This window comes from Schistocerca piceifrons, chromosome 2 (assembly GCF_021461385.2).
Source record: "Schistocerca piceifrons isolate TAMUIC-IGC-003096 chromosome 2, iqSchPice1.1, whole genome shotgun sequence".
In the NCBI taxonomy this organism is placed as follows: domain Eukaryota; kingdom Metazoa; phylum Arthropoda; class Insecta; order Orthoptera; family Acrididae; genus Schistocerca; species Schistocerca piceifrons.
In genome coordinates, this window is record NC_060139.1 from 593,710,496 (window position 1) to 593,782,584 (window position 72,089).

Genomic DNA, 72,089 nt, shown 5'->3' on the forward strand with positions numbered 1-72,089 from the left:
TATGTTTGTACGATCCTCCTGCGTGAAAGAGTTCTCAAATGCTAAATTTATGATTTCAGCTTTCGTTTTGCTGTGTTCCGTTGCCAGGCCAGACTGATCAGTACGTACGTCATTTACGAAACTAGCAGAGAAGTATTACAATCGAGTTGCTTCTGCCTGCTTCCAATATTAGCTGTGTATGATCGGTAATGACGAATAGCGTAAGGCCTTTTTTTGGCATAATTTGTGGCCTCAACACAACATGGCTGCCTTATTAAGTGCCGTTATCTATATGTTTCGTACATGGAACTGAAATTACGGAACTCAGAAAGAAGTTTCCACATGTACTTTGTGTGTAATTGACACATTCATACTCTGGTTAATTAACGAGCAATAAATCAATAAATAAGACACTTCATATACTGAATTATTTATTTGGGGTTCTGTGTTGTTCACAGTTTCTTCTCTCGAGGAATTTGGAAATAGCTGGTGATGAATGTGCTGCCTTTACGGAATGGTGATGCCGGCGGTACTTGAGATCCAGTCGAGGAAGTAGGTGACCCTGGTGAAGCCGGCCGGGTCTCCGCTCGAACAGCCCTTGCCCGAAATCCAGCTGACGACGGCGATCTGCGTGTAGCTGCCCTGTGAGCCGACCACCAGCGCGCCGCCGCTGTCGCCCTGAAACGTGACCACAGTATAATCTGTGGCTGGTGGGAGCCCCAATCAGGATTTCCCCAACACAGTAAAGTGTCACTCACTCAAGATGTAGCGCTGAAGGTAAACACATACATTCTAAAATCGTACCACCATAAGTTCTTGAAATCGCTTGCCTGGAATGTAACTGCCATTGTGGCGGATATTCGCTATCTGTTCAAAAGCACCCGTACGTGTCCGCCACGCGCCTTTAGGTCGGCTTGAAACTGTGTGGGGACACTTTCAGTCAGGTGTCTGAACGTATGGGGAGGAATGCTAGCCCGAAACTAGAGGAGGTTGTGCTGTAGGACGCTGCAGTTTGAAGTAATGGAAGTCGACCAAAAAGTGTTTCATTGTGTTCAGGTCGGGACTCTGTGCAGGCTAATCCATTTCAGGAATGTTATTGTCCACAATCTATTGCCTCACAGCTGCACCTTTATTATAAGGTAAATTGCCATGCTGAGACATTCATCGTCTGCTAATTGTTCTTCTACTCTATGAAGTACACGATGCTGTAAAATACACTGACGGAAAAATTTTGCAACACCAAGGCGTCCAAAATGATGTCTACTCAAATTTTGAGCTATTCGCATAAGAGCGCCGCTAGTAGCATCACTGTGAGGATACAATCCAGGTTTGCTTTAATTACACGCTGTAATGGTCGTGAGAGTTAGTTGCATTTGAGGCTGAACGTGGTGAGTTGATTGTAGTCAGGTATACCTTTAGGCGATCACCTCACTGAATTTGAACAGGTTCGTATAACTGGGTTGCGATAAGTGGGATGTTCCTTCTGCGGTACTGTAGAAAGACTTGGTAAGAGTGTAGCCACTGTGCATGATTATTGCCAGCGGTGATCACGAGAATGTACAGTCGCGAGAAGAGCGGACTTCGGACGGCCACGTGGCACTACCGGGAGGGAAGACCATCGTCTTCGGCGTATGGCTCTGGCTCATCGTACTGCACATACAGCAGCAAACTGAGCAGCGGTTGGCACCACAGCGACACATTAATTACGTCAAGAACAGCCCCGAGCCAGACGCCTTGTAGCGTGCGTTCCACTGACCACAAACCGCTGCCAGCTCCAGTTAGCAGCAGTCGAGGATAGTTATAGCGCAGTCGTAACTTGCTCTACGAAAGTAGTGAATCAAACTGGCGTCAAGACTTACAGTACGTATATTTCTATGTAGAGAACGTGTTAACTTGTCCCTGCTTTGCTAAACACATTTATATGGATTTCAACAAGGACACTTTATACCAAAGTTAAGTGTAATACAATATTACGCTGAGTGATGGTGTTCACTAGTTCTTTTGATTTCTGTCCCAGAATCCACGCACTGTCCCGACTGGACATGGTACTCTTGGTGGTCAGATTACTCGGTCACTTCAGTTACCGTGTGGAATCAATATCTGTTGCAGTGGAAATGATGGTAGGTACTTACGTTGCAGGTGCTCTGTCCGCTGGAACCGACGGCACAGAGTGTGAAGTCTAAGATGGGACCGCCGAAGTATTGGCTGCACTGCGTGTTGGACATGACGTTCAGTGTCGTGTACTGCAGCGTGTCTGAGCTGGCACCGTCTAGAAACACACAACACGGCCTCGTGTACCCCTAAATGCTTCCATGAGTGACAGCTTCGTTAGACTTGCGGATGTTCAGTTACCAAGAATGTTCTTTATCATGTTACGTTACGGAATTACACAGATAATGTAATGCAACAAGTAGGCCGAACATTAAACAAATTTTATGTATTTTGTATTATATATTTCTCTTCACATACAGAACTTGGTTGTAATCTTTTATTAGGATAACAAGTGCCACAAATATTTGCTTTTATTGAGGCATGTACAGGGTGACAGTTATTGAACTATACGAAAAAAAAGTAAGTTAGTTAGAGACTACTGCAGACACACATTTAATTCAACATGTGAACGTCACTATAAATATTCGGATATAGGTTCGATATGCTTGGCATTATTGGCGATGATGTAGCGCAGACGAATAGCGAAATTCTGCATGACCCGCTGAAGTGTCGGAACATCGACGCTGTCGATGACCTTCTGAATGGCTTTTTTCGTCTCAGCAATAGTTTTGGGGCAATTTATGTATACCTTTTCTTTAATATAGCCATACAAAAAGGAGTCGCATGTGCTCAAGTCCGGAGAATATGACGGCCAATCGAGACTCTTGCCAGTGGTCTCTGGGTACCACAGAGCCAGAAAGCGGACCCCAGAGAGCTCCTCCAGGACATCAAGCACTCTCGTGCTTCGATGGGGTCGAGCTCCGCCTTGCATGAACCACATCTTGTCGAAATCAGAGTCACTTTGGATAATGGGGATGAAATCATCTTCTAAAACCTTCACGTAACGTTCGGTAGTCACCGTGCCATCAACGAATATTGAACCCATTGTATTCTGTGAATGGATATTACACACCACACAGTCACTCGTTGATGTGAAGATACTTATCGATCGCGAAATGCGGATTCTCAGCCCCCAAATGCGTATATTTTGCTCAATGACGAACCCATCCAAATGAAAGTGGGTTTCGTCGCTAAACCAGACTATACGGCGCATACAGCCGTGCAGTTTGAACGTCGCAGCGCGAACCATTGAGAAATTTTATTTCATATAATTCAGTAATTGTCACCCTGTAACATTTCAATGAGAATGGCGAGAAGAATCATAAGTTCAAGGTATGAGGCTTCTTACTGAACTCATAACCGTGAAGATAGGAGTCTGGGTTCGAATACCTGCCTCATATACAATATAAACATGTATCAAATGTTAAATCGTGACTATTCTCCACTGCGCAACGCAATTAAGCCATGACTTTTTCGAAACCTTGTACGTGTCTTCCATTGCGACGCACAAGCTTAAGATTTGACTTAAGGATCACTATAACTTTCTTCTGTGATGGTGTAAAAACGTGGCTCCCTGAGACTTTACCCTCGAGCTGGACGAAGCCTCAAACATCAAGGTGTAGACACAAGGAAAAAAAAGTCCAGAGATCAGAAGTGATTATGATGTATGTGATGTACAGGGCGGATTAATGTCACGTTGGTACCTTATTTCACCATAATTATGCCTAGCACCACCGCGGACCTGTCACAGGATGGGAAGACCGCCACAATCCCTCTTTCCCACATTTCACCCCTTCTTTTGACGCTTCTGCGATAAAAATCAGATTCGCGACGCCCAGCTTTGAAATCGTGTGGTTTTCTTATGGGTGGTCTAGAAAAACATTTGAGACACCCCGCCGCACAGAATCGACAGGAAAATGCCTCAGCGGGTGGCGTAAAGAGCGTCAATGAAACCGCCCTTTCCCTTGGGGCGTTGATTCCTACACATTTCGCGGAAGAAAACGACAGTCACAGTGCGATGAGCGACAGAACATTGTTGTTGACAAACTTTGACACTACTCACACCCCTAAGGACATTGTGGATCTGTATCCTAGTTCAACGCGATCGGACCTCTTTGCAGCGCAGCGCGACCGCCATTTCTGCTCTCGTGTAGGGAGCGTTCAAAACCATTCGACGAAATTTAAACGAGATTCTAAGCAGCAAAAGGTGCTTGTTCTTTTTCAGTCCTCCTGTTTCAGGCTGTCCTGTGGCGTAGTCAGGGGATGGGACGGGGCGGATGGGGGTGGGGACTCCAGCATTGACACATGCTTGAATACAAAGTGTCCCTCTACGATTCACAGTTCGGCAGCATCCTCAGTGCCACTACCGCATCTATACAAACAACTTTAAAAACTTGCCTTTACGGAGATATCCTGCAGAGACCCCTTCAATTCCAGATGTCAGATGACCGCCTGGCGGTTAAAGAATTTACGTATTTAGTTATTTTAGTGTAAGAACTCTCGTATTATGAAAGTACGTCGACTTAAAGCAATGGCACGTTGAAGATCCGTCAAAATAGTGTTGTTTTTGGTAGGATTTTTTATTATTAAATGTCAGTTAATAACATATCGGTGATTAAAGCCTTCAGAAGCCTTAATATAAAATACAAGGTTGCTCACAGTAGAACCTCAGTGTAGCGTAGGTGGTAGGGGCGCCACGTAATGAACCCGTGGGTAGTATGTTCGCGCCCCAAATCCCACTTTTTTGTTTAATTCACCTTCGTGTTTTTCAAAGGTTTGAGACTTTCTTATTAAATTAGTAGGAAATATTTCTGTAGTATTTGATGTTGTGTATATATAAGCGTGCTCTCTCTCAGAAACAGATTTGTTCGATTTTGTGAAGTTTTATAAGCTGATGTCCTAACTGACTGGACATATAATTTTCCTTTTCTTGTTACTACGTATTCGTCAATATTGAAGTTTTCGTTTGCGTATCCTACGGACGAAACAGTACGACTAGCATGTGGACAGGGAGGGAATGTGCATAGGAATTTTACACGCGTCCATTTTCGAAAACAAACTATGTGGATCGTAAGCCAAATAAAGCCGACAACTGCAGCTGTAGTGCACTGAGAGCGTACCGTGTGCTGAAGGCGCTGTGTCTCGTGAGTTCGATTTCCCATCCGCGTCTACGTCAGCGTTAGCTGCCTAGGACGCCGGTTTAAGGGCTGGACTTAAACCTGCTTGAGACACAGAGGTGAGACTCTCAGCCCCAACACAGCTCGTGGCTGTTGCTGCTAGAGAACGCCCCTGTAGATAGACTGGATAGGAGTGAGTGAGGCTTGACCATACAAGCACCCAATGATCAACTGACGAGAAAACGACATCGATGAACGGCTTAGATGGCAGAGTAGGCGGAAGAACCTGTTCTATCAACGGACAGGCACATCTGTCCGCCAAACATCTGCAGAACAATAATAATCATGGTGAAAATAATTTCTGAAAGACCTACCAGGGGTGGTAGCAGCCAACGAGACTCCATTATCGAGCACTCAGGTCTTTGGATTCTGGGGAGCGTGTACCACCATGCAGAATGGAGTCAGAGCTATCTGTAGCCCTTCAAGCAATAAAACTGAGACTAATACTTCAATAAAGATAACCAGGTATAATTTACGTGCTCAGAAGCGTCACTATTTTTGAGCAGTCAGCTTGAAAACACTAGTTCAGTTACTTGCATGCGTGGATACACACAGATTTCGTCACCTTTGACTCTCGGATTTACTGACTGTACTAAGGGAAATCTAGACAAATGATCGGACAAATCTACGACAGCATTCTGTGTTCAAAAACAAATAATGGTCTCCATAACAGCTCTCCGGAGGTAAAATAGTCCTCCTTTTGCATCTCCGGGCGGGGACTACTACGGAGGACGTCGTTATCAACAGAAACAAAACTGGTGTTCTACGGATGGGAGCTTGGAATATCAGATCCCTTAATCGGGCAAGTAGGTTAGAAAAATTAAAAACGGAAATGGATAGGTTAAATTTAGACATAGTGGGAATTAGTGACGTTCGGTGGCAGGAGTAAGACTACTGGTCAGGTGAATACAGGGTTATAAACACAACATCAAATAAGGGTAATGCAGGAGTAGGTTTAACAATGAATAGAAAAGTAGGAGCGCGGGTAAGCTACAACAAACATCGTAATGAACGAATTATTGTAGCAAAGATAGATACGAAGCCCACTCCTACAACAGTAGTACAAGTTCTATGCCAACTAGCTCCGCAGATGACGAAGAGATTGATGAAATTTATGATGAGATAAAATTGGAAATTTGTAGTAAGTTCCCGATGGACCAAACTGCTGAGGTCATCGGTCTCTAGGCTTATACACTACTTCAGATGAGATAAAAGAAATTATTCAGACAGTGAAGGGAGACGATAATTTAGTAGTCATGGGGGACTGGAATTCGATATTAGGAAAAGGAAGAGAAGGAAAAGTAGTATGTGAATATGGAATGGGGGCGAGGAATGAAAGAGGAAGACACCTGGTAGAATTTTGCACAGATCATAACTTAATCATAGCTAACACTCGGTTTAAAAATCATGAAAGAAGGTTGTATACGTGGAAGACGCCTGGAGACACTGGAAGGTTTTCGATAGATTATATAATGGTAAGACATCGATTTAGGAACCAGTTTTTAAATTCAAAGACATTTCCAGGAGCAAACGTGAACTCTGACCACAATCTATTGGTTATGAACTGTAGATTAAAACTGAAGAAACTGCAAAAAAGGAGATGAGACTTGGATAAACTGAAAGAACCAGAGGTTGTGAAGAGTTTCAGAGAGAGCAATAGGGAACGATTAACAAGAACGGTGGAAAGAAATACAGCAGAAGAAGAATGGGTAGCTTCGAGAGATGAAATAGTGAAGGCAGCAGAGGATGAAGTACGTAAAAAGACGAGAGCTAATAGAATTCCTTGGGTAACAGAAGAGATACTGAATTTAATTGATGAAAGGAGGAAATATAAAAATGCAGCAAATGGAACATGCAAAAAGGAATACAAATGTCTAAAAAATGAGAAGGAAGTGCGGAATGGCTAAGCAGGGATGGTTAGAGGACAAATGTAAGGATGTAGAGGCATATATCACTTGGGGTAATATAGATACTGCCTACAGAAAAATTAAAAAGACCTTTGGAGAAAAGAGAACAACTTGTATGAATATCAAGAAACATGGAAACCCAGTTTTAATCAAAGAAGGGAAAGCATAAAGGTGGAAGGAGTATATAGAGATTATACACAACGGCGATTTCCAATATTATGGAAATGGAGGAGGATGTAGATGAAGATGAAATGGGAGATGTGATACTGCGTGAAGAGTTTCACAGAGCACTGAAAGACCCGAGTCGAAACAAGGCCCAGGGAGTAGACAACATTCCATTAGAACTACTGACGGCCTTGGGAGAGCCAGTCCTGACAAAACTCTACCACCTGGTGAGCAAGGTATATGAGACAGGCAAAATACCCTCAGTCTTCAAGAAGAATATAATAACTCCAATCCCAAAGAAAGCAGGTGTTGGAAGATGTGAAAATTACCGAAGTATCAGTTTAATAAGCCACGGCTGCAAAATACTAACACGAATTCTTTACAGACGAATGGAAGAACCGGTAGACGCCGACCTCGGGTAAGATCAGTTTGGATTCTATAGAAGTGTTGGAACACGTGAGGCAATACTGACCCTACGACTTATCTTAGATTACGGAAAGGCAAACCTACGTTTCTAGCAGTTGTAGACTTAGAGAAAGCTTTTGACGATATTGACTGGAATTCTTTCAAGTTCTGAAGGTGGCAGGGGTCAAATACACACGAAAGGGGGGCAGTGGTTGAGAAGGCAGTGAGACAGGGTTGTAGGCTATCCCAGTTGTTATTCAATCTACATATTGAGCAAACAGTAAAGGAAACAAAAGAAAAATTTAGGAATTAAAATCCATGGAGAAGAAATAAAAACTGTGAGGTTTGCCGATGTTATTGTAATTATGTCAGAGAGAGAGCAAAGGACCTTGAAGAGCAGTTGAACGGAATGGACAGTGTCTTGAAAGTAGGATATAAGATGAACATCAACAAAAGCAAAACGAGGATATTGGAATGTAGTCGATTTAAATCAGGTGATGTTGGGGGAATCAGATTAGAAAATGAGACACTTAAAGTAGTAGATGAGTTTTGCTATTTGGACAGCAAAATAACTGATGATGGTCGAAGTAGAGAAGATATAAAATGTAGACTGGTAATGGCAAGGGAAGCGTTTCTAAATAAGAGAAATTTGTTAACATCGAGTGTTGATTTAAGCGTCAGGAAGTCTTTTCTGAAAGTATTTGTATGGAGATTGGCCATGTATGGAAGTGAAACATGGACGACAAATAGTTTAGACAAGAAGAGAATAGAAGCTTTCGAAATGTGGTGCTACAGAAGAATGCTGAAGATTAGATTAGTAGATTACGTAACTAGTGAGGAGGTACTGAACAGAATTGGGGAGATGAGGTATTTGTGGCACAGCTTGACTAGAAGAAGGGATCGGTTGGTAGGACACGTTATAAGACATCAAGGGAGCACCAATTAGTACTGGAAGGAAATGTGGGGGGTAAAAATCGTAGAAGGTGATCAAGAGATGAATACAGTGAGCAGATGCAGAAAGATGTAGGTTGCATTAGTTATTCGGAGATGAAAAAGATGAAAAGGCTTACACAGAATAGAGTAGCATGCAGACTGAAGACCACAACAATAACAACAGATTGTAGCTCCCGTTCTGACAGACTCGCTACTCTAACATCCAAATGTGCGAACAAAAGGTACAGATTGCTCAGTGACAACGCATTCATAAACGAAGACAACCGAAGTAACCCTGAAAGCGTGGATTTGCTTTGGAAACAGGTAGAGAGATAAATACAAGGAACCTCAACAAGGAGTTTTAGTTTCATCGCGCAAACTTGAAAGGAACGTCAGTTTCGGAATGTGACTGGCCACTATCCTGCTCACAATAGAACAAATTTAAATGGCAGAAAACTTATTGACGTTTGTGTTGCGTTTGGTCTTTTACTTGTGTCTAGTGTTTTTTTTACATTTCACGAAAAAGAAAATTCGGCGTTTTCCACAAAAAGATTTTGGTGTGTTTCAACTGGACTACGTCGCAATATCGAAACGCGATGTTAAGGAAATAGAGAATGTAGAAGTGAGGAAAGGAGGCAGTTTTAACCTATCACATCCAGCCTCGTGATGTAGCCGCGTGGTCCAAGGCGTCTTGCCACGGTTTGCGCGGCTCCCCCCGTCGGAGGTTCGAGTCCTCCCTCGGGCATTGGTTTGGTTCAAATGGCTCTGAGCACTATGGGACTCAACATCTGTGGTCGTAAGTCCCCTAGAACTTAGAACTACTTAAACCTAACTAACCTAAGGACATCACACACATCCATGCCCGAGGCAGGATTCGAACCTGCGACCGTAGCAGTCGCGCGGTTCCTGACTGAGCACCTAGAACCGCTAGACCACCGCGGCCGGCTCGGGCATTGGTGTGTGTGTGTGTGTGTGTGTGTTGTCATTAGCGTAAGTCACTTTAAGTTAGATTAAGTAGTGTGTAAGACTAGGGACGATGACCTCAGCAGTTTGGTCCCAAAGGAACTTACCACAAATTTCCAATTTATCACTTACTGACCCGTGTCAGACTTCTATCATTAAATAAGAAAACACTGCCTCAGAATAAAATTATAAGAAACAACGATGAAAAGCTCAGGCTAAGCCAATTTTTAAGATCTGCTACAGCAAAGGAATACAGGCATCTGGCATGATACCTGAAAAAATACGCACCTACAGAAAAGAAAATAGCAGCGTTACAAAGGAGATGTAAACTTGCTTGGTGGACTGAAGACTGTGATAAGGCAGTCTGCCTAATAACAGTGGGTTGTAAAACATTGTACGTTGCCAAAACAAGAGATAAGCTCTCAGAATACGAAGAAGTGCTGAACAGACAGCAAAAATCCTCTGTAAAACCAAAAGTTCAAGAGGGCGATGGGAATGTGTGGCAGTGAATAATTCAGAAAACTTAAAGACGTTGGCTGTGTAATGATCTTGTGGATGTTGCAGTTATTATTAGCGTGCTTTCTAAGAAAAACTCGAGACGAATTCCGCGTAATTCAAGAAACTGTTTTATAGTTTTTTTTACCCAGTTATGTTTCAGTACTTTTGTGCTATCTTCAGTGGATTATTGTTTACTTTCTTGCTGAAAAACTTGTTTCATATTAAACTCTCACGGGAATTATTTGAACTTCTGGTACAAATGTATTTATATTTGTAAAAGGAGCGATTATTAAGTGTCAGTCGTTTTTCATTAGTCTGCATACAGCACAGAGTTGAGACACACACACATCAAAAAATTTTTGTATCATCCCGGTTCCCATAACTTCTGAAGACAAACGTTGACTGTGGATATTGTATCACAGACACAGTCCCTTTGACTGTTCAGAGACGTCGGCAAATCCGCCCAAAAATATAAACAACCATGGATGTGCAGCGCCTATTAGACGGAGGAGGTTCGACAGCCGATAAGCTGCAGTCATTCCACCAGGATGGAGGTAGATGGCTCGTGTTGTCTGCAGTTCTACGATGCCTAGACGGTCAATACCGCGGTTCGATCGCGTCCGCATTGTTACTGTGTGCCAGGAAGGACCCTCAACAAGAGAAGTGTCCAGGCGTCTCAGAGTGAACCAAAGCGATGTTGTTCGGACATGGAGAAGATACAGAGAGACAGGAACTGTCGATGACATGCCTCGCTCAGGCCACCCAAGGACTACTACTGCAGTGGATGACCGCTACCTACCGCTTACGGCGTGGAGGAACCCTGACTGCAACGCCACCATGTTGAATATACTTTTTATGCAGCCAAAGGACCTACTGTTCAGCGAGTGCAGCAAGATGGAGGTTCGCTGCTGTTTTCGGGTGGCATTATGTGGGGCCGACGCTGGTGGTCATGGAAGGCGCCGTAACGGCTGTACAATACGTGATTGCCATCCTCTGACAGATAGTGCAACCATATCGGCAGCATATTGGCGAGGCATTCGTCTTCATGGACGACAGTTCGCGCCCTCATCGTGCACATCTTGTGAATGACTTCCTTCAAGATAACGACATCGCTCGACTAGAGTGGTCAGCATATTCTCCAGACATGAACCCTGTCGGGCCTGCCTGGGATGGATTGAAAATGGTTGTTTATGGACGACGTGAGCCACCAACCACTCTAAGGGATCTACGCCGAATCGCCATTGAGGAGTGGGACAATCTGGGCCAACAGTGCCTTGATGAACTTGTGGATAGTATGCCATAACGAATACAGGCACGCATCAGTGCGAGTGGACGTGCTACTGGGTATTATAGGTATTGGTGTGTACAGAAATTTGGACCACCACCTGTGTAGGTGTCGCTGCATGGTGGTACAACATGCAATTTATGGTTTTCATGAGCAATAACAAGGCAGGAAATGACGCTTATGTTGATCTCTATTCCAATTTTCTGTGCAGGTTCCGGAACTCTTGTAATCGAGGTGATATAAAACTTTTTTTGATGTGTCTATATCACTAGAGACTATATCACTATAGTTCAATTCTTTTATCTTGGCGGCTCGCGCATGCCCGCCCAGACGCGGGAGATTGATGCGTTGCCAGTTGCATACGACGCACGCGCCAAGAGAAGAAGCGCCATAGTATAGCATAGTTGGCAAGCTTACGTTTAGAGGGGAGCGCGCAGTTCATGAAGTAAAGCCACCACGGCCGCATTAACCCTTTCGCTGCTACAGAGACGTGCTCCCAGCATTCCGCGCTGTGCGCGATTTTGTCACTGCACTGCTCGCCTGTGCTGACACATGGTGTTCCGACTGCTTTGACACACTTATAATTCGATTTCACAAAAACTATTTGGCCCAAAAATTAGAGTATTACACATCTTCTTGACTGATACCTTCCCCCCATAAATGACATAATTTTGTTTCGATGTTCAACGCAGTTATTATGCAGCATTAAATATAGTAAACCATTGCACGAAATTTTGAAGAGTTTGCAGAGGTAAAAGTCCATAGAGTATACTTTCCGTATGTCGATTTTAGTTGCCACGATGTTGAGAATGAAATGTGGACAAGATACCTAAATTTCATATAAAATTTATTGTATAACAATATCTCAGTTAATTTAATATTGAGAAGTATTCTGTCTTTCGCGACTGCAACAAAAGTTTTCTTTATACCTTGCACGTTTGGCTTTATTTTAAAGCACTTCAACCAATCAAAAGGAAGTAGACAAAATACATTAAACAAAACTGTGGACTTACAAAAACATTAGGACTTGAATATACCGTCTATCAGTGAAGTGCTGAGCTATGTCAAATATAATTTTTGTGTGTGGCACACACAAACAGCATTTATTTGCTAAAACACGCCGGCCCAGTGTGGCCACGCGGTTAAAGGTGCTTCAATCTGGAACCGCGCGACCGCTACGGTCGCAGGTTCGAATCCTGCCTCGGGCATGGATGTGTGTGATGTCCTTAGGTTAGTTAGGTTTAAGTAGTTCTAAGTTCTAGGGGACTGATGACCTCAGATGTTAAGTCCCATAGTGCTCAGAGCCATTTGAACCATTTTTTTTTTGCTAAAACACTGATCAGCCGACACAAACTTTGAATATTGTGTTACCGCAGCACAAAACTACGAAAGGTGACTTGGCAGTGGAGGAGACAAAATACTGTCCACTGAAGATGTTTCAAAAGAGAGAAACGCGTCTGGTCTAAATAAGTCGTTTATTACAGTTGCAGAAGAGGAATATATTCCAATACCATTGGTAAAACTGCGACTGTGGAACAAAAACAAGAAAGAGGACATGAGTGCCATTGTGTATGTGCCATACCTTTCGTTGATTGAAGTGCTTTAAAATAAAGCCAAACGCGCCCGGTGTAAATAAAACTTTTATTACAGTCGCGAAAGACGGAATATTTATCAATATTACATACGACACCTATGTGGTAATTAAATTAAATGAGATATTGTTATACAGTAAATTTTATATGAAATTTAGGTATTTTGTTCACATTTCAGTCTCAACATTGTGACAACTAAACTCGACCATACGGAAAGTATACGCTATGGACTTTTACCTCTGCAAACTCTTCAAAATTTCGTGCAATGGTTTACTACATTTAATGCTGAACAATAACTTGGTTGAACATCGAAACAAAATTAAGTCATTTATGGGGGGAAGGTATCAGTCAAGAAGATGTGTAAAAATCTAATTTTTGGGCCAAATAGTTTTTGTGAAATCGAATGATATGTGTGTCAAAGCAGTGGGAACACCACGTGTCTGCACAGGCGAGCAGTGCAGTCATGACAAAATCGCGCACAGCGCGGAATGCGGGGAGCACGCGTCTGCAGCAGCGAAAGGGTTAATGAAGAGACAAAGCACTAGAAATTTCAAAAAATTCCATTCAAACGAATAAAATTCGTGAAGTAAGACACTTCGATATTGTTTTTAAATGAAGAAAATATTAAGCACTGCACAAGGTTTGAACTTACGACCTTCCACTACGCAACCCAACGCCTTAACCGTTTCGCTAACGCGGCTCGTCTTACGATGTAAATTTATGAGGGGTCTAACATGGCTCACAAAATAGTGACAAACACTGTTGGTGTGACTATGAATTACTCACACTTCGTCGAAGCACAATAGGGAATAAACAATTACTGCTGTTCTTTATTGCGAAAAAGCGGGTCGTGAGATTGATAGAAACACCTTTCCTTGCTATAGCCTGAATTAGGAGTCTTATTGCTTGTTTGGTTTAATTAATTAATAGAATATGAAGCAATTGGTATAAAGAATGCTTTTTCCAAACTTTCTATAATAGAAAGTCTGCTATCAAGACATTGCTTTTGTTCTATTACGTTATTTATGACTGAACATTTCTAAAACTGACGACACTCGTCCGTGCTCTGCTCTGCAATCGAGATCTGGCAACGTCGTTCTCTGTTCATTGGCTGACTGTGTTTTGTGACGTCAGATGCGCAGAACGAACCTAAACTCGGCCGCCAACATAAATGACGCCCACTTTAGAGACATACTTCTGTTCCAGAGTAGGCAAGGAGACTGCAGTCTCCTAAACGTTTGCGATAACTGAGTATCTTCAATCATAGGAGTTTTCCGACGCAATAATACGTCCACTGAGTAGCCGTATTTATTTTACGGACGTCACTCTGCATCTCCACGGCGCCACAAGTCCACACTTTGCTTATCACTTAGCATCGAGCTAATATAGGGAAGAGTAAATTCACATAATTGCAGTCCCACTAATTCGTCTCTGAGTTTTTCGTTGTCTACGTCAGCTTAGGTAGTGGTTCAAACTAACAAAAGGATTACAATATCGACCTTTGCAGTGTTCTTAACGAACATAACAGGGGACACGTTTTGACCGCTAGTTGTTGTGCCAGTCTTGGATATGGTAAATAGTAGGATTTATAATTGTATATTTGTTAAGATTTCATGGTGTGTGTTTTGCACTTTCATTTTTATTTTATAGTTAAACATTCATTAATAGAATTCTCTTAAACTTGGTTTTGTCCCTATTCTCACTCTGAATACATTAGACAAGGAATAGATACATATGGAAGGGTCAATTAAATTAATTTTTCATGTCAAGAGAACCTCAGTGTTGTCGCGAAAAACAAAGCCAGAGTCAGATAGCTATGAATGCACTACTAATACCACTGATGGCATCTCGCAAAATAACCCAACAAGAGGTCAACTTGTAACAACTTTTCAGAAAGAAAACAAACGACCCACATCTTATACTGCATGCAGTAATATTTTTCTATTATCTCTTCAACGGATGATGAATACAATGTAAGTACTAAGGGCAAAAAGATATTTTGTATGTGATATAACTACAGTTCAAGAATTTTAGGATTTTTTTCTTTATTTGTACTGTGAAACCTTGCTTCTTGTCAAATTTCACGTTTCTAGGTCAACGGGAAGAACCCCTAAGGTTTTGATGAGTGAGTCTACGAGTATTAAATCTATGACACAAATGGCCGCATATTTTGATTTCTTTGACTTGCAAGTTTAAATGTTTTACACCACCGATGGACCGCAGATCTTAGTATGTGACATAGATTTCAACTTGATACATCTATCCGTTCCAGACAAAAATGTGTCTTAGGAATCGGAACGACAGACAGACAGACAGGCAACAAAACGATGCTATAAGGGTTCCGCTTTTACCGACTGATGAATGAAGCCCTAAAAAAGATAGGAAAAAGCATGTCACCCCAGCCAAGGATTACTAGGAGACGTCTTAGTTCCACAGTTTTTTTATCAGGATAATAAGTCATATCGCCCGATGAACCATGGACAATGGCATCGGTGGGGTGGCTTGCATTCCTCATGATATAGACAGCCGTACCGCAGGTGCAACCACAACGGAGGAGTATCTGTTGAGAAACCAGACAGATGTTTGGTTCCTGAAGAGGGGCAGAAGCCTTTTCAATAGTTGCAGGGGCAACAGTCTGGATGATTGACCGATCTGGCATTGTAACATCAACCTAAACGGTCTTGCTGTGCTAGGACTGCGAAAGGCTGTGATATTTCCCGGGCTCATGCAGCTCCGGTAAAATAGTCTAGAGATAAAATAGTCCCTCATTCGGATCTCCGGGCGAGGACTGCTCAGGAGGATGTCACCATCAGGAGAAACAAAACTACCATTATACGGATCGGAGCGTGGAATCTCAGAGCGCTTAATTGGAAACTTTATACAGGGAAATGGATCGGTTCAAGTTAGATATAGTGGGAATTAGTGAAGTTCGGTGACAGGAGGCACAAGAATTCTGGTGCGGTGAATACGGGGTTGTAAATACTAAGACAAATAGGGGTAATGCAGGAGTGGGTTTCACAATGAATAAGATAACAGGAATTCGGCTAAGCTACTATGAACAGCACAGTGAACGCATTATTGTATCCAAGATAGACACGAAGCCCTCACCCACCACTGTAGAACTAGTTTATATCTCAATTAGTTAAGGAGAAGATGAAGAAATTGAAGAAACTTATGACGAGATAAAAGAAGTTATTCAGATAGTTAAAAAAGACGTCAATTTAATAGTGGTGGGGGGACTGGATTTCAAAAGCAGGAAGAGAAGGAAAAATAGCAGGCGAATATGGATTGGGGAAAAGGAATGAAAGAGGATGCCGCTTGGTAGAGTTTTGTACAGGACATAATTTAATCGTCGCTGAAACTTGCTTTCAGAATCACAAAAGAATATTGTTTACGTGGAAGAGACCGGGAATACCGCAAGGTTTCAGATTGATTATGTAGTGACAAGACAAATTTAGGAATCGGGTTTTGATCTGTAATACATTTCCACGGGCAGATGTAGACTCTGACCACAATATATTGGTTACGACCTGTAGATTAAAACTGAAGGTATTGGAAAAAGGTAGGAAATTAAGGAGATGGGACCCGAATAAGTTGAAAGAACCAAAGGTTGCTGAGAGTTTCAGAACGAGCAATAGGCGACGGATGACTAGATCAGGGGAAAGGAATACAGTAGAAGACTAATGGGTAACTTTAAGAGATGAAATAGCAGCAGAGAATCGAATAGCGAAAAAAAACCTAGTGAAATCCATGGGTAACACAAGAGATATTGAATATAATCGATAAAGAAGATAATGTAAAAATACAGCAAAAGCAGAAGGCGAATGGGAATACAAAAGTCTAAAATATCAGATTGACAGAAAGTGAAAAATGGCTAAGCAGGAATGGCTAGAGGACAAATGTAATTATTTTAAGGGCTATTTCATTACGAGAAAAATATATACCGTCTACAGGAAAATTAAAGAGGCCATTAGAGGTAAAGAGAGGCAGCTGTATGAATATCAAGAGCTCAGATGGGAAACCAGTGCTAAGCATAAAAGGGAAAACTGGAAGATTGGTGGGGTACATAGAAGGTCTGTACAAGGGAGATTAACTTGAAGGAAATGTTACAGAAATGGAAGTGGACGTAGTTGAAGATGAGATGGGAGATATGATACTGCGAGAACTTCACACAGCTCTGAAAGATATAAGTCGAAACAAGGCCCCGGGAGTAGACGCTATTCCATCAGAACTTCTGATAGCCTTGGGAGAGTCAGCCATTAAAAAACTCTTCCATCAAGTGTTAAAGATGCATGGTACAGACTTCAAGAAGAATGTAATAATTTGAGAGAAAGCAGTTACTGACAGTTGTGAAAATAACTGAACTATCAGTTTGATGCCATAGCTGCAAAATACTAACATGAATTCTTTACACAATAATGTAAAAACTGGTGGAAACTGGCCTCGGGAAAGACCAGTTTGGATCCCGGAGAAATGTAGGAACACTCGAGGCAATACTGACCATATGACTTACAACAAAGGTTAAGGGAAGACGAACCTACGGTTATAGTATTTGTAGACTTAGACAGAGCTTTTGACGACATTGACTGGAATACTCTCTTTGAAATTCTGAAGGTAGCAGGGATAAAATACTGGGAGCGAAAGGCTATTTACAACAGAAAACACAAGGCAGTAATAAGAGTCTAGGGGCATGAAAGGGTAGCAGTGGTTGAGAAGAGAGTGAGGCAGGTTTTTAGCCTATCCCCGGCGTTATTCAATCCGTATATTGAACGAGCAGTAAACAAAATAAAAGAAAAATTTGGTGTAGGAATTAATATCCAGGCAGAAGAAATAAAAACCATCGGGTATGCCAGTAACATTATAATTCTGTCAGAGACAGCAAATTACTTGGATGAACAGTTGAACGGAGTGGACATTCTCTTGAAAGGAGGATATAAAATGAACATCAAGAAAAGCAAAACAAGGTTAATGAAATGTAGTAGAATTACATCATGTGATGCTAAGGGAATTAGATTAGTAGATGAGTTTTGCTATTTGGGCAGCAAAATAACTGAGGAATGCAGAAGTAGAGAGGATATAAAGTGTAGACTGGAAATGTCAAGAACAGGATTTCTGAAGGAGAGATATTTATTAACATCGGATATAGATTTAAGTATCAGGAAGACTTTTCTGAAAGTATTTTTCGGCAGTGTAGCGATGTGTGGAAATGAATCATGGACGATAAACAGTTCAGACAAAAAAAGAGTAGAAGCTTTCGAAATGTGGCACTACAGAAGATTATTGGATATTATATGGGTAGATAACGTAACTAATGAGGAGGTCCAGAATGAGATTTTCACTCTGCAGTGGAGTGTGCGATGATATGAAACATCCTGGCAGATTAAAACTGTGTGCCGGACCGAGACTCAAACTCGGGACCTTTGCCTTTCACGGGCAAGTGCTCTACCAACTGAGCTAGTTGGTAGAGCACTTGCTAGTTCTGAAAGGTTCGCAAGAGAGCTTCTGTAAAGTTTGGAAGGTAGTAGACGAGGTACTGGCAGAAGTAAGGCTGTGAGGACGGGGCGTGAGCCGTGCTTGGGTAGCTCAGTTGGTAGAGCACTTGCCTGCGAAAGGCAAAGATCCCGAGTTGTCTCGGACCGGCACACAGTTTTAATCTGCCAAGAAGTTTCAATGAGAAGGTGCTGAATATAACTGGGGACACAAAGAATTTTTGGCACAACTTGACCAAAAGAAGGAATCGGTTGATACGACACGTTCTGAGACATCAAGGGATCACCAATTTAGCATTGGAGGATAAAAATCGTAGAAATACAGTAAGCAGATTCAGAAGGATGTATGTTGCAGCAGTTATTCGGAGATGAAGATACTTGCACAGTAGCATGGAGAGCTGCATCAAACCAGTGTTGCCACTGAAGACTACAACAACAATAAGTCACCTTTAATGGAATTTTCTCGAAGCGTTTCGAAGTTAAGCATTCGATGTCAATTTCGGCTAGTGCTACCTCTACCTCTAGGAGTCAACTATCACTGGAAATGTCACAATTCGGAAATCCCGAAAGCTATGGACTAGATACTAATATAGCAACTTTTTTTTTAGCTAATGCAGTGAGCGCTTAGCTACGATCTACTCTCTTCTGCAAGAAGGCCTTATCAACAAGGTTGAGGTTACGGATATGAAAGTAGGATGGTTGCAGGTACTAGTAGATGGGAACAATGGCAGGAGGGTGTCCACAGTGAGGAAATCAAAGAAAAACTGGGAATGAACTCTATAGATGTAGCAGTCAGGGCGAACAGGCTTAGATGGTGGGGTCATGTTACACGCATGGGAGAAGCAAGGTTACCCAAGAGACTCGTGGGTTCAGCAGTAGAGGGTAGGAGGAGTCGGGGCAGACCAAGGAGAAGGTACCTGGATTCGGTTAAGAATGATTTTGAAGTAATAGGTTTAACATCAGAAGAGGCACCAATGTTAGCACTGAATAGGGGATAATGGAGGAATTTTATAAGGGGGGCTATGCTCCAGACTGAACGCTGAAAGGCATAATCAGTCTTAAATGATGATGATGATTTTTTTTGTTTCGTTCCCTTAACCAACTGACTCTACCCTAGGGGTGTCTTACCCCACAGCAAATTCTCCTAAATGATAAATCACATTTAGCAAATCTGGTTCGAACTTTTTACAGACGATCCAGTGCTAAGCATGTGTCTTCATATTCAGACGGTAGTTGTCCTGTTGTACTAACTCATATGTATCAAGTCTATAAAGCACTGCAGGCCTTCCAGAGCTATGCTCGAACAGGATACATACGCAATATGTAAAGTATCTCGTAGGACAAGACTGTCATCCACGAACCTCATAAATGACACCTTTATATTCTTAATATCATCTTGAATAGAGGTTCGTCTTTCCCTCATACCACAAAAAAGTTATGCTGCAATGTTAATGAACTGTAGCTCTCTTTTACAAACTATTTAACTTCAGTTTGCTTTATTCGGTTTCGATAGATATTGTACTTAAGCGTCTCTCCTGTATTACATTTGGTTATCTACATGATTCTGAATATCTTATTCCAGCTTTCACATACGACGATTTTTTGAAGATGGATATTCAAATGTAAATTTCGAATAGCTCGTGACTATCTATCACTACCTGATGAGTATTCTTTTCTATTCTTCTCTGGATGCATCCAGTCAGCAACTTATGAAATTGCCGTGCCTTGTTGATCATGTGGTAGCTCTTAGCGTTATCTGATTTTAATTTCTGTCGCAGTATGATTACATTGCTTTCCTGGAAGCCTGGCGGCGCTTTTCATATCTCATACCCCACTGATTTTAGTGATCCAGAAGATTCTTCCATGAAACCGTTGCGTTGAGGGCATTACTCAGTTTATATAAAGTTTACTCAGATCGTGCAAAATTTGACGTATTGTATGACATGAGACAACCTATACAATAAATGTAGACTCACATGTTGAAACGTATTACCGCTAACTACATTCGATTCCCCTACACCAACTTTCAGGATGAGACGGAATCAATAAAAAGTTTAAAAAGTAGTCACCACCCACGTAGAACGCGTGTACTTACTGTCGGTAGTGCGGCCCCAGCCGCTGACCGTAGCGATCTGGCCTTCGAAGCTGTTGCTCGCCTGTGAGCGAGAAGGCAGGTTCACCAGCGCGATGTAATCTGTAAAAATAGAAACATATATTTTTATATTTCTCATTATCTCCCTGGAATAATCAAGACGTAGGACTCTCTTGAAGAATGAAGTCACAGAAGCAATGAAAATACTCTCTTAACTACGATTCTAGTAATCAAGATACATTAACTGTGAACACATATGGACGCATTTAGTACGTAAATGAACGGACGTCTCTATAACGTAGTTGATTACGATGACTTAGAAAATATGAGCACTCGACCTTCAGTTTCTGAGAAGCAAGGTGTTCTTATCGGTAAAATTAAGGCAGTTACGTGCGAACCATCGTGTGCGGTCCCTATCTGTTTGTAGAGAACTGCTTTTGCCGAAAATTTACCACGGCATTTACTCAGATATTACCAGTGAATCACAGAACATTATCAACAAAGACAAACGATGCCCGCAATGGACACTCGTATTGGTATTTCTAATTACAGATCTTACTGCTAAAAAACAACATAAATATTTCGTTCATATAAGTAGCTTCATGTTTAGAGAAATTTTGTATAAATGACTTGGCTCAGACAAATAATGCAAAAATCTACGCATGGAAAAGCATTCCAACAAGCAAGAAATTAAGCTAAAAATGGCCGTGGAGGAATTATTCAAAAAGGGAAGCCGAAACTAATTTTACTGTTAAATTATATTGAAAATAAGCCAATTAAATAGGCTGAAATATACATTATGCTCTCTATAAGTGTAGGTAATAATTATCAGAAGATGATGAATGAGAAATCCACGATAATTGTGTTATATTCCACAAGATTTATTATTATACAAATCGATTCTCGGCTGTTACTCTACTGTCAGGTACATGCGTAAATACGAGTGGTTGTGAAATTATTGCAAGGTCAAATATTTGAAGTGTGGTGTATCTAGCGAATATCTAAGTTTGTTTTGAAATATGACAGTTGGTAATATGTGATTTAGGACCAAAGCCAGAGCAGTTTTTCAGTAAAATGCGATGTAAGACTATTTAACTTAGGTTAAATATGTGACAAATTAAATGATAACCTACATGAAAAATTATAACAATTGTTCTAGTTGCACAAAATATATATTCATAATTACTTTAGGCTTCAGAATACGTTTCGTTAAATACTGCCATCTGAGAGCAAGTAATGGTACCCCTGCAACGTTTTGTCTCATCCCACTCCATTGATCGTAGACAAGCAGCAGTCGCACTAGGGAATTCTTGTCCTATGTGTAGGCTGCCATTAACACGACAGTTTTGGAGTGGTGTCGTGACCGGGTATCATGGACTGCTGATGAATGACGCCTCATTATGTTCAGCGTCGCATTGTGGCCATCCACTACCCAAGACAACCATTGCCGGTGAGTATGATTTTGACCTGGGCAGGGGACCCATTCTTCCAACATACTGGGGAACAAAGTGGTTTTACTTCTGGCGTCATGATGTGGGGAGCAATTGCCTATGATTTCAGGACACATTTGGTAGTGATCGAGCAAACTCTGGCGGCAGAACGGTACGCCACGGACATGTGTTACCGCTCATGTGACCTTATCGTGATACCATTTCTTGCAACAGGACAATACTAGTCCACACATAGCCCATATCTCTATGAACTATCTCTGTGATGTTGGGGTACTCCCGCGACAACCAATATCCCCAGATCTTCCCCCGATAGAACAAGTATGAGACCAGCTCGGACGTCCTCTCCGACCCAGTGGATATCAAGGACGAGTTACACTATGTGATCAAAAGTATCCGGACACCCCCAAAAACACACGTTTTTCATATTATGTGCATTGTACTGCCACATACTGCCAGGTACTCCATATGAGCTACCTCAGTAGACATTAGACATCGTGATAGAGCAGAATGGGGCGCTCTGCGGAACACGGACTTCGAACGTGGTCAGGTGATTGGATGTCACTTGTGTTATACGTCTGCACCCGAGATTTCCACACTCCTTAACATCCCTAGGTCCACTGTTTCCGATGTGATAGTGAAGTGGAAACGTCAAGGGACACGTACAGCACAAAAGCGAACAGCTCGACCTCGTCTGCTGACTGACTGAGACCGCCGACAGTTGAAGAGGATCGTAACGTGTAATAGGCAGACCATACACAGAAATTCCAAACTGCTTTAGGATCCACTGCAAGTACTATGACAGTTAGGCGAGAGGCGAGAAAACTTGGATTTCATGGTCGAGCGGCTGTTCATAAGCCACACATCACGCCGGTAAATGCCAAACGACGCCTCACTTGGTGTAAAGAGCGTAAACATTGGACGGCTGAACAGTGAAAAAATGTGTAGAGTGACGAATCACGGTACACAATGTGGCGATCCTATGGCACGGTGTGGGTATGGCGAATGCCCGGTGAACGTCGTGTACCAGCGTGTGTAGTGTCAACAGTAAAATTTGGAGGCGGTTGTATTAAGGTGTGGTAGTGTTTTTCATGGAGGGGGCTTGCACCCCTTGTTGTTTTGCTTGTCACTATCACAACACAGGGCGACATTGATGTTTTAAGCACCTTCTTGCTTCCCACTGTTGAAGAGCAATTCGGGGAAGGCGATTGCGTCTATCAATACGATCGAGCACCTGTTCACAATGCACAGCCTGTGGCAGAGTGGTTACACGACAATAACATCCCTGTAATGGACAGGCCTGCACAGGGTCCTGACCTTTGGGATGTTTGGGAACGCCGACTTCGTGCCAGGCCACACCGACCGACATCGATACCTCTACTCAGTGCAGCACACCGTGAGGAATGGGCTGCCATTCGCGAAGAAATCCTCCAGCACCTGACTGAACGTATGCCAGCGAGAGTGAAAGCTGTCATCAAGGTTAAGAGTGGGCCAGCACCATACTAAATTCCAGCATTACCGATGGAGGGCGCCATGAACTTTTAAGTCATTTTCAGCCAGGTGTTCGGGTACGTTTGATCACGTAGTGTACATCAGTTATGGGGCAGCTTACCCCAGGGGAAGATACAACGGCTTCCCAAATGAATGAGAGCGTGCAACCTGACCAGGGTGGGTGCAGCGTCATACTGTTACGTAGCCTCGTACTTTTTCACTATTTTGTAATCACCGAAATAACGTCACAGACTCTCTCGATCTGTGAAGTTTCATTTCGTTTGCTGCTCTCCTTCCGGGTGCTTCACCTTTTCTTGTCAGGCAGTGTAATAAATACTATAGAATATCACATCAGTGTAGTGCATTATTTCATTTATAATGTGTAGAATTGTCGTGTCTTGATACAGGATAGAGGGAAGGCCGGGAGTTTAAGGTCAGTCTGCAATTTCCGAACGAATGCAGTAAGACAAATTCCCAGTGAAGGCAGGTTGATGCCTTGGATCAGCGCCAAACACTATCGCAGGGCATCTACGAGAGACGCTTGTTTTGGAGCTCGACAGTATACTTGCAGCGGGAGACTCATGGAATTCAAGGGTCTTATTAGCACTATTTATTTAACGATTATACTAACTACTACATCGAAGACTAATTCTAAAGATTAGAAAAAGCAAAGGAGGAATTTATTTGCACAACAGAAGGAGGGGTGATGCTAACGCAACTAGGGAACACAAGCAGCATGGCAAGTATAAACTTGAGAGCAGCACTCCAAGTGAAAGAAACAAGACATGTCGGAGCTTATCGGGGTTGGGAACGAAGTTTTTCGCTACGGCACTTATATGTAAAACATTCTAGGTATTCTTGTCGTGTCAGACGTGTCTTGACGCGGCAAGAAAACCGACAATGTTTTACTTATCGGGGTTGGACACGAGCGGCACGGAGCGATTTCAATGAGAACTCTCTCTTAATACAAAAACGTAGGTTTTTAAAGAATCGTAGAGGAGCATTATTTCTACCTTCCTATAGTCAACTTGCCAATCCACTGGCACTTAACAAGCTTTGGCCAATCTGGCGAGCTCCAGGACGCCTCTGGCCAACCACATTTAGATTCCTCCCCTACTCCTACACGATAGGTAGGAGGAGGAACAGAGAGGGAGAGGGTTTTAAGGGCGCACGACGGCAAGATCTTCAGCACCCACTCAGTAACGGATTGAGACGGGTGTCAAGAAAAGACTCAGGACAATAAGATTAAACAGAACGTAAGACACAGGAAACAACCTTGTAAAACTTTGTGCCTACCCACACCGAAGCGTGGGACGAAGCGTGCCGCCAGCAGTAAAACATGGACAACTCAGGAAGAAAGTGGTAGAGGGAGCTAAAGCAATATAGCAGATGGTAGTGGCTGGCTGACCGCAAGGAGAAGGGGAGGAGCCAGCCATTGTGCAATACACTAAAACCTCCAGCCTAAAAGTTTAGGCCAGAGACAAGACACATTGCAGAATTTTAAAACCCTAGACACACACGTGTCATCATTAGCTAAAACACAGGGCAGATCCCCATCAACTTGTGCTTCTGCCCTTGCATCAGGGTATAAAATGCAGTCTGTTAAAATGTGCTGGACAGAGATGTGAACGCCACAAGCATCACAAATCGGGGGATCCTCCCGCCGTAATAGAAAGCTATGTGTGAGAGGACAGTACCCAATCCGAAGACGGGTGAGGATCACTTCTTCCCGCCTGAGCACCCGGCAGGAGGTATGCCACGGCCGAGTTGTTGACTTCACCAACCGCAGTTTATTGGCTGTCACCGCCAGCCATTCTTCCTCCCACAACTCCATGCACTTCTTGTGGAGTGCAGAAATGACAGACTGCAAGGGAATAGGACACTGGACCACATCCTGCTCTCTGCAGGCCTCCTTGGCAGCCCGATCGGCCTGTTCATTGCCCCATATTCCTACATGGCCTGGTACCCACAGAAGGACACCTCCTTACCCCGCCGTTGGAGCAAGTACAGCTGGTCATACATCAGCTGGACCATCTCCTCAGTTGGGTACAGATTCTGCAATGATTGTAAGGCACTAAGAGAATCGGAACAGAGGAGAAATCGATTGCCCCGAACACGATTCATCCGCTCCAGTGCCTTCAGGATAGCGTGGAGCTCCGCTTCGGAAACGGTATATTCATCAGGGAGGCGAATCCGGGTAACATGACCAGGGAACACTACAGAACAGCCAATGAAATTCTCCTGTTTGGAGCCATCAGTGTAAACGACGGTAAAACCGTGACGCGCATCTAAAATGTTAAAAAACTGAGATGGGAATGTAAAATCTAGTGTACTATCATTCTTAAAATTAGTCAAATCTAAAGTTTGGGTCTCCAGAGGAGCAAAGATGGAAATCTGCTCCAACCGCGACGGAAAACATGAAGACCAGCCGTATCCATCGCAGAGAGGCAATCCTGTGTGCGAATCCCATAGGGCCGCGTCGCTCGTTGCCGGTTATGAAATAGCGGTGCCAGAGGAAGCTGAGCAACGGTATGGTATGCAGGTGTGTATGGTGTGGACAATGAAGTGGCGGTTCACCAGCCTCTGCACAGAGCCTTGATATGGGGCTTGTTCTGAATGCCCCAGTGGCCAACCGAAGCCCTTCATGGTGCACAACGTCCAACATCTTTAAGTAAGAAGTCCTCGCAGACCCATACACCGTGCACCTATAATCGAGCCGAGATAGCACAAATGCCCTGTAAAACTGGAGCTCCGGCCGGAGTGGCTGAGCCGTTCTAGGCGCTTCAGTCTGGAGCCGCACGACCGCTACTGTCGCAGGTTCGAATGCTGCCCCGGGCATGGATGTGTGTGATGTCCTTAGGTTAGTTAGGTTTAAGTACTTCTAAGTTCTAGGGGACTGATGACCTCAGAAGTTAAGTCCCATAGTGCTCAGAGCCATTTGAACCATTTTTAAAACTGGAGCAGACAAGTCCTGTCGGCTCCCCACGTACTGTGGCTAAGACATTTTAAAACACTTAAAGCCGTAAGTGACCGTAGTTTCAGGTCTTTAAGATGGGGTAACCATGTAAGCTTCGAGTCAAAAATGTGCCCCAGAAATCTCACTGTGTCTTTAAAAGCAAGGACAGTGTCCCTTATCCTCAACTCAGGAAAGGTTAAAATCGAACAAGAACGGTGAAAAATAACATACACGGACTACTTGGTGGAAAACTTAAAACCACTCGTCTGCGTCCAGTCATCTAAACGTCTAAGCGTAAGTTGCAACTGACGCGTTGTCGTTGCAAGGCTTGAAGAAGAGCAAAACAAAGAGAAATCATTCACAAACAAGGAACACTGGACAGGACTTTTCACTATGGAGGTAATGCTATTAATAGCGATGGCAAAGAGAGTCACACTTAAAACGCTACCCTGAGGGACACCGTTCTCCTGCTCAAAGCGGTCAGACAGGACGTACCAATTCGGTATCTAAAATATCATGGCGAGAGGAACGACTGAATAAAAAGAGGAAGAAAACCACGAAAATCCCATTCGTGCAGCTGCTCCAGGATGAGACACCTCCAAGTGGTATCGTAGGCTTTCTCGACGTCAAAGAATACACCTAGAAGGTGGTGATGGCGTAGGAAAGCTTGTTGTATAGCCGCCTACAGGAGGGCAAGGTTATCGAAAGTGGAGCGAAACCTTCTGAACCCACACTGAAAGCGGCTAAGGAGTTGCCAGGATTCTAACATCCAGACAAGGCGGCGGTTGACCAACCGCTCCAAGGTGTTTCCCATGCAACTAGTGAGGGCAACACTATGGTAGCTAGTCGGGCTCGTGCGGTCTTTCCCAGGTTTTAAAAAAGGGATTAAAACTGCCTCACGCCACGAGTCAGGAAAGTGACCTGACGCCCAAATGGCATTAAAAAGTGCGAGGAGGAGTTCTCTGTTGCGCAATGTGAGGTGCCATAGCATACCGTAATGGATCCTGTCGTGACCAGGGGATGTGTCACGAGCTCCAGACAATGCAGAATCCAGCTCCCTCGTAGAAAATGTGCAGTTGTAAGCTTCATGAGGGGTGGACTGGAAGTCCAGACTACACCTCTCAACAACCGATCTATGGCGCTGGAAACCCGGATCCTGACTGATTGTTGCAGTAACCGTGGCAAAATACGCTGCCATAGTCTCGGCAATGTCTCGCGGATCCGTGTGGAGAGCGCCGTTAGCCATTACAGAAGCCATGGGGCACCTCCATCCTCTCCCAGAAATTCTCCTGATGGTCCCCCTCACAATGGACCTTTTGGTGGAACGATTAATGGTGTTCAGGAACTGTTGCCACGACCTCTTCTACAGTGGCGCCTTACGACAGCGTCTAGGTGGTGGATTGAGTTACCACTTAATTCTCTGAAGTGAAACTTCTCCCCTGAGACAGTTGCAATTTGTAATAGTGTTACTATTTATCTCCGGAAACCCAAATTTTACACTTTTGCTTGTTCTCCACGTTGTGTCTCTGATTTCCTATATTAGAATGCCCTTGATGGCTACAAACAACATGTCAGATGGATCTCATAAGCGATCCTTATTTGTCATCGGAACAAGTTTAAAGCCATTATGTTTTAAAAATGTACGGCCACGAAATAAGCGTGGGTGCTAATTAATATGTTTACCGACTGGATTCTCAAATTCAGTTTACGAGAAAAGCATTAAGCGTGATTATTACTGATAATTTTCCGCAACGCTGCAATATTAAATTAAAATACATAAAGCATAGAAATCTCCCTACGGACACCACAAATGTATTGCAACCGTGAGATCCACGTATCATACGAAGCTTGAAATTTCACTACCAAAAGAACATACTTGCAATTGTAGGAAATCGAAGCACAGGGGGATTTCTCCCCAGTCTTTTAGATGCATTACAGATGTTTCGATTACGTACGTTGCGATCTGTATGGAAGTTAATGGCGCCAATGACATTTAGTGAAACGTTTGGGAAAGTTTTTACATTATTGGACGGTTCTACACTATTGCTGTTACACTTACCTACACTCTATAAATACACAACGACACACCTCCCACATTTCCACAAGAGAAGGGCCAAATTGCGTCGAAGAACAACACCCTTTCCGACAACGGCTGCACCCACCCTCTGGGATTCACAACTAAAAATGCCATACCATACTAATTTTACCGGGCGAATTTGTTGCAGTCCATGAGGACCTTGTTTTCCTACTGTTAGTCGCGGAAATACGACGCTAGTCATGCGTACATCCCCAGCCCTCTCACTCCTAACACTAACCAATAACCCTGGGTTCGGTGTGGGGCGGCGGAGGGGTGAAGTGGACTGCGGCATTCGTCGTGGGGTTGTGGACCACTGCGGCTGCGGCGGGGACGGAGCCTCTCCGTCTTTTCTAGGTGCCCGATTCACATACAATACAATACATACAACACTAACCAGTGTTACATTAGAGCCAACAAAATGTAAGAAATTTGACCGCGGCAGTCTCATGACATCTTCAGAAATTGCAAGAAAAAAAGGTTCAAATGGCACTGAGCACTATGGGACTTAACTTCTCAGGTCATCAGTCCCCTAGAACTTAGAACTATTTAAACCTAACTAACCTAAGGACATGACACACATCCATGCCCGAGGCAGGATTCGAACCTGCGACCGTAGCGGTCGCGCAGTTCCAGACTGTAGCGCCTAGAACCGCTCGGCCACTCCAGCCGGCAAATTGTAAGACATTGAAATACCCACCGCTCAGCAAAATCATTCTACGCCCTAAGAAAGGTCGCTACAATACCATCAAAACAACTCTTATTTTAGTATTTTTAAGTATTTTATTAGACGACGCGGCAGTGCACCAAAAAGGATTTTAAATGGACGATGACGAATATGACGATTGAATAAATACTGCAGTTTCTGTCCCCAGTACATAAAAATGTGGAACACCATTCAAAACACTCGCAGCTGTTTAAATGCTCATTCGAATGTTGACGTGAACAAATTCTGGACGACATCGAACAGTTTGTCGAAAGTTTTTTGTTCGAAAAGACACTGCAAAATACGACAACAGATTTTCCTAAGAAAAAACGAAAACGTGTTGCTTATGGACTTCCGGTCTTCAGTTTTTAAGTACAAGAGTAAATGTCGGCAGGAGATCGAATTCTCTAACAAACTTTGACGAGATCTAAACTACAGCATTATTGGACTTTTCTGCGTACACCACTTAACACGGAATTCTATTAACACTAAAAACAATTTCGGTCTCCTCAGTTTCGTGTTAAGAATTTTTCATTATCCTCTTCTTAGAGAATGTCCTTGTTCTTTCTAAAATGCTCAGAAATAGTTATATTTATCATACGTTACCTGGCACACGTAAATAATTTTGATTTACCGACACTCATTTAGCGCATAATGTCTAATGTGTGAATGCACATTTCAACAGATACAAGCATTTTTTGTTTGAATTTTAATTTATTGTTTTATTCGTTAAAGTTCAGTTTAGCAGCTATTTTCTGTTTTCAGCATTTGGTCACAGCTCTATTTTCACACCATTAAAAACATTAGCTCGCTGGAAAAATAATTTTTTATGTGCTATTGAGGGTGCAAGCAGTCAACCTGTTTGGTAGGATATAAGGTCTGACTACTGCGGATATTTTTCAGCGTACAGCACATGAACTGAATAGTTGCTTCCATTTGCCAGACCATAACAAAACATCATGTCTGCCGTTTCCTCTGTCTAGTAATAAGCTTACATTGTGACGGAAAGTGCGAAAATAAAACTCTTCATCTCAGCGTAGCACCTGCAACCTGCGTTCTCAGTTATTTGCTGGATGTTCCAATCTCTGTCTTCCTCTACAGTTTTTGCCCTCTACAGCTCCCTCTAGTACCATGGAAGTCATTCCCCGATGTCTTAACAGATGTCCTATCATCCTACCCCTTCTCCTTACCAGTGTTTTCCACATATTCCTTTCCTCTCCGATTCTGCGCAGAATCTTTTCATTCCTCATTTCATCAGTCCACCGAATTACCAACATTCGTCTGTAGCACCACATCTCAAATGCTTTGATTTTCTTCTGTTCCAGTTTTCCTACAGCCCATGTTTCACTACCACACTATGCTGTGCTCCAAATGTACATTCTCACAAATTTCTTCCTAAAAGTAAGGCAAATGTTAAATACTAGCAGACTTCTGTTGGCTAGGAATGCTCTTTTCGCTATTGTAAGTCTGCTTTGATGTGCTCCTTGCTCCGTCCGTCATGGGTTGTTTTGCGGCCAAGTTAGCAGAATTCCTTTACCTCATCTACTTCGTGACCATCAATCCTCATGTTTACTTTCTTGCAGTTCTTATTTTTGCTACTTTCTTCGATTTACTCGCAATCCATATTCTGTACTCGTTAGACTGTGATTCCATTCAACAGATCATGTAATTCTTCTTCACATTCACACAGGATTACAATGTCATCAGCGAATCGTATCATCATATCCTTTCATCTTGAATTTCAATTCCACTCCTGAAACTTTCTTCTCTTTCCATCACTGCTTCTTCGATGTATAGATTGAACAGTAGGGGGAAAGACTAGATCCCCAGGACACACCCTTTTTAATCCGAGCACTTCGTTCTTGGTCGTCAATTATCTTTCTTGGCTGTTGTACAAGTTGTACATTACCCGTTTTCCTCTATAGCTTATACCTATTTTTCTCATAATTTCGAACATCTTGCACCATTTGACATTACCGAAAGCTTTTTATAGATCGACAAATCCTATGAACGTTGCTTGATTTTTCTTTAGTCTTGTTTTCATGATCAACCGCAAGGTCACAACTGCCTAACTGATGCCTTTATCTTTCCTAAAGCCAAACTGATCGTCATGTAACACATCCTCAGTTTTTATCATCGACACGTAAGTCGTCCCATATGATAATATACAGAATGATGGAAAAGAAAATTGAAGGTAAAACTGCAATGTAATAAAAATATTTGACAGTCTAATCACAACACAGCCTGGTTCCAGCAGAACCAATGTATGTTCTGCACTTACCCAGAACCGTGAATACCGTTTACAGTAACAACACTAACAAATGTTTACTGCACGCCGTATCCAGGATAGTAACAAAGGAGTGTGTCCGCATTAGTTCACTGCATTTTATACATTATTCGTAGTAACAAAGAGCTTGCAATACAAGAGATGTGTTTCACACTATCGAAGATAAGGAAATGATCATAGCTCTTAAGGTATGCATTTTGGAGCCTGTATTTATTGGACTTTTTGTCTTGTTTTTGGTTCATATATTTCCTCACATTTATAATATTTTCCAATGACACACAATTAGCGCACAAGGCGTTATTTTGACAATGTCATACAGTCCAGGGTGTAAAGTTACGTTCTGATGTGTTAATTTTCAAAGATTCACTATTCAAACCCCCCAACCCCTAACCCCCCACAATCCCTCCTCGTATGAGGACGTTAGTCGGAGCACTAGCTCCGATATGTCAGAAAACCAACAATGGCTTTGTCAGTGATTCATAACATTCCCAAGCTAGAGTTAGGGTTAGATCCTTGCTCCTCCCGAATCCCAGGCCATTATCTCCAGGGGGAGGAACTTGGCTCTCCATTTCCTCCATATGAGAAACATGCTCGCTGAAAGATGTGTGCACTAATCAACATCCCTTGATTCCATTAGTGAACTAAAAGAACCGCCAATAGCTTCTTCAGAATAGAAACCGGAGATTTTACGACAGGAATGCGTTAAAGTTTCTCGAAGATTCTACTTATTGTTGTTTTTGTGGTCCTCAGTTCAAAGATTACAATGACGAACAGCTGCCAAGATGAGAAACATAGAAGCAGATATCCTGGGTGTAGAAAAGCAGCTTAAATAACTTAATAAAGGCAAGACCTCCGGTCCAGATTGTATACCAGCCAGGTTGCTTTCAGAGATTGCTGATAAAGTAGCTCCACATTTAGCAATTATATACAACCGCTCGCTCACATAAAGATCCGTACCTAAAGACTGGAAAATTGCTCAAGTCACACCAATACACAATAAGGGAAGTAGGAATAATCCACTGTTTAACAGGACCATATCACAAACGTCGATTTGCAGTAGGGTTTTGGAACATATACCGTGTTCGAACACTATGAAGCATCACGAAGAAAACGATTTATCGACACATAGCACGGATTCAGAAAATATAGTTCTTGTGAAACATAACTAGCTCTTCATACTCATGAAATAATGAGTGCTATCGACAGGGGATGTCAAATTGATTCAAAATTTTTAGATTTCCATAAGGCTTTCGACACCGTTCCTCACAAGCGTCTTCTAACCAAACTGTGTGCCTATGAAACATCGCCTCAGTTGTGTGACTGGATTCGTGATTTCCTGTCAGAAAGATCACAGTTCGTAGTAATATATGGAAAGTCATCGAGTAAAGTAATATCCGGTTTTCATCAAGAAAGTGTTATAGGCCCTCTATTGTTCCTGATCTTTGTTAACGACACAGGAGACAATCTGAGTAGCTGTCTTGGATTATTTGCAGATGATACTGTCATTTAACGTCTTGTAAAGTCATCATATGACCAAAACGAATTGAAAAACTATTTAGATAAGATATCTGCATGGTGCGAAAAGTGGTAATTTACCCTGAATAGAGAAAAGTGTGAAGTTATTCACGTAAATACTAAAAGACATCCGCTAAATTTCGATTACGCGATAAGCCACACAAATCTGAAGGCTGTGAATTCAATTAAATACTTAGGGATTACAGTTATAAATAACCTAAATTGGAACGATCGCATAGATAATGTTGTGGGTAGAGAAAACCAAAGACTGTGATTCATTGGCAGAACACTTAGACGGTGCAACAGGTCTACTAAAGAGACTGCTTACACCATGCTTGTCCGCTCTATTCTGGAGTATGCTGTGCAGTGTGGGATCCGCATCAGGTGGGACTGACGGATGACATCGGAAAACTTCAAAGAAGGGAAGCTCGATTTGTATTATCGCGAAATAAAGGAGGTAATGGCACAGACATGATTCGTGAATTTGAGTAGCAGTCACTATTTTATCGTCCATCTTTCACTTCCATAGATGGGCGCACTCCATACAAATACTTGCACAAAAGACCTCACACTTAAATCTGTACTCGATATTAACAAATTTCTCCTCTTCGGAAACGCTTCACTTGGCATCGCCAGTCTACGTTTTGTATCCTCTCTACTTCGACCATCATCAATTATTTTGCTGCCCAAATAGCAAAAGTCACCTACTACACTCCTGGAAATTGAAATAAGAACACCGTGAATTCATTGTCCCAGGAAGGGGAAACTTTATTGACACATTCCTGGGGTCAGATACATCACATGATCACACTGACAGAACCACAGGCACATAGACACAGGCAACAGAGCATGCACAATGTCGGCACTAGTACAGTGTATATCCACCTTTCGCAGCAATGCAGGCTGCTATTCTCCCATGGAGACGATCGTAGAGATGCTGGATGTAGTCCTGTGGAACGGCTTGCCATGCCATTTCCACCTGGCGCCTCAGTTGGACCAGCGTTCGTGCTGGACGTGCAGACCGCGTGAGACGACACTTCATCCAGTCCCAAACATGCTCAATGGGGGACAGATCCAGAGATCTTGCTGGCCAGGGTAGTTGACTTACACCTTCTAGAGCACGTTGGGTGGCACGGGATACATGCGGACGTGCATTGTCCTGTTGGAACAGCAAGTTCCCTTGCCGGTCTAGGAATGGTAGAACGATGGGTTCGATGACGGTTTGGATGTACCGTGCACTATTCAGTGTCCCCTCGACGATCACCAGTGGTGTACGGCCAGTGTAGGAGATCGCTCCCCACACCATGATGCCGGGTGTTGGCCCTGTGTGCCTCGGTCGTATGCAGTCCTGATTGTGGCGCTCACCTGCACGGCGCCAAACACGCATACGACCATCATTGGCACCAAGGCAGAAGCGACTCTCACCGCTGAAGACGACACGTCTCCATTCGTCCCTCCATTCACGCCTGTCGCGACACCACTGGAGGCGGGCTGCACGATGTTGGGGCGTGAGCGGAAGACGGCCTAACGGTGTGCGGGACCGTAGTCCAGCTTCATGGAGACGGTTGCGAATGGTCCTCGCCGATACCCCAGGAGCAACAGTGTCCCTAATTTGCTGGGAAGTGGCGGCGCGGTCCCCTACGGCACTGCGTCGGATCCTACGGTCTTGGCGTGCATTCGTGCGTCGCTGCGGTCCGGTCCCAGGTCGACGGGCACGTGCACCTTCCGCCGACCACTGGCGACAACATCGATGTACTGTGGAGACCTCACGCCCCACGTGTTGAGCAATTCGGCGGTACGTCCACCCGGCCTCCCGCATGCCCACTATACGCCCTCGCTCAAAGTCCGCCAACTGCACATACGGTTCACGTCCACGCTGTCGCGGCATGCTACCAGTGTTAAAGACTGCGATGGAGCTCCGTATGCCACGGCAAACTGGCTGACACTGACGGCGGCAGTGCACAAATGCTGCGCAGCTAGCGCCATTCGACGGCCAACACCGCGGTTCCTGGTGTGTCCGCTGTGCCGTGCGTGTGATCATTGCTTGTACAGCCCTCTCGCAGTGTCCGGAGCAAGTCTGGTGGATCTGACACACCGGTGTCAATGTGTTCTTTTTTCCATTTCCAGGAGTGTATTTTAAATGTGTTTCATTTCTTAATCTAATTCCCTCTGCACCCCCCCCCCCCCCCCCCCCGCCGATTTAATTTGACTACATTCCATTATCCTCGTTTTGCTTTTGTTGATCTTCATCTAGTATCCTACTTTCAAGACACTGTCCATTCCGTTCAACTGTCTTCCAGGTCCTTTGCTGTCTCTGACAGAATTACAGTGTCTCCAGCAAATCTCAAAGTTTTTATTTCTTCTTCCTGGATTTTAATTCCCACTTAGTTTCCTTTACTGCTTGCTCAGTATACAGATTGAGTAACATGGGGGATAGGCTACAACCCTGTCTCACTCCCTTCTCAACCACTGCGTCCCTTTCGTGCCCCTCGACTCTTTTAACTGGCATATGGTTCCTGTACGAATGGTAAACAGCCTTTCGCTCCCTGTAGTTTACCCCAGCCACCTTCAGAATTTGAAAGAGAGTATTCCAGGTAACACTGTCAAAAGCCTTTCATAAGTCTACAAATGTTAGAAACGTAGGTTTGCCTTTCCTTAATCTATCTTCTAAGATGAGTCGTAGAGTCAGTATTGCCTCACATGTTCCAGCATTTCTACGGAATCCAAACTGATTCTCCCTTCTACCAATTTTTCCATCGTTCTGTAAAGAATTTGTGTTAATATTTTACAACCGTGACTTATTAATTTAATAGCTCGGTAATTTCGCACCCGTCAGCAACTCCTTTCTTTGGAATAGGAATTATTATATTATTCTTGAAGTCTGAGGGTATTTTGCCTATCTCATACATCTTGCTCGCCGTATGGAAGAGTTTTCTCTTGCTCTCCCGAGGCTATCAGCAGTTCTAACGGAATGTTGTCTGCTCCCGTGGCTTTGTTTCGACTCAGGTCTTTCAGTGCTCTGTCAAATTCTTCACGGAGTATCATATCTCCCATCTCATCGTCACCTACGCCCTCTTCAATTTCTATAATATTGCCGTCGCTTACGTCACCCTCGTGTAGACCCTCTACATACTCCTGCCACCTTTCTGCCTTCCCTTCTTTACCTAGGACTTGTTTTCCATGTGATCTCTAAATATTCCTTGCCTTTTCACCAAAGTTCTCTTTAATGTTCCTGTATGCGGTATCTATCTCATCCCTATGATATATGCTTCTACATCCTTAAATTTGTCCTCTAAGCATTGCTGCATAGCCATTTTGCACTTCATGCCGATCTCATTTTTGAGGCGTTTGTATTCCTTTTCGCCTTTTCATTTACTGAATTTTTATATTTTCTCCTTTCGTCAATTAAATTCAGTATCTCTGCTGTTACCGAAGGTTTTCTACTAGCTCTCATCTTTCTACCTACTTCATCCTCTGCTGCCTTCACTATTTCATCTCTCAGAGCTACCCATTCTTCTTTCGCTGTATTCCTTTGCCCTGTTCTTGTCGATCCTACCCTCATACTTCCTCTGAACCTCCTTACAACCTCTGCTTATGTCAGTTTATCTAGGTCCGATCTTCTTGAATTCCTTCCTCTTTGCAGTTACTTCGTTTTTAATCAACAGTTGATAACCAATAAATTGTTGTCGGAGTGCACATCTGCTCTAGGAATGTCTTGCAATTTAAAACCTGGTTTCTAAATCTGTGTCTTACCATTATATAATCTATCTGAAACCTTCCGGTGTCTACAGATCTCTTCCACGTATACAGCCTTCTTCCATGATTCTTAAACCAAGTGTTAGCTATGATTCAGTTAAGCTCGACGCAAAATTCTACCAGGCGGCTTCCTCTTTCATTTCTTACCCCCAGTCCAAATTCACCTACCACTTTCTCTTCTCTTCCTTTTCCTAATGTGGAATTCCAGTCCGCCACGACTATTCTGTTTATACAGTGTATACAGTGGTAAATTTTTAGATAGTGTTGGAAACTATTTATCTATATGATAATGTATCCACATATGTGTGAGACTTACTGTTGATTGGGACGTTGGTACCCAGGAAGACGACGGCGATGTCGTTGTAGAGGTTGTTGGGGTTGTATTCGGAGTGCACAATCGCCGACCTGGTGACGATGGTCACGCGGCTAGGCTCAATAATGCTGAGACTGGTGAGTCAAAGTCTCACCTCCCACGTGCTGAACCTGTCGCAGCGAAAGAAGGTTACAGCACACATTAGCGTGACGAAGTAAGAAGATACTGACTTAATAGTATTCAGGAGAATTTTCTTCCTTCTTCTTCTTTTCGACAGCGTTAATCTATACCGTTATGGGCTCTACTGTACTCAAACTTTGGCAGTTTTACGTCTGTTTTCCTTTTCTGTCGTCGAAGTCGTTTGTTCCCTCAGAGAGGGCAGTCGTGTGCTCAGATTGTCTGTGGATCGCGTATTTTTTATCTGCAAAGGGCGTGAATATGCCGCGAACCGTCACTGTCAGCACAAATGTAAACTGTACTAGTTGACGGTGGCTCGATTACGTATCTGGGGAGCTGAATCTCGGAACAGGAAACGAAACTCGACATTCGATTCGATCTACCGTGGATGCAAAGAGTCTGAACAATGCGTAGGTGTAGAGAAAAAAACAAAACGTGACCAGCGAGAGGAACTGAACAACTAAGCACCGGAAACAGAGCACGGTGCGTGGTGAAGGCCTCAGCTAAGGAAGTGTAAATCAGCTTAAGAACGCAGCTCCGGTCTATCACTGCCGACAGGTTTGGGTCAGGGACTCTGCCTATAAAATGCGTTGAGAGCGCCTTCAGTGGCGGTGTGGTGCACTATTCTGCAGCGAAACCCACACCATATCTGCGTCCACATCGATGTCCACAGGTGGGAATGCTAATTCCGCCACCCCTGGAAAGGCCACGGGTCGGTGGGAGAATGTGCAGGCTGGAGTAATGGATGGTCCGTCTACATCAATGGGGATGAGAACAAATCCACGGGCGAGTGGCAAAAGTAAGGTGCTGGTTCCAATTCCATGTAGTCCGAAGTGGGAGTCACGGGAGCAACACCACACTACCCTATTCTGTGGGTGAAAGGACGGCAAAGGAAACAGTGAGGCTGGTATGCGCGCTGTATCAGTTTAGTCTACGGGTAGAAATATGCCATGACCGACACTGTCGCCCTGCTGACACGTAAACCCATTTAATGCGAAGCAAGAGCTGTTGAGGGCTCTGTGGAAGGGGCGGGCACGGGTGGAGTGGAGGCTTCTCTCTAGGCACTTGGCCCACCTTCAGAGCAGAGTTACTCGGCATTCTGTTTGAGCAGTTTCTGCATCTGCTCGAGCTGCAGCTTTTATTGCTGTTCCTGGAGGGACAACTGCTCATACTAACATCGCAAAAATGCGATCTCTGTGATGGCCACCAATTAAAACTACAAAAGAAAAAAAAAACGTCTCACGCATAAGAATATCCTACCTCGCCACTTTTGCATCCGCAAAACCACCACGCTCGGCACAAAATGGTTCAAATGGCTCTGAGCACTAAACATCTGAGGTCATCAGTTCCCTAGACTTTGAAACTACTTAAACCTAACTAACCTAAGGACATCACACACATCCATGGTCGGCCGGAGTGGCCGTGCGGTTCTGGGCGCTGCAGTATGGAGCCGAGTGACCGCTAAGGTCGCAGGTTCGAATCCTGCCTCGGGCATGGATGTGTGTGATGTCCTTAGGTTAGTTAGGTTTAATTAGTTCTAAGTTCTAGGCGACTGATGACCTCAGAAGTTAAGTCGCATAGTGCTCAGAACCGTTTGAACCATTTGAACACATCCATGCCCGAGGCAGTGTTGGAATCTGCGACTGTAGCAGTCGCGCGGTTCCAGACCGAAGCGCCTGGAATCGCTCGGCCACTGCGGCCGGCCTCTGCACAAACTGTTGCAAGCTATACTAGCCGACTACAAAGCCCGTGGCCTGAAACCCCAGAAGAAGGAATGAAAATTCGAAATGAGCTGATCTATCAGGGAACAGAGTCCGAACACTGCATATACCGTAGATAAGCGTGGAGGAAAACACAAAACGCACGCTGTAAATAGCACTGAACAACTAAGCACACGGAAATAGTGGAGGACAGGTCTGAGGTAGTCGAAATCATGTAAGAATTGACAGACTTGGCTTATCGCCACAGGCAGGAAACACATGGAGCAGTGGATCTGTAAAATTGTGAACTTCGGATGATGTCTGACGCTGAAGTGCAATTTCATCGCAGAGGCGGCAAGGGTAGTAAACAAGAGACATTTCGATGCCAGGACATAAAGTCTTTGTTAATTTCATTCCGTCTACTCAATTGAACGGTAAATACGCCTCGCACACAGACAGCATTTGAGAAAGGGCTGATAGATGGGCTCACAGAAGACGGTTGGAGTAATCGACGCATTGTTCGACATTTGAATAGGAGCGATGCTATTATTCGACGATGGCAACAGGAATTTGTGAACCATGGTGAACTGCATGCTAGGTGGGTAACCTTAACAGCATGCTAGGTGGGTAACCTTAATTAATTCCGTAAGTTGTCTTAGTGTCCTGTGGTTTAGTACAGAAACTATAAAACTATAGTACCATGTTTTGTAATTATTATTGTGTCTCCCAGATTTTAGTTATGTTTGATTGTGTCGAAATCATTTAATTGTTAATTTCTTGTTTGAGCTGTGCTTGTAGAACTAAATTGGGGTGATATCTAAGCTCTGTTTAGTTGTTACTGATCTATTGTTAGAAATTTTATGTTTATTTGTTAAGCTGAACTAATATGTGCACAGCCGATAGTCATAATCCAACGCCACTGAAATGCTACGTATCCATATCTAAATAGTGGCAACTAGAATAGCAACACCGCGACGGACAGCAAATAATGAAACTTCTGACAGGTTTTCGAGTATGATGTAGTAGGGGACTGGACGTAGAGCTAGGGGCTGATAGTCCAAACAGTCTGCTGCCAGCGCCGCTCTGGCGAGGCAGTTCTTGTCGAATGATTGTGGTAAACCTGGATGAAAATTGTTGTCTCGCTTGACAAGGGCATCATCTGTCGTTATTTACACCGCCTCTTTGATCACAGACTCTCCGATCCCTTTGGCACTGTACAGCACTATGACCTGTTCCAAGTTGTCATAAGGTGTGTCTGTCATTGTTTCTCTGTTCTGCAAATGATATAAAGGAACTCTTTTGTACGCTGCACCCAATGGCGCAAGATACTGCAGAGTGTTTGGTGTATCCACAACTAACATTGCAAACACCTAGTCGGCTTTAATGGACGGCACCACATTTTTAATTCTGCTATTATTCGGGAAAACACGGTTCATTTACATCTCTACATAGGCTTTCTTCCGGAGGTATCGAGCAGGAGTTATAGTTCGGTAGTTCGATAGATAGGCTGTTTCTCTCAGATACTTGACCTGTACATCTGGATGGGTAGCACAGAGCGTTTATTTGGCAAAGTCCTGCAGCTCCAAAGTTACGACCTGGTGTGATAATTTGGAAATAAACGTTAGATACATTACCCCAAGTTCCAACCCCCTCCTAAAAAACGAGAGACATAGAAATAAATACGAATTAGGCAGACTAGACATCTAGTCGATGGCGATGTCGTCAGAGTCTGAACACAAGCTCTGATGAGACAGTAAATGTGTGCTGGTATTGTCAAGGAACGATTTAGTTCCCGAATTCATGTGTAATAACTTAAGGATAAAGACCAGACCCTTACTCCTCCCAAATTGCTGTCCACTGTCTGCATATGAGGTACTTTATCGTTCAGGGACGTGTGTAGCGCAAAACATTCCTCGACTTCACCAGTGATGTAAAACATCTACCAGAAGCTTGTTCAGAATAGTAATATTTTGATTTCAATGGAGAGTTCTAGGAATGTGCAGTAGTTTCTCGCACGTTCTTATATAATGTCGAAAACGACTTTTTTTTATATGTGAACTAGTGACACATTCCTGCTTCATGCGGATAGTTCAAAGTATTTACGACGGACGAGTTCTCGGGGTTAGCGGTAATGCCGCCACCGCGCATGACTATGAATAAAAATCGGAGAACAACTAAGACCATTTAAGCAGTGCACGCCCGGGAAGTACTCAGGAGGCCTGAAAGTTGTCTGTTCCGTAGTTAATGGCGTTTGGAGCGATTTCTGAGGGAAATGAAGGGAGAACATCATGGTTTGATTAAAATATTTACAACCAATGCTAATAGGATATGTCTGTGTGTGTGTGTGTGTGTGTGTGTGTGTGTATGTGTGATTGGATATCACTGGGCGGATCGTGTCTTAAGGCGACAAATGAAGTAACATAAAAGCAAGCTTGTCCAATGTACATGTGTAGCCCGTGACGGCACTGGTTGATTGTACAGGTTTATTGACACAATTTTTTGTAGCGGACTCTCTGTGGCAGATTTTTTCGCCATACCATGCATAGAACCGTTCCTGCATTTAGCTCTGATACACGGAAAGCAGAAAGGTGAAAGTTCATTTACAGCTCCGCTGAAACAAGCGAACCAAAGCTGCATTCGTGGCTGAAGTAGATTTTTGGAAAATTTTTACACTTAGCATAAAAATTAAAAGTCACAGTTTTAGGATTCTCGTTTTTTTTTTTTTTTGCTATACAATTGCTCTCAGACTATTTCAGGGAAACTACTCAGTAAAATTATTTGATTCGCCCGCATATTATAGTCTTACATCGTAGCTTGATGGTTAAGTGATTATGTTTTCGTTATTGCCTATGTTTATTGTGATAATTTGAAATTAAATAACTCACTGTTCGTTCTTCAAAGAATCTGCAGTGAACTATAAGCGCGAATTGCGATTGCCAATCTGAGGTAAGCACAAACTGGCAGTGTGAACTGCTCTCCTTTTTTCGAAATGCGTCCCCGACCACCTATAGCATGGGATTTCTGAATCCTATTCCGTCCTCTATGTTTAAGGAATTAAGAAGATCATGCCCATGTCTGTTTCCTTCAGTTTATATGTGGATAGATAGATGATAGAAGATCCACTGTTATGTCAGTGTTGCCTGCATCTCTGCTCCCACCCACATTTACAAGGCCCTCCAAATCATCGAACGCCATACACTCCACACGGCTCCTGTTCGACCTTTCCTTCCAACTGTAACCTGGCTTTGTTCCCTTCCCTCCCCAGGGCCCCCCCTTTCCGTCTCCCCTCCTTCTCCGAGAGCGAATTTTCCTCCTCCGCCCCCCCCCCCCCCCTCTGCGTCCCTGCACCCTCTCCTCAATAGTGTCCCTCCCTCGTCCTTCTGTTCCACCTTTTTTGTTTTCTATATTCCGCCATGTTTTCTTCTGTATATTGTTTTAAATGTCTTCCTGTCTATTTTTGTCTCTCAGCTGAAGAGCAGCGCTTATGCTGCTGCCAGCCTGCCCCTGATGGGGAACGGAAATAACAATAAAGGGAAAAAAAAGGAAATGATAGAAAAATGGTTCAAATGGCTCGGAGCACTATGGGACTCAACTGCTGTGGTCATTAGTCCCCTAGAACTTAGAACTACTTAAACCTATCTAACCTAAGGACATCACACACATCCACGCCCGAGGCAGGACTCGAACCTGCGACCGCAGCATTCGCACGGCTCCGGACTGCGCGCCTAGAACCGCGAGACCACCGCGGCCGGCAAAATGATAGAAGAGCGAGAGAAGATAGAATGCAGAAGACAGATAAATGCTAGGTAGGCTAACACGGTAGATAGTGTTGCGCTGTTTCAGATGAGGGCAAATGCCGGTCCCTTAAGGCAGGAAGAGTGCAATTCATAGTATATTGAAGATGACTTCATACAGGATACCAGCCCATCTCCTGAAGTTGATCAGTAGGAAGCTTGTCGAAACATTGCTTCAAGGCAGTATTGTTTTGAGGTAATAACACAGGAAGATTTCGTCAGTGCAATTCGACGTCAAATCTTATAATTGCAAATGAACGTAGTCTTCTTCCGTATATATATGAGACCACCTTCTGGATCTTGGCGTTGGTACATTGGTTTTACTCACCCGGAGGCGCAGTGCCCCGCTGTTAGGACGACAGAGGCGGAGATCAGCGACCCGCCACACAGGTAGGAGTAGTCCATGACGACGGACGCCTGGTGTGGGAACTGGCCAAGTGAGGCTGGGGTGCCACCTATAATGCGGCCAGCAGCCTCTTCAGCCTTTGGGTGTCCAGCTGAAACAGGCGGAAACTGGTCATGGGTTGGCAGTTTACTGAAACACTTAAGGAGGGATTTGGGAATATTTCAAGTTTAAGTCCTGGTTGTGTCTATATATTCAGATAAAACTGCCACAAGTCACACAAAACATACACTGCCCAACTTAAAAAATGAAATATCACGAAGAGGTGGTGAGATGACAATATCACTTCGTACACATGCAATCGGCATGTATAAATGACAAGTGGAATGTCCACCAAAGTGAATTACTGTTCTTCGTGTTTGGTGTTGTTGGTAGGATATACAAGAAGCGGGATCAATATCAGATGTTGAATGATCACTGTGAAGAACACGGAGATGCTCTATACTCGCGTGAGACACCATTATGAACATCTGAAAGAGTTTGAAAGGGGCCTCATTGTTGGTCTCCATTTGGCCGGCTGGTCGAATCGTGTAATGTCCAAATTTGTGGGACATTCAGACATGACAGTGACCCGAAATTGGCCTGCAAAGGAAATGTAAAGGCAGGCATACTTGTCTTCAATGCTCTGGTCGACGACTTCTGACAATCACAAGCGAGGACCAACTTGTTGTGAATCGAGCTGATTGTAACCCGCCGGCCGGAGTGGCCGTGCGGTTCTAGGCGCTATAGTCTGGTACTGAGCGACCGCTACGGTCGCAGGTTCGAATCCTGCCTCGGGCATGGATGTGTGTGATGTCCTTAGGTTAGTTAGGTTTAATTAGTTCTAAGTTCTAGGTGACTGATGACTTCACAAGTTAAGTCGCATAGTGCTCAGAGTCATTTGAACCATTTGATTGTAACCCCTTCATATCAGCGCCTGCCACCCGAGCACAGGTAACAGATCCACTGCAACATTCTGTGTCATCCCACAACATAGACATTTGCGTTTGGAGGGGTACCACGCCCAGGAACACCAGCTCGTCTTCATGAGTTATCTCTCAAGCGACAGTAGCTTGGTGGCAACTTTCAACAAGACAGTGCTCGTTCAAATATGTCATGTGTCACTGTGAACTGTCTGCCTGATGTTGACGTACTACCGTGGCCAGCAGGACCCCAATCTGCCCTTATAGGACATTTATGGCATCTGTGTAGATGTGCCAGTACACTAAGGACCAGTATAAACAGTTGCAGACCAACTTGTCTCAGGAGAGGATACAATGGCCTTCTGACAACCTTCCCAACAGACTCACTGCTTGCATCCAGGTGAGAGGCGGTGCAACGTCACACTGATATGTGGGACACACTGGTAAGTTTTTTTAAAATTTGACTTGAAATTGTAATCTCTGCAATAACATCATACACCCTCTCAACCTATGATGTGTGTGCTTCTGTCATTTTCTCACGTAATGTAATTCACTGTTACCGACTTCGCTCATCAGATGAAAGCATCAGAGCAATGATTGTAATTTAGCGTGTTGTGCCTTTTACTGACCGACTATATGTGAAGTTGTTGTTAAATACTGTAATTTGGGCAGATGTGATGTTGCTCACCCATAAGGGGAGAAGCTGATATTAGCGAGCCTAATACTGTGCGACATGTGGCTGTATCGTGTGAATATTAATTAAAACGGTCGCCGTGTACCCCGTAGGCGACCCCTACGTTTTTTAAAAATGATGTCCAGTTTCTGTGTTAACCGGTACTGTGACCTCCATATACAATTTACCTTTTGTACTGTCTGTAAAATACTGCTATTTGTGAATTATCGTATAGAATTTGCAGTAGATCCACAAACTCTGCAAACCACTGTGAAAAGCGTGGCAGAGGGTACTTACCATCATTTCCTCCAGTGAAATTCACGTACAGAGCGTGGGAAGAATGATTGCTTACATTCATCTGTCAGCACATTATTTGTCTCATCCCGTCTTGAGAATAATTACAGGAGCAATAAATAGGGGGCTATAGTATATTCCTATACTTCTTACTCATCGTCTTCGACATATCGTCGAAGCAGGAAGCGGAAGACTTGCCTACAACAGAGTGCCAAATTCAACCAGGAGAAGCACAGACCCAACTCGCCGGCTCAAAGAACGCCCCATGGCGTGGGACGGGAGAAATCAAAAACACTTTCCCTATACTCAAAACACACTGTGAATGACGTTGAGGATTATTTAAGACAACTTTGACAAAATGAGGATCCCAAAGCAAGCAAATAACACGCACGGAAAGTCTAGAGGATATACCCAGACGCATGAGAAAATTACATTGCGCATGTGGTGGTGCATAATACCAAAAATGCCTAAGGGTAAACAGCGGAGACATACAATCTGTAATAAACCACCATAAAGCAACCGATAGTCTTTCGCATTACAGTCAAAATTAGATAAAATGCCTCCATGCCTTAGCTCAGTCTGGTTGTTCAGTGTGAGTTGCGGGTACAGTTCCATGGCACGCACCGTCTCCACCTCTTCTAATACATAAATAGTGAGACACTTTTCCTGTGTAAGTAATATTCTTAAATTTTTAGTCGTGTGACCACGGAGTGTTCATACTCTCAAAAGTCAGTACTCAAGGCAGTCCTTGAACTTTGTGCTCTCTGAGCCACCCATGGACCCACGTCCACTCTGCCACGCGTAACGAGTAAGGCAATAGTCATACATGATACAATAAACCCCTGTTGCCTGATATTTTTGACAAGTCATCTGTACTCTGTATCTCACTCTCTCACCCAATTTTCCAGGCGTAGAGAACGCAGGTCTTACACTTTTTTGCCGTGACGTGTGAACCGTGCTGGCCCCAGCTTATGCGTTGGTTTAAACCTTGACTGTTACTCTGTGTTTGGTTTCCCGCAGTTATTACGGTAATGCCATGTTTCTTCCTCTTTCTACGTGTAGCAACAGCAGTGTGTATCGATATTCGCACCTTGTACTATCTTTGGTCTGGTGCTTATAGTTTCTAGCTAGCCGGTGTGCGGCAGTCGGTCGGTTGGTGTGTATGAGCCAGGAACTCTCCGCGCAGCGCAGTGGGCCGGGCCCGCTGGCAGTCTCTACGCAGTGTCGGAGTGTGTGGGAGCTGTTCCGATTGCTACGAGGTTCGTGGCTCACCGACCCAGGACATCAAAATTGAGTGTTTATTTAATTACCGAAGCCAGTCTATTAACATTGTGCCGTTGGTTTTCATGGTTGGCTGTTGGGGAGTTGCCCGTGAGCAACAGCGAGCGTTCGAGCTGGCGATAGTTTGGCAACCATCCGGTGGACTTTAACTGTATTTGAAGTCCAAGTGCACCAGCGGATTTTCTGCCTTGTGGCCGTTAGTGACCTGCCCTGGCTGCTGATGTAAAATTCAGGCAGTGTCCTTTCGTCATCGTGTTGTCACTGTCCAACACATGTGTGTAGTTTTGAGAGATTATGCAAACTTGGTTGTGGGCGGCTACGCCTTATACGTTTTGGCTTTGGAGTTTTGTCGGTGGGTCTGTTGACTGTTTCTTGGTTGGATTGCCAGCGGATCGGATATACACTCCTGGAAATTGAAATAAGAACACCGTGAATTCATTGTCCCAGGAAGGGGAAACTTTATTGACACATTCCTGGGGTCAGATACATCACGTGATCACACTGACAGAACCACAGGCACATAGACACAGGCAACAGAGCATGCACAATGTCGGCACTAGTACAGTGTATATCCACCTTTCGCAGCAATGCAGGCTGCTATTCTCCCATGGAGACGATCGTAGAGATGCTGGATGTAGTCCTGTGGAACGGCTTGCCATGCCATTTCCACCTGGCGCCTCAGTTGGACCAGCGTTCGTGCTGGACGTGCAGACCGCGTGAGACGACGCTTCATCCAGTCCCAAACATGCTCAATGGGGGACAGATCCGGAGATCTTGCTGGCCAGGGTAGTTGACTTACACCTTCTAGAGCACGTTGGGTGGCACGGGATACATGCGGACGTGCATTGTCCTGTTGGAACAGCAAGTTCCCTTGCCGGTCTAGGAATGGTAGAACGATGGGTTCGATGACGGTTTGGATGTACCGTGCACTATTCAGTGTCCCTTCGACGATCACCAGTGGTGTACGGGCAGTGTAGGAGATCGCTCCCCACACCATGATGCCGGGTGTTGGCCCTGTTTGCCTCGGTCGTATGCAGTCCTGATTGTGGCGCTCACCTGCACGGCGCCAAACACGCATACGACCATCATTGGCACCAAGGCAGAAGCGACTCTCATCGCTGAAGACGACACGTCTCCATTCGTCCCTCCATTCACGCCTGTCGCGACACCACTGGAGGTGGGCTGCACGATGTTGGGGCGTGAGCGGAAGACGGCCTAACGGTGTGCGGGACCGTAGCCCAGCTTCATGGAGACGGTTGCGAATGGTCCTCGCCGATACCCCAGGAGCAACAGTGTCCCTAATTTGCTGGGAAGTGGCGGTGCGGTCCCCTACGGCACTGCGTAGGATCCTACGGTCTTGGCGTGCATCCGTGCGTCGCTGTGGTCCGGTCCCAGGTCGACGGGCACGTGCACCTTCCGCCGACCACTGGCGACAACATCGATGTACTGTGGAGATCTCACGCCCCACGTGTTGAGCAATTCGGCGGTACGTCCACCCGGCCTCCCGCATGCCCACTATACGCCCTCGCTCAAAGTCCGTCAACTGCACATACGGTTCACGTCCACGCTGTCGCGGCATGCTACCAGTGTTAAAGACTGCGATGGAGCTCCGTATGCCACGGCAAACTGGCCGACACTGACGGCGGCGGTGCACAAATGCTGCGCAGCTAGCACCATTCGACGGCCAACACCGCGGTTCCTGGTGTGTCCGCTGTGCCGCGCGTGTGATCATTGCTTGTACAGCCCTCTCGCAGTGTCCGGAGCAAGTATGGTGGGTCTGACACACCGGTGTCAATGTGTTCTTTTTTCCATTTCCAGGAGTGTAGTTGGGCCGACTACCAGTCTCCCCTAAGCGAACGTTAATATTTCAAGTGCAGACCGACCCCTGGAAACCTCTGAGCGGCGCTGGTTGTACTGGCTTTTCTTATTGCTGTTTGTGTATTTTAATGGCTCGTAGCCGATGCTTTGAATCTGTATGCCTGCAGCCGCTTTAAAATTGAAAGTTCCTTTCTTGTCACGTCTTGCATTGTTTGGGCCATCAGCCTCATTAATTTTTTTTTTCTGGGTAAAGCTTTGGGCGGTCTGCCTTTTGAAAATTTATTGTTGTTGTGTTTTTTTAAATTATGGGCCTTCTTCCGTCTTAAAATTTAAATTCCTTACTTGTTAAATCTCAGATTGTTTGGGCCTTCAGCCTCATTTGAAATATTATTTAAGCATAAAACCGTGCACTTTCTGCCCTTTGAAAAATTATTGTAGTTATGTTTTAAATCATGGGCCTTCAGCCGTTTTAAACATTAAAGAGGTTGTGCCCTTAAGCCATTAGATTGTGTGACATATTCATTCGATAGTTAAGGTCGGAAATTTGCGCTGTTATGTTTGGGCAATGAAATGTGTAAGACCTTCGGTACACACACCATCAGATTATTTGACTTGTCGCTCTAACAAAGTAGACAAGTATCAGCAATATGTCTCGTGCTCTTATCGTGACATGTTTATCTTCTGCCGTTAGGTCAGACGATAGAAATGCCACTTGCGCGCTTAGAGTAGCAGATTGACGGTCACCAACTTTAAACAGAACTTGATTAATTTTCACATATATTTATTAAAATAATAACAAGCATAAAAATAAATTAACTTGGTTCTGGATGCTATTTACAATTGACAATCTGAAGTTCCTTTGGTCTTGGTGCGTTAATCTTATTCTCACATATCTCTGATACTTGATACAGTGTCTATACATTTTTCTTCATGGCTATGTACAGGAATATGATAATCTTATTGGGCGCAGACTGAAACTTGACTACAGACAAATGCAGACTAATGCAGACTGACTAATCGGAGGTCAGCACACTCGTTATAATACCTCAAGCGTTCAGGTGTCACAGCGCGAGTGTGAACCGCGAGGAGAAAAGGTTCTACATTAGCAGCAGTCTCATTGGCTGCGTGACATATTAATACGCGGATCGGTGGAAGCAGAATTTGGTCCGTCTCTAAGACAGCACCATCTCGTAGTGCGGAGATGGACGAGCGCTGCGCCTGCGCTGTTGTGCTTAGCTGGGCGCGCTCTAGGGGGAAAGTTGTGTACGCGCTGACTACGCAGAACTATGTACACAACAGGCAACTAAATAAAGTTATATGTGTTCGAGTGTAACTGACAGCCGCTCATTTTTGGCCCTTTTCCACAATTCCAACTACCTGTTCTGTGTTACGGATTTAACCCGGAGATTCAACATGATTAATAACTTTTTTCCTAAATTTCACCTCTTTTTTCCTACGTATGATAGTTGCTATGATGCGAGTCGATAACTGTTACGTTCTGAGAAGCCAGATCTTACATCCTCGCTACTAATGATAAAAGGGTGGAGGGTGGTCAAAGGATCTGACGTCGTGGGATATGGATAAGCAAGCAAAAGATTAGTTGAGACAAGTGCACTTTAAATGAATACGAGGGCTACTCGGAAAGTAAGGTCTGATCGGTCGCTAAATGGAAACCAGTGTGAAATTCAAAATGTTTTCTTTGAAATAGTTAGCTAGACGTTCCATTTACTTCTCTACATAGTCGCCGCTCAGGCTTCGACATTTGTCGTGGCGTTGTACCAACTTTCCAACGGCCTCGTCATAGAACGCAGCCGCCTGTGCTTTCCGCCAAGTCTCTACGCTAATCTACAGTTTGTTGTCTGTGCCAAAATGTTGTCTTCATAGCCAGCGGCTCATGTGAGCAGAAATGAAACTCAGTGGGTGCCAATTACAGGCTGTATTATTGGTAATCAAACAATGTCCATCGAAAACATTGCAGGAGCATCTTCATTGCTCCTGTAGAGTGCGGGCGAGAATTGTCATGATGAAGGAAATGCATGACACTAATGTTATGTGGGTTGAATAGCTTCAAGCGAAATGTCTCACCAGAACCTCACACTTGACGAGAAACACTTTTTTCGAGGTATCCTTACGTGCTCACTGTGCGCTCAAAACTGAAAAGAGCGACTTGACGCTCCCTGTCGTTTCCATTTCGCGATCGATCTGGTCTTAATTTGCGAATGACCCTCGCATATTATTCTCGACTTGTCCGGCAGAACTGGTACACTGTTGACAGCTTGTGGCAGACGCGCCTAGCCATAAGCGTCTAAGTAAACTGACCGTTTGCCAGCAGGGCTATGAGCTACTCGGTGTAACGTTCGGAAGCATCTCGCGTCACAGAAGTAAACTCGACTAGAAGACTGGTGCCCAGGTGCCCTCCAGTTATAATACCGTCCTCGTGTTCTTCATTGGTCGCCGGCCTGGAGGTTCCTCATCGGTGGCGATGTGCTCGCGACGCCCGGAGGAACTTTCTAAGCACCGCCTCCGGAAGTTTCGATAAGCTACGACACTACAGTAATGTCGTCAGATGTTGCAGATACGTCGATGACATATAAGTTTTGCGGAGGAGCACCAAGGACAACAGCTGTGAGATTGTCCATGAGAACACCCAGTTCACTATACAGCGAAGGGGGGAGGGTTGGTTATCGTATTTAGAGCTGAAGATTTGCCTTCACGATTCTCTTTTTGACATCTATAGTAAAACCTCCGCCACAGATGTTGTTATTCATCGTAGTTTTAATCACCCGCTTCCATATAAGATGGGTGCTTTACGGTCTGTGCTACACTCCTAATGTTCCCCTGTGACGTGAAGCCTAGGAATTTTGTATCATTCTTCACCCTGTCCAGGTCAATGAAAACGACAGGAATTTTTGACCGGTATTAATAAGAGCATACTTCGCAAAAATGCCTAGTTTGTTACTCGACAGCCGGCCGCTGTGGCCGAGCGGTTGTAGGCGCTTCAGTCCGGAACCGCGCTGCTGCTGCGGTGGCAGGTTCGAATCGTGCCTCGGGCATGGATGTGTGTGATATCCTTAGGTTAGTTAGGTTTAAGTACTTCTGAGTCTAGGGGACTGATGACGTCAGATGTTAAGTCCCATAGCGCTTAGAGCCATTTGAACCATTTTTTGTTACTCGACAGGGAGTGAGGACGAGAGGAAGGAGGCTTTTCATATTATGTGACGGAGGGAAGATGGATGGGAGAATGGGTTCGTACGTTATGAGAGGATTTCGTTTTACAATAAAATTTCGGAAGAAACCGGTAAGCTTCTCAAGGCAAAAGTTTAAGAGCTGCTCTCTTCATCCCTGACAAGCTGGGTCAAAGAGTGAGACAGAGAGAGCAGAGGTCATGTCATAAATATCAGGTCACACAGGTTTATCGTATCCAGTGTGACGATTGCCGTATGTGTTACGCATACTAACCGTCAGCTCGATGTAAAGTTCAGAGAGCACGCAAATTTGAGAACTTCAAGGTCTGCGTTGAGCTCCCGTTTCCGGTAGTATGGTCACTTTGTGCTCGATGTGCCTAAAAATTTGAGAATTTTACACAGGGAGAAAAAGAGTAACACCGTAAATTTTTTGAGATGGAAATCATGCATGGCATGAAATTGTATCCGAAAATGACTTGAACAAATGGATCGAGCTAAGGCATGATGGAATTTCGTGTAATCTTGACTCTATTGCGAGAGCCTAGTGGTTCCTTTAACCTAGTTTATTACAGCTGTTTGTCTCCCTTGTTTACCCTTAGGCATTTTTGGTTTTGTGAGCTTTTCCTTACAATGTATTCGGCTGTGCCACCAACGTATGCGCAATATAATTTGCTCATCCGTCTGGTTTTATCCTCTATAATTTACATACGTGATATCTGCTTGCTTTGTAACCCTTATTTTGTCATAACTGGTGTCAATAATTACCAACATTTATAGCATGTTTTGAGTATAGGGGATGAGGTTTTTGGTTTCTCCAGTCCAAAGACATGGTGGCGACTCAACGCGATGTATACTTTCATACACCATGTAGTCCCTCACGTGCACTGCGGCCGGTGGTTGTTACAGCAGACCTGGGTCGCTCTGCATTGTCGATAAGCGTTCTGCTTCCTGTCTCGATGACATGTTGCTTGAAGTCCAGCATCTCACTTTCACTCGTTGTTACGTGGCACTCCCGACGCCCAACTTTTTCATCAATTACCATGTTCCATTGACTATCCTGTGGCATTAAATATGGAGGTCGCACTTTTCGTATTCTGCGTCAAGTTGTTTATCATGTTTTCTTAAGAGCAGTTGTATTTCATCTAGTGTCATAATTTAGCGCTTTTGGTGCTGGTAGTACTTTGATGTAATGGGTTCAACCACTATCATTGTTAATGCCTTGTTGTTTAGATATACACCTGATGATGTAACTATAAGTCACGAAACAGACAGCATCTTAATGGAATTAGTTCAGCTGTTGGTACAGCTGTTTGCGAAGTTCTTGCTATAAAAATATAATGGTTGACATTGTGAGTGTGTTCGGAAATCTGTTATGACCCGGAGCGTTTGCTTACCTTAGAGAACTACAGAGTTCAAAATGTTTGTACCTAACTTCAAGGGCACACTGTGGAGGGAGGCATAATATCCATTAAAGTGGTGAGGTTGTAATGGGACACCCTCCTCTAACATTACCTTTTTTTAATAGAAATAGCCGATACCAAGTAACTCTTAAGGGTGAACACTATCTCAACTGTTTAACTAAATGAATTTCATATGATTTTGTATACGATGTATTATATTTCAGGTTAAAATGTATAAAAATAAATTGTGTTACAATCGATATGTGCTAACAGTTAAATTACTCTTCTTTTAGAAATATTTGAAATTACGAAATATCTGCTATCCTTAAAAATCATATTATTAATTGCACAATCTAACGCTAATTATTAAATTTATTTCTGGATTTATTTGCAGAATAACGTTATATGTCGTGATTCTTCTTTTGTCAAGAAAGTTTGTAAGCTCTTTTGCATTGTGAACTCTTTGGGATATTGTGAGTACCACAGAATGTAAGGAGTCGTTGGCATGCCTCTGATGGAAACAGACGTAATTTTATGACTGACACTAACAATGTAATTTGCGGTGTGATAGACGTGGAAATTGTAAAGACGGTGTGATACTGAAAAATGTGATAAAGAATAAAATTCAATAATAATACAGGCAATTTTTCATCAGTTATTTAGTCTTTGGAGACCCGATCAGTCAAAATTTCAGCCGCAAGATTTAGACACAAAATTAGCGAGACTGGACACCATTGCCTTTTAGATTCCAGTGCAACTGTTTAGACTCTATCATGATGCAACAGTCACTACTGTCATTGGATTTTTAGCCAGTGTCTGAACACACACACACACACACACACATACATACATACACACGAAGTGCGATAGAAACAATACGTGAGTCCTAAGGCATACACACAAGAATGTGCTGCTGACGCTCACAGGAGCAATTGGGACAATATTGTGGAGGCATTATTAGTCATAATATACTTCGTTCATCATAAGAATAAACCTGTTGTATAAAAATAGAAACGCAATGATTAGTCAGCAACCGTATCAAACACACACTGGTGTTGTTACGCTCTGGGATGTAGGTCCTATTTATATTTGCTCAAATGGTTCAAATGGGTCTGAGCACTATGGGACTTAACTTCTGTGGTCATCAGACCCCTAGAACTTAGAACTACTTAAACCTAAGTAACCTAAGGACATCACACACATCGATGCCCGATGCAGCATTCGAACCTGCGACCGTAGCGGTCGCGCGGTTCCAGACTGTAGCGCCTAGAAACGCTCGGCCACTCCGGCCGGCCTATTAATATTTGTATATATTATTACTGTGCTGTTGTAAATGAGACCTGTATCTCAATCTGCTCGTGTGAGCTGGCTCGCTCTATCGTCTCGGCAGTGAGGTAGGTAGTAGGGTGGTAGAGCAGTCTGGAAAGCATGTATGAGCAGGCTATGTTGAGAATTAATTCTTTAAGAAAAAAATCGATACGTTGCACTGTTTCCGAGTTATTTAGCATTGAAGTTAGCGCTTAAAAATTCAAGCAGCCATCGAGAGACAGTGTTGTAAAACTTGTTCTTCCTTTGGTTCCCTCAGACCAAACAAACGCAGATTTCGCTCTGCTACCTTAAATTTATCACTTCCTAAAAGGCTACATCTCCCGCCGCCCCTCCTATGTTACCATCCATAATGCCAATTCCCACACCTTCTACCCCTCTGCACGAGGGTCCCAACGCCTTCTCCAGAATCACCTTGACCTTTTTGCCGCATGGTGTAACCAGTGGCTCCTGAAAATCAATCCTTCCAAGACCCAGGCAATCATCATAGGTCGTACCACTTGCTCCTTCCGGCTCCTGGATTTCTCCCTTACCACCTGCGCCCATCCTGTCCGCATCTCCCCCACCCTCACCTACCTTGGCCTTACAATTGACCGTCACCTCACCTGGATACCTCATCTCCACTCCATCCAATCCAAAGCCCACACTGCCTCTGACGCCTCAAACTCCTCTCTGGCTGTACATGGGGGTTGCACCACTCTACCATCCTCCACACCTATAAATCCTTAATCCTTAATCTGTCCCATCCTCTGTTATTCCAGCACCACCTGGATATCTGCCCCCCCCCCCAAATTCTATAAATCCCTTCAGATCCTTGAGCATCATGCACTCCACCTCGCCTTCCGTATACACCTCCCGTCCGCCACGCAGATCCTCTATGACCTCTTTCCTTTCCCCCATCTGCTCCTATTCCTCGAACATCTCCGCATACTCTACACCTCCTGCCACCTTGATCCCCCTCACCCCCTGGTTACTCCTCTCCTCTCCCGTACCCCACGCCTTCACTGTTGTGTCCCCCCTACCCTCCATCTCAACACCCTTCATCTCCTTTTCCAAGGTGGCTTCCATCAACTCCCCGTCCCGGATGATGCCCTCTCTCCCTTCATTTATCCCTCCTATCAACTCTGATCCTCACCCCCCTCCTTTTCTCTGTCCTTTCCCTGGGCGCCGTCTTCCCCCCCCCCCCTCTTCCATCCTGTTTTCTCCCCGCCTAACCTCTCCCTACCTCCCTTCTCACCCCCCAAGTCCTTTTGTATTCCCCTCCTCTGCCTTTCCCCACTCCCTGTCGCGTCTGCCCAGCACCCCCGCCCCCCTTCTTATGGGTCCTCATCCTCCATCATCTGTCCAGGTTCCCCCCACCTCCTGTCGGCTGTGGTATGTCATATTTGCCAACTTTTTAGTGCAGTGTTCAAGTGAATTCAGTGTTGTTCGTCTTTCCAAAGTGTTGCAAACAGAAATCATGCTGTCACTGAGTGTGAATTTTATGTCTCTTGCGAACAGAAACCAGACAAACAGAAATCATGCTGTCACTGAGTGTGAATTTTATGTCTGTTGCGAACAGAAACCAGACTGTCGCCGTGTTTTTTGATTGTCTATTATTTTACCTGTCTGCTTCATATGTATTTTATTAGCATCATCATCCCTTTGTTCTATGTTGTTTTACGTTCCACGACTTCTCCACCATGTTACCATTTAAGTCTCCGATTTTATCGCCTGTTTTTATTATTTATTATCTTCATCTTTTTAAAACAAATTCTGTGGCTGAAGAGCAGCATACTAAGCTGCTGCCAGCCCGCCCCCTCCGGGGGAATCGAAACTCAATAAAGAAAAAAAAAAGGCTACATTTTCGCTAGTGACGAGCTTCCGAACAAGTGGTAACTCACGACCTACAGTAGCCTGCGCATAACCCCATTTAAGACGTGCAAGTAATTGAATTTGCTCGCGCAACGGACCCGACTGCCTAATGTTAATCCAAAATAATTCGAAAACGGCGCAATGTGTCTAAATATCTTCTTAACAGTATTTCACAGAATAACCTGCCACGTGAATAGCCTTACGCAGTGGTAATACTGGTTCCCGTCAGATCTTCAAGTTAAGCACTGTCGGGCTTGGCTAGCACTTGGCTCGGTCACCGTTCGGGTATGCCGAGCGCTGTTGGCAAGTGGGGTGCATTCATCGGTTGTGAGTCCGATTAAGGAACTACTTCAGTGAGACGTAGCGGCTCCGGTCACGAAAACTGGAAACGGCCGGGAGAGCGGTGTGCTGACTACATGCCCCTCCACATACGCATCCAGTGACACCTATTGACTGAGGATGACACGATGATCGATCGTTACCTTCCATACAAGACCCTCACAAGTTTTGCAGACTGTTTTTGAGCATCCTGTGTTAATGGAGAAAGAAGTGCTAAGGGGGAAGGTAGGGGAAGGAAGGTCAGGAAGAAGATAGCTTCGCAACGAGTCTTAATTCTACAATCGATAATGTCAAGTTATACAGATATACAGGGTGAGTCACCTAAGGTTACCGCTGGATGTATTTCGTAAACCACATCAAATACTGACGAACCGATTCCACAGACCGAACGTGAGGAGAGGGGCTAGTGTAATTGTTTAATACAAAAATGCACGGAAGTATGTTTCTTAACACAAACCTACGTTTTTTTAAATGGAACCACGTTAGTTTTGTTAGCACATCTGAAAATATAAACAAATACGTAATCAGTGCCGTTTGTTGCATTGTAAAATGTTAATTACATCCGGAGATATTGTAACCTCCGACTTTCAGTTGCGTGTTGTAACAAACACGGACCACGGTCGGCGAGCAGCATCTGCAGGGACATGTTTACGATGATGACCGTGTTTACGAGTGTGGATGTAGTGCACTGTTGTGGTTTGGTCTAGCTGTCGCAGTGTCCGCATGTAGCGCTTGCTGATATTGTTATTCTGCATTCGTCTCCGCACGCAGACCAACTGTAGTACACCGTGTTACCAGACGTCTGTGATAGTGTAGTGTTGTAGGAACTGTGACCATGGTGTATTCGAACTCTGAAAAGGCGGAGATGATACTCATCTATGGCGAGTGTCGACGAAATGCAGCTGAAGCCTGCAGGGTGTATGCAGAACGGTACCCGGACAGAGAGCATCCAACGTGCCGCACATTGCAAAACATCTACCGCCAACTGTATGCAACAAGTATGGTGTTAGCACGGAAACGGGTCCGTAACAGGCCCATCACAGGAGAAGCGGGTGCAGTTGTTGTGTTAGCTGCTGTTGCCATGAACCCACACATGAGTACACGGGACTTTGCGAGAGCCGGTGGATTGAGTCAAAGTAGTGTCATGCGCATACTGCATCGCCACCGCTTTCACCCGTTTCATGTGTCGCTACATCAGCAATTACATGGTGATGACTTTATCATCGAGTGCAATTCTGTCAATGGGCATTAACAAAAAAATGGCTCTGAGCACTATGGGACTTAACATCAGTGGTCATCAGTCCCCTAGAACTTAGAACTACTTAAACCTAACTAACCTAAGGACATCAGACACATCCATGCCCGAGACAGGATTCTAACCTGCGACCGTAGCAGTCGCGCGGTTCCGGACTGAGCGCCTAGAACCGCTAGGTCACCGCGGCCGGCGGGCATTAACAGAGAATGCGTTGCAGTTCTACCTGTTTACCGATGAAGCGGGTTTCACAAACCACGGGGCAGTGAATCTACGGAACATGCATTACTGGTCCGTGGACAATCCTCGCTGGCTCAGACAGGTAGAGCGACAGCGACCGTGGACTGTAAATGTATGGTGCGGAATCATTGGCGACCACCTCATTGGTCCTCACTTCATTGCAGGGGCCCAAACAGCTGCAACATACATCGCGTTTCTACAGAATGATCTGCCAACGTTGCTCGAAAATGTCCTACTAGAAACGCGTCGACGTATGTGGTATCAGCATGATGGTGCACCTGCACATTCCGAAATTAACACTAGGCTGACCCTTGACAGGATGTTCGACGGGCGTTTCATAGGAGTGGAGGACGCATAAATTGGCCAGCCCGTTCTCCTGATCTTACACCTCTGGACTTCTTTCTGTGGGGTACGTTAAAGGAGAATGTGTACCGTGATGTGCCTACAACCCCAGAGGATATGAAACAACGTATTGTGGCAGCCTGCGGCGACATTACACCAGATGTACTGCGGCGTGTACGACATTCATTACGCCAGAGATTGCAATTGTGTGCAGCAAATGATGGCTACCACATTGAACATCTATTGGCCTGACATGTCGGGACACACTCTATTCGACTCCGTAATTGAAAACGGAAACCACGTGTGTACGTGTACCTCAGCCCTCATGGTAATGTACATGTGCGTCAGTGAAAAAGTCCAATAAAAAGTTGTTAGCATGTGGACGTAATGTGCTGTTCCAGTCTCTTCTGTACCTAAGGTCCATCACCGTTCCCTTTGGATCCCTACGTAATTCGGTGCTCTCCGATACACACGATCGAACAGCAGAGGAGTGGTACTCAAGCGTCATCTTCAGGTGACAATATCTCCGGATGTAATTAACATTTTACAATGCAACAAACGGCACTGATTACGTATTTGTTTAAATGTTCAGATGTGCTAACAAAGCTAACGGGGTTCCATTTAAAAATAACGTAGGTTTGTGTTAAAAAACATACTTCCGTGCATTTTTGTATGGTTTGTATTAACCAATTACGCTAGCCCCTCTCCTCACGTTCGGTCTGTGGAATCGATTAGTCAGTATTTGATGTGGTTTACGAAATATATCCAGCGGTAATGTTAGGTGACTCACCCTGTATATTGCTTCACGGTGGCTCTAATGCGTTTCATCGCGAATTTATATTCTAGCACTGTTGTAATAATGAGAAATGAGAATCAAATTAAACGTATCTTCATATTTTGATGAAGCGAAGAACGTGGAGTAGTTAAATACAAAACGTGATATTTCTTAAGATTGATGCACCCTTATGATGGATGCCGTTTAGTACGTAATTTAAGCTGACAAATGTAACCACTTTATTTCAGCGTTAATCTTAGAAACACGGGAACTCAATGAAAATTACTTATTTTGATTTTCACTATAGTACAAATTTCTGTTACTACTTTTTGACCACTGCTAAAACGAAGAAAAGCTCGTCAGTTAAAGTCTGTCAATAAGCTTCTGTGGATAGATTTCGCGATCTCTATTGCTGAAAACATTCCTGCCATAAGTATTTAGATCGAAATATCGAGATAATCTTAGCTGCAGTCTTGTAAAGTTGCGAAAATTTATACTGAGGAAATAAAAGTCTGCGAAACTAATATTTGATGACTAACTGAAAACCTCAGCTGTCGACAAGTGTTGTTGATATACAGTAACTGTTCTTTCGAGAACAAGTTACTGTCTTCGTATAGGGACTAATATTGTCCTGGAACTTATCACGCAACGCTAGCACTGTAGGTCTATAACTTCTTACTAAAATTAAAGCAATAACAGCCCTCGGTCGCAAAAATTAAGCCTTTTGACCTTGTTTCGGCTCTACTATGAGTGCCCTCATCAGAAGCAAAACATTCAAACTGGCATGTCAAATATAAAATAAATATCAAGCGATAAAGGTTTAGCCCCAAATTAAAAAAAAAAGAATACATGGAAGGCAAGCCGCTATGGGCTGCTCACACATGTCAAGCCACAGGTAGCAACAGACTGAGGCGCCCATTTTTGTGACTAAAGCTTTATCACTTGATATTTATTTCATACGTGACATTCCAGTTTGAATGTTTTACTTCTGATGAAGGCATTCATAGTAGTGCCAAAACCAGGTCAAAAGACATAATTTTTGCGACCGAGGACTGTTATTGCTTTAATTTTACTCCGTAAATGGTTGCTGACCACGCAGACAAGTTTAAAACTTTAAACAATCTATAATTTCTAATTAAATATCATTTATACCTTGTCAACATCAACTGGAAAGCAGCCTGACAACTAACGTTAATTGCAGATTCCTCCTGATAACAAAAAAAAGTGGTGAAAACAGTGGAGAAAATTAACCAGACATTTACTTCTCTACTCCCATAAGATGAATATTTTCTTCATTCTTCAGTCACAACTCTTAATTGCACTTTCTTTAAATTTTGCACTCTCCAACTGTCCGTAATACTTTCCATGTTGTAAACTGAATTTTCGTTGTGTTCAGACTTTGAATCACATTAAGCATATCAAGAAACCGTCGCATACCATGAACCTAGAGGCATCCCGCACTATCCTGTTGTAAACTGATGTTGATGTGTCTAACCTTCGCTATGAAGTTCCTAACCCGGCTACTTCTCCACGCTACTTCTCATCGATTTAAAAAGACCTAATCTAAGCACTATGCCGTAAGAAAATATGTTCACATCTAAGGTTACGCCGAGCCAATGCTTACAAAAATTGTTTGCCACGCTCATAGAGCAAACGTTAACAGTGAAATGTTTTCAAATTTATTCAGTGCACAAAAATTCTTAAGGACCTAATCAATGCATATAATCTCTAACACAGATTGACACTAAGGACACATATTCTTTGTGTAGACAGATTTCTCCGAACACTAACCATACGCATATTTGCAACAGCGCCCTTGCCTTTCGACTGCGTTGTTGACAATCCAACGATTATCCACGTCCGTTCCCCTCTGGATTCCACTTCCTTCTGCATTCTCGGCGCACTAAATGTAAATGTCGTACGACTAAGGCCTCTCGACGGGTAGACCGTTCGCTGGGTGCAAGTGTTTCGATTTGACGTGATCCGGTGACCTGTGGGTCGATGGGGATGAAATGATGATGATTAGGACAACACAACACCCAGTCCCTGAGCGGAGGAAATCTCCGACCCGGCCGGGAATCGAACCCGGGCCCTTAGGATTGACATTTTGTTCGTTGTTGATCGTTGTGTTTGGTCGTTGCGGACGTCGCATGACATCCATTCAAGTTCGTTTATTGATGCTTCCACTCAGTTTTTTATTACAGAGGCCAACCAGCTCTCTGAGCGAACACGCTGAGCTACCGTGCCGGCACCACTCAACTACCGGGGCGGGCGGACGGTGCATTTAGCGAGACCCAGATATTCAGTGCAGACGGATATTGAATAATAACTTGTAGCGCACCACTATACATACACATTACATATCGTTAGTGTTCTGGTTAACAGCCATCAAAGTTTTTCTTAATCATCGCTTCGCTACGTAGCTTTTATTTAAGGAAACGTCTACGATCGCATTCTATGTAAACGCTAGTTGGGCTTTGATTGTCGATCTGTTAATACGTTCTCTGAAAATAACTGACGCCGCATTCGACTCCCTACCAAAACACGTGCGTGGTGCACCGAAAATAGCGAGAAACTAGATGTTCTTTACTTTTTTCACAACATTAAAGAAAAAATCGGCAGTTAAGTTTCGCGAGAAGTTGCATTTACTGAAGTTAAGGGTGGTGGCGCGGGAGAATGGTAATTGGATATTCTGAAGAGCTCTGGTTCCGGTCTCGGCGAGGTCTCCTTTTATTTTTCTTTTTTTTTTAGTTCGAATATCTACATCTCTTAAATATAAAATGCGTCAAATGTATGCTACCTGCAACATATCTAATCATCATTTTTATAAGAAATGCAAGTCTTCTTCTTTCTAATTACATATCAAGCGCAAAATTTCAGTTTTCATTGCAAATATAATTGCTAAATCATCGACATTTTATAAAGGATTGTTAACAAGGACTGCTTACATTAAGAAAACATTAGAAGTAAAATTTTTGGGAGAAAAGTTTAAAATACTCTTTATCTGGACTGTCTCCATTTTTTGTACCACAGATGCAGTCTCACGTGAGCCAGAGTGATAAGAGTCGTAGAAACGTGGAACACATTTTTTACAGTTGCTGCCGTACCACTACAATTTGAGCCCAATAGAATGGATCTTAAACCAAGGTAAGGGATTTGTTGCGAGAAATAACAAGGCATTTAAGCTGCCAGACGTACTAGAACTAATGCACGAAGCTTTGTCATACGTCACTGCCGAATGTCGGTGGAAACTAGAACGATATATCATAAAAGAACAGGAGAAAATGTGGCACTTTGATGGCTTTGTGGATTCTGTTGTTGCTCGCCTCGTTATCAACGAGGCAGATGACAGTTCCAGTACTGAAATGCATACGACTGATCATAAATAATACCTTCTGTGGCTTCAATATTCAACTACTCGATGAAATCCGTGCAATATGCTTTTACGTCATAGCTCAAACACAAAGATTGCTCCTTGTTTAAATTAGAAATTTTCATCACTCTTGTTTTTAATTATAGTGCTATGCCAGCTAAGAACGAGGTCATGTTATGTTTTCAATCTAGTCCCGTTAAAAGCATAGTTCCCGAGATTTGCCGAATATTTTTTCATTCGGTTTAAAAATTAAATAACATTCGAAGCTATACGGTTTCTCCACTAGTCTGGTTTTAGGTCTTCACTGCAACTGTTCACATCACATTATGTTAGTGGGACCAGCTGGCCAGCCAGTGGTGTAGAAGTTAAATGTACCGGCAAAACTGTTGTCCCGTATTATCGCTGAGTCGATGTTCGTGTAAAATACAGCATAAAACGTATCCTTATTATCGTATTTGACTGCACTCGAGACAGTTTTTTCAATTCCACGCGAAAAGAAATCCAATGAGATGCCAGCAAACGCGAATAGATAGTGCAATGTTCACATCAGGTTTATTCTTATGGTGAACGCAGAGTAGGCGTATGCGCAACAGACATTGCTGTCGGTTACAGATGTCCTCTTTATTAGCTTCGCGAAGGGAATCTTTCCAAGGTGGGAGAAATTACTGGACGATAAATAACAACCAGCCAGAGCTAAAATTATGTAATGTTTATGAGCGGCTAACAGACGGGGACAATACCATAACAGGTCCCAGATTATATGATATATTTTCAGACATCGAGGAATTGATGGTTATAACTCATACATATCCTTTTTTTAATTTCTATGTCTATTGACATAATTTTTAAAATTCAGTAAAATGTAAAATATACTCCAGCATCATGTTGTAGTACTGGCCACTCCTATATTTTGTAATACTTGTATTCAGCCGCTTTTGGTAAACATCCGACGTACTTTTTATCCAAGGTTGTCACTTTCCGGATTATTTCACGGTTTCTTTATATTCAGGACTTCCCCTGCTGATGTAACTAATGTTATGACACTGGGCGTGCTTTTGAAGTAAGGTAACCGTACAGCTGCAGCTGCGCTTTTATTCGTCAAACAAATCCATATACAGACATGATTCGCTGCCTGACACAGCTAACAGTCATTCGTATATTAAGCGACATTGTAGAGAAAAACACAAAGAGCACCTGGTGATTTAAGTAGCGATTAAGTATCCGGGAGGGAACTCAGAAAATATTTAGGAAGTACACTGAGACGAGATAGGTGATGAGACAGCGATTTGCACATTACAGATAGCTGTACTAAAGCGTGCAGAAGATACAAAAGGCAAGTGCATAGGCGGAGATGTCATTTGCACTCAGTTGATTCATGTAAAAACGCTTCCGTCGTGATTATAGCCGCACGAAAGAATTAACAAACTTCGGACGCGGAATCTCAGTTGCAGCCTGACGCTTTGGACATTCCATTCCGGAAATAGACGGGGAGCTAAATAATCCGAGATTCAGAGTGTCAAAGTGTGACGAGAATACCAAATCCCAGGCATTGGCTCTCACCGTGGACAGCGCAGTGGCTGGCGGCCTTCATTTAAGGACCGAGAGCAGCAGAGTTTGCATGGAGTGGTCAGTGATAACAGACAAGAAATAACCGCAGAAATCAATGTGGCACGTACGACGAACGTGTATGTTAGGACAGTGCGGCGAAATGTAGCGTTATTGGGTTATGGCAGCAGTCGACTGATTCGAGAGCCTTCTCCAACAGTGTGACATCGCCTGCAGCGCCTCTCCTGGGCTCGTCATCATATAGGTTGGTGCGGTTCGAGTATGGTACAGGCTCGACGAACCCATGGATCCAGGTTGTCAGTAAGGCACAGTGGAAGTGATGGTGGTTCTGTTGTGTCTAGGCAAGACAGCCTAGACACAATGAGAGGAAGCCGAAAGGCACGCGCTTAAACTCACGCAGGCTGGCGTGAGGTCTGAAACAGGATACGTAATGAATGCTATAAAGAAAAGTACGTAGCTTCTGGAATACTTAACTTCAATCCATAATTGTAGAACATCGCTCTTGATGATACATGCTTCATAATATTAATTAGCAATTGAATACGGCGCCTTGCTAGGTCGTAGCAAATGTAGCTGAAGGCTATGCTAACTATCGTCTCGGCAAATGAGAGCGTATTTGTCAATGTGGCGTCGCTAGCAAAGTCGTCTGTACAACTGGGGCGAGTGCCAGTACGTCTCTCTAGACCTGCCGTGTGGTGGCGCTCGGTCTGCTATCACTGACAGTGGCGACACGCGGATCCGACGTATACTAACGGACCGCGGCCGATTTAAAGGCTACCACCTAGCAAGTGTGGTGTCTGGCGGTGACACCACAGGTTCCATAGTGGTATAGGCTGTGTTTGCATGGAATGGACTGCGTCCTCTGATTCAACTGAATCGATCATTGGCTTGAAAAGATTATATTCGGCTACTTGGAGGCCACTTGCTGCCATTCATGGACTTCATGTTCCCAAAGAACGATGGAATTTTCATGGATGACAATTCGCCACGTCACTGCGCCACAGTTGTTCGCGACTGTGGTGAAAACATTCCGGTCAACTCGAGCGAATGATTTGGTCACCTAGAACACCTCGTATGAACGGCTATAGAGGCAGTATGGCTCAATATTTTTTACTCTGGACTTCCAGCGACTTGTTAAGTTCATGCCACACCGAGTTTCTGCACTGTGCTGGGCAAAAGGAGGCCCGACGCGATGTTAGGAGGTATCACATGACTTTTGTCAACTTGGTGTAAAGACATATTAAGAGAAACACCAAAAGAACGTGCGACAGCTGAAGTGAATACTGTGAGCGAAGTGGATATCACCGAGTATTCATCGACGCCCTAATTAATTCCATAATTAATTCCTGTACAGAAGACGACCAGAAGCCGTCGATATGTAGTAGCAGCGTGACATCTATGGCAGAACCACCAGAATGAATGACAGGCTGGAGAAATATGTGAGTCTCTCACCAAGAGCAGGCTGTGGGACTGGGCTGGCGGATCCGTTAAGTCCCACTGGTTAATCTCAGGGGGGCTGCTGACGATGGCACTAGCTCACCCATGGACCATTCTAACGGCCTACTCGCGTTGATGCGGAATTGTTAGGGGCTGCTATGGGTTTTCTAGAACTCCGGTTCTAGAAATTTGGCAGTATGGAGATTCAGTACCGTTGGTCATAGATATATAATGTCCTCCCTGATAGCAATTAGAATGTAGCTTGTAACCAACGGAAGTGAAAATCCGGTAGGGGCGACCCAAGCCCAAAGAATGTTCGGTCCGAAACGGTCCTACACGAATCACTGGAGGATCGGAAAGTTTACCAGGGAATCAGTGTGCTTGCTGTACAAGAGAAAACATCAGCAGCAGAAAAAAAAACGGGACAGTAACTAATAAACTGATTGAAGTGTTATTCCATGTTCAGCCTTCCGAGAAAACTGTTACAGTAACTGAACCCTGAACCACAGGAAACTAAATTAGTTCATCGAAACAACTACACAGTGACAGCACAATGACGCAATCTTATTCTGTCACCACTATAAACATAAATAAAATTACTTCCGGTTTTGAAATTATCGGCCCTTAAGGAATTTTTGTACGAATCCACTCTTGATATTGCCCTGTTACAAGAAGTTCTAATTTCGGATTTAGTAATTCCTGGTTTTGTCAGTTCCATACATGCGTCTCCAGAAACAAGTGTTGGAACAGCTGTTTCGGTGAGGGAAGGGATTACAGTAAGTGAGGTGGCGCGACTGGAATCCGGAAGGGGAAGAGAACTAAATATCTATTAAGTGGAAGTTGAACACTTCCTTTTTAGTACATCATGATTTAGAAGACCTGATTAAAGAAACATGGGTAATATGCCTGCGAGCCCGTAGTAGATATGCCACTGCTATTGACTGGTGGGTTAAAATGGCAAAGCCAAAGTTGAGGAAGGTTCTTATTCAGTACAGTGCCCAGAGCGTAAGAGAAATGAAATGCGCTGTAGAATGTTACTATTCCGTTTTGAGAGATTTATATGATCAAGTCTGAGCAGGTTCCTCACTTCGGATAGCAGACATCAAAATAGTCAACGCGAAGTTACTTAATATCAAAAGAAGTCAAATGGAAGGGTTAAAAATAAAATCGAAGGCAAATTCGGTGTCAGAAGATGAAACTACTTCCCTATATCATTTAGTGAAGTATACGGAACACGGGAGAAGGACTTTTATTGATGAAATTCGAACAAAACACGGTACGATTCTCAGAACCCAGCAGGGTATCATGGACGAGATTTATCGCTATTATTGCGAGCTATATTCTGTGCACTGAAGTAGTGAAGCTTCCTTGGAAGAATTCCTTGATATCCTAGCCCCACAGCTGACAGAAAATGACAACGAAATTTTCTCGAGGTTGTCAGTGAAGAAGACGTGTATGAGACTCTGTGCGCCGCCCCCCCCCCCCCCCACCAAAAAAATCCCCAGGACCGGATGGTCTGCCAGCAGAGTTTTACATCCGTTACTGGCCAATAGTAGATGCGAAAATCACGGACATTGTAAATGAGGTTATTCAGGGTAAAATGATTCCGGGTGAGTTTAAGGAGAGTAAAATTGTTCTGGTGCCAAAAAATAATGGAAACAAAGATTTGAATAATTTTCGTCCAGTTTCATGGCTGAATTCTGATTATAAATTAATAGCTATACTAGTAAACAAGAGAATTTCATGCCTTACAGATAAACTTATTTGTCAACATCAGAACTGCGCGCAAAGCAGAACCATTTTTCAAAATCTAGCAGAATTGTGGGATATCTTTGCAATAACTTCTCTAACAAACATAAAGTGTGCTTTATTTTTTTAGATTTTTATAAAGCGTTCGATGTAGTAAATCATGAATATCTTCTACAGACATTGAAGAAAATAGGTTTCAACGACAGGGTCACACAGTTGATTAAGAACATAGCAACTGGAATAAATGCTAAAATAGCGGTGAATTGTCAACAACCCAGACCGATGCAAATACCACGCGGTGTTCCTCGAGGAAATCCTCTGTCCATGTCGCTCTTCGCCATTTCGCTGGAACCTTTCCTCCTTCATGTCCATGCTAGATTATAAGGCTTAACATTATCAGCAAATAAAAAAATTGTAAGAGCCTATGCTGACGATGTAGGGGTCATTATAAGGATTAATGGCGAGGTAACCACGCTAGCAACAGAGACTGATTCATACTGTAGAGCATCTGGAGCCAATGCAAACGAAAAAAAAGTAAGATGTTAGATCTCAGAGGTTTTGATAATGTCAACGTGGAGTGGGCAAAATTAGTCCGATAACATAAAACACTTTGGATCACCCTGACAGCATGCCCCATGAAAATGACGGCTTTAAATTGGAAAGTTGCAGCAGATGAAGAGCAAGGAGACATTATAGAGAATTTAACTCAATATATGAATAAAGTTCAAAGAACAAAGTACACTCCTGGAAATTGAAATAAGAACACCGTGAATTCATTGTCCCAGGAAGGGGAAACTTTATTGACACATTCCTGGGGTCAGATACATCATATGATCACACTGACAGAACCACAGGCACATAGACACAGGCAACAGAGCATGCACAATGTCGGCACTAGTACAGTGTATATCCACCTTTTGCAGCAATGCAGGCTGCTATTCTCCCATGGAGACGATCGTAGAGATGCTGGATGTAGTCCTGTGGAACGGCTTGCCATGCCATTTCCACCTGGCACCTCAGGTGGACCAGCGTTCGTGCTGGACGTGCAGACCGCGTAAGACGACGCTTCATCCAGTCCCAAACATGCTCAATGGGGGACAGATCCCGAGATCTTGCTGGCCAGGGTAGTTGACTTACACCTTCTAGAGCACGTTGGGTGGCACGGGATACATGCGGACGTGCATTGTCCTGTTGGAACAGCAAGTTCCCTTGCCGGTCTAGGAATGATAGAACGATGGGTTCGATGACGGTTTGGATGTACCGTGCACTATTCAGTGCCCCCTCGACGATCACCAGTGGTGTACGGCCAGTGTAGGAGATCGCTCCCCACACCATGATGCCGGGTGTTGGCCCTGTGTGCCTCGGTCGTATGCAGTCCTGATTGTGGCGCTCACCTGCACGGCGCCAAACACGCATACGACCATCATTGGCACCAAGGCAGAAGCGACTCTCATCGCTGAAGACGACACGTCTCCATTCGTCCCTCCATTCACGCCTGTCGCGACACCACTGGAGGCGGGCTGCACGATGTTGGGGCGTGAGCGGAAGACGGCCTAACGGTGTGCGGGACCGTAGCCCAGCTTCATGGAGACGGTTGCGAATGGTCCTCGCCGATACCCCAGGAGCAACAGTGTCCCTAATTTGCTGGGAAGTGGCGGTGCGGTTCCCTACGGCACTGCGTAGGATCCCACGGTCTTGGCGTGCATCCGTGCGTCGCTGCGGTCCGGTCCCAGGTCGACGGGCACGTGCACCTTCCGCCGAACACTGGCGACAACATCGATGTACTGTGGAGACCTCACGCCCCACGTGTTGAGCAATTCGGCGGTACGTCCACCCGGCCTCCCGCATGCCCACTATACGCCCTCGCTCAAAGTCCGTCAACTGCACATACGGTTCACGTCCACTCTGTCGCGGCATGCTACCAGTGTTAAAGACTGCGATGGAGCTCCGTATGCCACGGCAAACTGGCTGACACTGACGGCGGCGGTGCACAAATGCTGCGCAGCTAGCGCCATTCGACGGCCAACACCGCGGTTCCTGGTGTGTCCGCTGTGCCGTGCGTGTGATCATTGCTTGTACAGCCCTCTCGCAGTGTCCGGAGCAAGTATGGTGGGTCTGACACACCGGTGTCAATGTGTTCTTTTTTCCATTTCCAGGAGTGTATATCAACTCATACATCCTTGCTAAAGCGTATTATACTGCCCAGCTGTTTCCAGTACCGAGAATGTTAGCGAGGAGAATAATGTCCAAAATCACCAACTTTTTGTGGAGAGGTGAAGTGTTCAGACTACCTGCTAAAGTAGCCACTTGAGATCCTAAAAATGGTGGACTAGGATTAATTGATATAACGGATAAAGCCACTGTACTTTTTATCAAAAGGCAAGTTAATTTAATAAGAGACTCGCTAGTAAGCATAACCAGACAACTTTTCGAGACCTCGAAGCCTGCTTCCCCGATTGACGTGCAGAATATCAATAGTCGTTTACAGCATGTGAGGATTTTCTATGTTGAATTTAGTTATGTAAGAGGCGAACTCAGGCAGTCACGACACTTATCAAGAGCCATAATGCGGAAACGAAAGAAAAGCGAAAGAAGGAGCAAAATAGAACGACAGTTTCCAAACATTGAGTGGACTGAGATTTGGAAAAACATTAGTTCTAATGTGCTCACGTCTAATATAAAAACGTCATGGTACAAGGCAGTTAACAACATAGTTAGCACCAATGAAAGACTGCACGCAATCGGACTCTGTGAAACAAATTTGTCAACAATGCCATCTACTTGACACAATAATTCATAGATATACTTGCAGTGCTCACATGAATAGTTGGAAGTGGATCCGGGTGCAAATAGCTCTGATTACAAGAACATCCCCTGAGTATATATCGCTGTCATTGATACACAGCCCTGAAACACGCTATTTTCCAGAAGCAAAAAGTAACGCTGTGTACTGGTTGCTGGGAAATTTGGTTAATTACGTTCTTAACAAATTAGGATCCGACAGCACCACAGAGTTCAAGGTAAAATCCTGTGTGAATTCCACAAAGTTAGAAAGTATTCGAATCACAAGAAAAAGTTCGGTAATATGTTAAAAATTGTATTTCAAAGAATGGGCATTGGTTAATATAAAAAGAAAGACTGTGTTGACTGTGATGTAGTTACCTTAAGGATATTATTTAAAATTTTACTATATGTTTTTGGTGTGATTTTTCTACTTTTTTATAGTTTTTGAAATTTATAAGCTAATGTACAGAACTTATGTGACTGTCAGATTGTGTGTCTAATAGTGTCAAAGCACAAAACATTAAAGCTGCATTATTGGTTTAATTAGAAATCTGGAAATAGACAATTTTTATGGAAATGTCCTTATCGATTAGTTAAAACCATAAGATTCTATCTGATATAATGTGATATTCAATGGCTGGCTCATTGCCCTGTTCATTTTTGCACTGTGATGTGTAAGTCAGTTTTGCAGTGAAAGACTTATTATATAGGTCTGATCACTTCAGATACTTAACATTCAATTAATGTCCAGAAAGTGTAGTAGGAATGCTAATCAACTTTATAATATCTCTTTTCCGCCATTCTCAAGTATTTCAGAAAGAGTCTAATATGATTATTAAATTGTTTTATATTTAAAATTATCCTACCAACGTGCTGATATCCTTCATAAAGAGCTATTTATGCTTCTGTAAAGATTGGAGCACATGTAATTCAAAGTGCAGATTTTATTTCTTCATATTGAAGTATGAATGTCTTAAAATCTTTTCTTGATGTTTAATTTAATTTTTTTCCGTAATTTAGTCAGTATCACAATCTGCTCTTGTCTTTCTTTAACATCAGCATAATTGAAATGATCAAACTGTTTTTGTTTAAACCACTTCACGCATAACATGTGTACATGGTTAGTACATGAACTTAGTTTGTATTTGGAATGTGTAACATTGTTTTTTTAATAAATGTTTTTAGAAGAAAAAGGTAGCTGAGTGGTCAACGTGATGGATTGCCGTCCTACGGGCCCGGGTTCGATTCCTGACTGGGTCGGGGATTTTCTCCGCTCAAGGACTGGGTGTTGTGTTTTGTCTTCATCATCATTTCATCCCCATCTGGCGTGCGGGTCGCACAGTGTCGCGTCGAATGTAGTAAGACATGCACCAAGACGGCCGGATCTGCCCCTTAAGGGGCCTCCCGGCCAAAGATGCCAAACGCTCATTTCATTTCATAGATATATAATTCCGCAACAGGGGCTACCTGAAGTGTATATGTTCCTCAACCCTTAGCTGTCCTAGTGGTAAAGATAAAAAATTGCCAGTAAGTCATCTGTAGCGAGACTAGTGTAGATGATCAACAAATGAAGGACCATCCTTTAAGAGTTTTGGGTGTTTTTCTTTCTTATATGACATTTAATTTCACCAGTTATTGAAAATACTTGAACTGCCTGCTTAGTTCCAGTTGTATACAACTTGTCTGTGCTTTGAGGAAATACGACCCGCAGTGCATTCTGGGTGGCAGTTACCCCTTCTCAATCCTATGTGATACTGGTCCGACACACTTGAGTGAAACTACAGGATGGGTTGCACGACGAGTGTTCTGTAAGGAATATACTTCGTAGGCTAACTACAGTTTCCCTATTTTTATCAATGAACCGAAGTCTGACAGCTATTTTACTTACAACCGAGCCTATACGATGATTCTGTTTAATAACCCGCAAAATGTTACGCCCATACACTTGTATGAGTTTGTTGGTTCCCATTATGAGTCACTGACACTGTACAGGGTACGGTAAGAAGTCCTCCCGTATTTCAAAAGGTAGTTACAAACAAAGAAAGAAAGATACGGAGAAAATAGTTTTATTTGTGAGCAACGCATACTATATCATTTTCAGTTGGTGCATGTCGTCCTCCATTGTTGACACATTGACGCAGGCTTATCCGGGAGTTGTCCATATTCGTGCCATTTCCTGTGTAATGGCAGCCACTTCCTGGGTGACTGCCTCCTTCCGTGCTTGCAAAGTTGTGGGTAAATTTTTGTTCACTTGAGCCTTCCACTACCCGCATAGAAAAAAAATCAGAAGGTAATAAATCCGGTGACGTAGGGGGCAGGCGATTTCTCCTCAAGAAGAGGGAA

General features: G+C 43.8%; 1 protein-coding gene across 1 annotated transcript; it reads right to left on the minus strand.

Moving 5' to 3' along the window:
* Positions 1–486: 486 nt before the first annotated feature.
* On the minus strand, positions 487–52,351 carry LOC124775623 (brachyurin-like). Its single transcript, XM_047250452.1, has 6 exons — positions 52,189–52,351; positions 43,082–43,250; positions 37,086–37,216; positions 20,540–20,638; positions 2,112–2,248; positions 487–657 (listed from the first exon to the last, which is right to left on the minus strand). The coding sequence occupies exons 1-6, from the start codon at positions 52,349–52,351 to the stop codon at positions 487–489; spliced, it is 870 nt and encodes a 289-aa protein (XP_047106408.1).
* Between the last annotated feature and the right edge of the window lie 19,738 nt (positions 52,352–72,089).

Bases quoted from the DNA above. Each gene is read 5' to 3' on its own strand.
- LOC124775623 (XM_047250452.1), bottom strand. From the start codon at position 52,351: ATGGTAATTGATGAAAAAGTTGGGCGTCGGGAGTGCCACGTAACAACG. The intron at 20,639-37,085 runs GTAAGTCTCACA...CTATTTTTACAG, and splicing joins TACCAACGTCCCAATCAACA to ATTACATCGCGCTGGTGAAC. The intron at 2,249-20,539 runs GTAAGTACACGC...GTGTGTTTCTAG, and splicing joins CTGGGGCCGCACTACCGACA to ACGGTGCCAGCTCAGACACG.